Source organism: Aegilops tauschii, chromosome 7 (genome assembly GCF_002575655.3).
Source record: "Aegilops tauschii subsp. strangulata cultivar AL8/78 chromosome 7, Aet v6.0, whole genome shotgun sequence".
Classification (NCBI taxonomy): Eukaryota; Viridiplantae; Streptophyta; class Magnoliopsida; order Poales; family Poaceae; genus Aegilops; species Aegilops tauschii.
The window spans coordinates 94,574,179-94,645,426 of NC_053041.3; the positions used below are offsets into that span (position 1 = coordinate 94,574,179).

The window sequence follows — 71,248 nt, forward strand, 5'->3', positions numbered from 1 at the left end:
CAAAACTGACCAATAAAAATGAGAGAAAAAACTTGTAGTCGAGGCTTTTCAAGAGCTGCCAGGCCCAAATGCGAGGCTTTTCATGGGGTGCCAGGCCACTGAGTTAAACCGATTTACAAAGCCTTTTAAGATGGTCCTCAATCCTTACCCAATCGCCGGTCTATCATTGACAAGTTCAGGGTCATATGTGATTGACTTGTCAAGTTGGCGGGTCATACTAGGCTTTCCTGGGCGCAGTGACTTACTTAATGAAGGCAGGTTAACCCGGGGTTTTAGGTGTATATACCAGGCTTCCAAGCCATGGCTTGATAGCCTATTGCAAGTGTAGATTTCTTTGTTCATTGCGATAGCAAAGAATCCCCAAGCAACATTTTGAGTTGTGCTCAACGGGTGCCTATGTTTGAGTTGTTCTTGACAACACTCTTTGGCCCCTAAGTAATGGCATTGCGCCAGCCAAAAGGTGTAGCTATGGTTGAACACAACCAAGCCCCCAAGTGACTTACTGTCGTGGCTTTTGAGCCAGCCAAGATGTGTAGCTATGGTTCGAATACAACCAAGCCCCCAAGTGACTTTCTTTTGTGGCCTTGAGCCAGCCAAGAGGTGTAGCTATGGTTCAAATACGACCAAGCCCCCAAGTGACTTATATTGATAGACAGCTGTAAGGCTGAATCAAAGGGTAAACCGGATGTCGCTTTACAAACAAAAACCTCCGTGTAACCACTCATGATATGAGAAGAACAGCAGATACCCCGCTTTAGCTGGGGCTCCGGTTTATTATATTGATCATAATATATACATCGTCAAAATATGTACATGACACGAGCCTATGGCTCAGGTGTAGTACGGCTGTAGATGAGCTATGTTCCATGGCCGGATCGTCTCCTCCTCTGACTTGCGTGAGTCTTTATGCTCTCGAACATCAATGAGGTAATATGATCCGTTCTTCAGATTCATGCTGACCACAAAGGGCCCTTCCCAAGGCGGGGATAACTTGTGCATATCGGTCTGATCTTGGATAAGCCGGAGCACTAGATCGCCATCTTGAAAAGTTCTGGTTTTAACCCGGCAACCGTGATAACGCCGCAGGTCTTGCTGATAAATCGCCGAGCGAGCCGCCGCTACGTCCCGTTTCTCATCCAACAGGTCCAACGCATCCTGGCGTGCTCTTTCATTATCTGCTTCAACATAAGCCGCCACTCGTGGTGAGTCATGACGAATATCACTTGGAAGGACAGCTTCCGCAACATAAACCATGAAGAAGGGTGCATAACCCGTAGATCTATTGGGGGTGGTGTTAATGCTCCATAAAACGGAAGGCAACTCTTCAACCCAACAACCCGGTGTCCTCTGCAAAGGAACCATGAGCCGGGGCTTGATCCCCTTCAAGATTTCCTGATTAGCTCTCTCCGCTTGACCATTAGACTGGGGGTGGGCCACTGAAGACACATCAAGACGGATGTGCTCTCTTTGACAGAACTCCTCCATAACACCCTTGGAAAGATTCGTGCCATTGTTTGTTATAATGTTGTGTGGAAAACCAAAACGGAATATCACCTTCTTCATAAATTGAACCGCCGTGGCTGCATCACATTTGCTAACTGGCTCTGCCTCCACCCACTTGGTAAATTTATCAACCGCCACCAAGAGGTGGGTCTTCTTATCCTTAGACCTCTTAAAGGGTCCAACCATATCAAGCCCCCAGGTTGCAAACGGCCAGGTAATTGGAATCATCCTCAGCTCCTGAGCCGGAACATGAGCCCAGCGTGCAAACTTCTGACAGCCATCGCACCTTTTGACCAAGTCCTCAGCATCATCATGAGCCGTCAGCCAATAGAAACCGTGACGAAAAGCCTTAGCCACCAGGGACTTTGAACCGGCATGATGACCACAATCACCTTCGTGAATCTCGCATAAAATTTCACGACCTTCTTCAGGAGAAACACAACGTTGAAAAGCCCCTGAGACACTGCAATGATGTAGCTCGCCATTGACAATAGTCATGGACTTGGAACGCCGGATTATCTGCCTGGCCAGAACTTCATCCTCTGGTAACTCACCCCGGTTCATATACACCAAATATGGGATCGTCCAATCTGGGGCGACATGAAGCGCCGCCACCAATTGAGCTAAGTCCTCCTCCGTGGGTAGCTTGACCGACAGGTTATGCAAAAACATCAAGAAAAACATTGGGCGGCACCGGTTTACGCTGGGAGCCCAACCGGCTTGAAGCGTCCGCCGCTTCATTCTTTCGCCGGTCTACATGATCAACCTGATAACCCTTGAAATGACCTGCAACAATATCCACCTCTCGACGATACACTGCCATGAGGGGTCCTTGGAATCCCAAGTACCAGAAACTTGTTGAGCCACTAGGTCCGAGTCGCCAAAACATTTAACCCGGCTCAGATTCATCTCCTTAGCCATCCGAAGACCATGGAGCAGGGCCTCGTACTCAGCTGCATTATTAGTACAAGGAAACATCAAGCGGAGAACATAACAAAATTTGTCACCTCGAGGGGAAGTAAGAACCACTCCAGCCCCCGAGCCCTCCAATTGCCTGGATCCGTCGAAATGAATCGTCCAGTATGTATTATCTGGTCTATCCTCCGGCACCTGCAACTCTGTCCAGTCATTGATGAAATCCACGAGTGCTTGAGACTTGATGGTCGTGCGAGGCATATATTTTAATCCGTGAGGCCCAAGCTCAATAGCCCACTTAGCAACCCGGCCAGTCGCTTCTCTGTTCTGGATGATATCTCCCAAAGGAGCAGAACTGACCACAGTAATGGGATGGCCCTGAAAGTATTGCTTCAGCTTCCGGCTCGCCATAAAAACCCCCTATACAAGCTTCTGCCAATGTGGATATCTCTGTTTTGACTGAATGAGCACCTCACTGATATAATAAACTGGCCGTTGAACCGGATACTTCTTTCCTGCCTCCTTGCGCTCCACCACAATAGCCACGCTGACAGCCCGAGCAATAGCAGCCACATATAACAGCAATGGTTCCTTGTCCATGGGAGCAGCAAGAACAGGTGGTTCGGCAAGCTACCGCTTTAGAGCCTCAAATGCTTCATTAGCCGCATCACTCCAGACAAAGTTGTCCGTTTTCTTCAGCATTTGATATAAAGGGATGGCCTTCTCCCCGAGACGACTTATAAATCGGCTCAATGCTGCAATCCGGCCTGCCAGTCGCTGAACATCGTTGATGCACTTCGGTTTAGCCAGTGAAGTAATAGCCTTGATCTTCTCCGGATTAGCTTCAATGCCCCTGTTAGACACCAGAAAACCCAAAAGCTTGCCTACTGGCACACCAAAAACACACTTGGCCGGGTTGAGCATCATCTTATAAACCTGGAGGTTATCAAAGGTATCCTTTAAGTCATCTATTAATGTTTCCTCCTTCCTGGACTTCACCACAATATCATCCACATAAGCATGAACGTTGCGCCCAATCTGGTTATGAAGACAATTCTGAACACAATGCTGATAAGTTGCCTGGGCACTCTTGAGCCCAAAGGGCATAGACACGTAGCAGAAGGCTCCAAAGGGAGTTATAAAAGTTGTCTTCTCCTGGTCCTTAACTGCCATCTTAATCTGATGATAACCTGAATAAGCATCCAGAAAACTCAAACGCTCACAACCCGCCGTAGCATCAATGATTTGATCGATACGGGGGAGGGCAAAAGGATCAGCTGGACACGCTTTGTTCAAATCCGTATAATCCACACACATACGCCAGGTGCCATTCTTCTTAAGCACCAGCACCGGATTAGCCAACCACTCCGGATGAAAAACTTCAATAATGAACCCTGCCGCCAAGAGCCGGGCTACCTCCTCACCAATAGCCTTGCGCCTCTCTTCATTGAACCGGCGAAGGAATTGTTGGACCGGTTTAAACTTGGGATCAATATTAAGGGTGTGCTCAGCGAGTTCCCTCGGTACACCTGGCATGTCAGAAGGCTTCCATGCAAAGATATCCCGATTCTCACGGATGAACTCGATGAGCGCGCTTTCCTATTTCGGATCAGATTTGCACTGATGATGAACTATTTGGATGAATCGCCGGGCACAAAATCAACCATCTTAGTCTCATCAGCCGATTTAAACTTCAAGGCCAGATCATGCTCTGTGGTTGGTTTCTTCAAAGAAGTCATGTCCGCCGGATCAACGTTGTCCTTATAGAACTTCAACTCCGCTGCTGCACAAACCGACTCAGCATAGGCCGCATCACCTTCCTCACACTCCAAAGCGATCTTGCGGCTTCCATGTACTGTGATAGTCCCTTTATGACCCGGCATCTTGAGCTGCAGATAAACATAACAGGGTCGTGCCATGAACTTAGCATAAGCCGGCCGTCCAAACAGGGCATGATACGGGCTTTGGATTTTCACCACTTCGAAAGTCAATGTCTATGATCTTGAGTCATACCCATCTCCAAAAGCGACTTCCAGAGCTATTTTACCAACCGGATAGGCTGATTTGCCACGCACCACACCATGGAAAACAGTGTTCGACGGTTTAAGATTCTTATCTGTCAACCCCATACGATGGAAGGTGTCATAATATAAGATGTTGATACTGCTGCCTCCGTCCATGAGCACCTTAGTGAACTTATAACCTCCAACCTGAGGCGCCACCACCAACGCCAAATGACCTGGATTGTCAACCCGGGGCGGGTGATCCTCTCGGCTCCAGACAATAGGCTGCTCAGACCATCGCAAATAACGAGGCACTGCCGGTTCAACCGAGTTCATCGCTCGTTTATGAAGCTTCTGATCGCGTTTGCATAAGCTGGTGGTGAAAACGTGGTATTGTCCACTATTCAACTGCTTTGGGTGACTTTGGTACCCTGACTGTTGCTGTTGCGGTCCTTGTTGGTTATAACCACCCTGGTTGCTCTGATTGCCTTGATTGCCATGTCCACCCTGATTGCCTTGGAATCCTGAACCGGAGTTGCCTCCTCCATAACCCGGCCCATAGGACCCGGATCCTGAACCGCCGGATGGTCCGTGATCATTCCGGAAGAAATCTGAATTTTTGAATTCTCGCATGATATAACAATCTTTCCAGAGGTGCGTGGCCGGTTTGTCCTGCGTTCAATGCTTCGGGCAGGGCTGGTTTAACAGGTAATTCAGGCGCTCCGGATTAGGACTGGGATCTGCCCTTCTTGGGGGCGGCTTTCCTTTACGACGCTGACCATTACCCTGTGTATTGGTGTTAGCCACAAAATCTGAATTATGATCTGCTTTCCGCTTACCATTATTATTGTGGCCCGTCGGGTTATGCTGCTGCCCCTTGGCATTGCCGCTCTTCTTTCCCTTCCCCAGTTTTTCATCGTCAGACTCGGGGCCCTTGGTACTATCAGAATCAGCATACTTAACCAGAGCAGCCATAAGTGTTCCCATGTCATTGCAGTGACGCTTGAGCCATCCCAACTTCAACTTTAAAGGCTAAAACCGACAATTCCCCTCCAATGTTATAATCGCCGAGTCGGCATTGATGCGATCCGAAGAATGTAAGATCTCTGAAACCTGGCGCACCCAATGGGTTGTTGACTCGCCTTCTCCCTGGACGCAGGCGGCTAAGTCCATAGTTGACATAGGTTGCTTGCACGTGTCTTTGAAGTTTGTTATAAACCGAGCTTTTAACTCAGCCCATGTCCCAATGGAATTAATTGGTAAGCTTTTCAACCACGTGCGAGCTGTTCCATCCAACATCATAGCGAAATATTTCGCGCAGGCCGCTTCATCCACATCTAACATCTCCATAGCCATCTCATAACTCTCAATCCATGACTCGGAAGGCACATCAGCGGTGTAATTAGGCACCTTACGGGGGCCCTTGAAATCCTTGGGCAGCCGTACATTGCGCAAAGCCGGGACGAGGCAGGGCACCCCCCCAAGAGCTGAAAGTAAGACCTTGCTCTACGGAAGCCACCGGACGAACCGGAGTGAGCTGACGGTCCTGCGCTGCTAACTCGGCTTCTCGACGTGCTCCGTTGTTCACCACATCCTGAGCATTTGCCCCACCACGCGCCGGATTAGGTCCTCGAGGAGCGTCTCGGTTCCGCGCACCGCTTGACATAGCCGGTTCATCGATGTGCCTGCTATAACTCCGGCTCAGGCGTGGGGTTGAATGAATCTGTCTCGGCTGTATGAATAAGCCTGCTGCTGCACCATAGCCGTCTGAAGAAGATCCCTAGCACACCGCGTCTCAACCGCCGCTGGGGATTCACCCTCCATTGGAATAGCGGCTAATCGTGATGCGGCAACAATCAAAAGGGGTGGAGAAGTGACCCGGCGGCGCCGGTACATACTGCAGCGGGTTATGGGTCCGTCGAGGGGGGTCCGTCACCCGTGGCTGATCCGGTGCTCCGGTCCTCGGCGTCTCAATCCAGTTCACCGCTGCCGGATTACTGGTTCCTGCTCCTGGCGTGCCAAAGAGATTCATTGCCTCATAAACCGGTGGTAGTCGTGACCGATGCCTTCTGCTTAACACGTCATTTGAAGCGTTCTGATCCAACAGGAGTCGATAATTTTCCGCCTGAATCCGTTGTGCTTGTGCCTCTAAAGCGGCCCGCTCCTCAGCCATCCTGGTTTCTTCAGCCGCTAAGTCCTCCTTAGCTTGAGTTATCTGATCCTGCAGCTTAGCCACCTCCGCATTATGCTGATCTTGGGTGTCGGCGGTAACTTGTGTGGTCAGTAAGGTCGTCCAGGCGTCCAATAAACCAGACAAGATTTGGGCCGGCCGGCGCGCGGGGCCTCCCGCCCCAGCTGCCGATCCGGAAATTATTGTTGCCGCGGTTCAAGATTGCAACGTGGGCTGAGTTCCAGCCATGAAGATCGCAACCCGGTTTGACGGTTCAAAGGGGTCCGGAATACTGTCACCATCGGAATAGCCCCCAAACTGGCCATCTTGCAGTTGGTACAGTGACTCGGTCTCCCCGGTGGACGACTCGTCATCTGAGTAGACGACGGTCTCGCCATCGGACGCCGGTTCAAGTTCCGATCCGTTGATGAATCCTACGAACGCACGCTTCATGGCGGGCTGAACCCGGGCAGGGCTTGCACGCTGAGCCGTCTCGACGAGGTCGGTGCAAATGTCCGGCTCAGGGCCCGGTTCGCCGATCTTGCCGATGAAGACGTGAATTCCTCCAAAGGGGACCCGGTACCCGTACTCGATTGAGCCGGCCTCGGGGCCCCAGCCTGCGTCGTTGATGTAGAGCTTGCCGCGACGACTCTTGGTCATCCGGCCCATGGCGTATCCCTTGAGCCCTTCAAAATTGCCCTTCAAGAACTCGAAACCATCGCGCGATAGCCCCACGGTGGGCGCCAACAGTCGTGGTTTTGTCACGGCAGATGTCCTAGCGAAAGGACTTAGTCGTGGAGCCATCGCAACGGGTTAGCTTAAAGAGGTTAAAACGGACAAAGGACACGAGGGTTTAGACTGGTTCGGCCCCTTGCGATGAAGGTAAAAGCCTACGTCCAGTTGTGGTGGAATTGCTGTGGTCTCGAGGATCAAGGAGCGGAATCGCTTTACCTAGATCTCAAGTTGTTGTTTCTTATCCTTGAACCGCCGCCGGGGCGTGCCTTTATATACACAGGTCGACGCCCGCCGGCTTATAGAGTCCCGATGCCGGTTTATACACATACCGGCTCGGTCTCTACTTTGTCATACAAGTCATGTACTACATGGCGGTTTATAGCTACAGGCCTTAATATACCTTTGGGCCTTGGGCCTTCGAGTCTCTGTAGTAAACCGCTTTAGTCCTTGTCTTCATGGGCTTTTAAGTATAAACAATCCATTATGGGGATAACCCGGCTTCCTTGGCCGGTTTACATCTAGTAGAAATATCCCCAACATCCACCGTTCAATAAAAACACGTATCCGGTTTGTGACTTAGAGTCATCCGGATCAGTGTCAAAGCTTGCTTCCACGTAACCATTTACGACGAGCTCTTTGTCACCTCCATAAACGAGAAACATATCCTTAGTCCTTTTCAGGTATTTCAGGATGTTCTTGACCACTGTCCAGTGATCCACTCCTGAATTACTTTGGTACCTCCCTGCTAAACTAATAGCAAGGCACACATCAGGTCTGGTACACAACATTGCATATATGATAGAGCCTATGGCTGAAGCATAGGGAACATCTTTCATTCTTTCTCTATCTTCTGCAGTGGTCGGGCATTGAGTCTGACTCAACTTCACACCTTGTAACACAGGCAAGAACCCTTTCTTTGCCTGATGCATTTTTAATTTCTTCAAAACTTTATCAAGGTATGTGCTTTGTGAAAGTCCAATTAAGCGTCTTCATCTATCTCTATAGATCTTGATGCCCAATATATAAGCAGCTTCACCGAGGTCTTTCATTGAAAAACTCTTGTTCAAGTATTTTTTTATGCTATTCAGAAATTCTGTATCATTTCCAATCAACAATATGTCATCCACATATAATATCAGAAATGCTACAGAGCTCTCACTCACATTCTTGTAAATACAGGCTTCTCCAAAAGTCTGTATAAAACCATATGCTTTGATCACACTATCAAAACGTTTATTCCAACTCCGAGAGGCTTGCACCAGTCCATAAATGGATCGCTGGAGCTTGCACACCTTGTTAGCACTCTTTGGATCGGTAAAACCTCCAGGTTGCATCATATACAACTCTTCTTCTAGAAATCCATTCAGGAATGCAGTCTTTACATCCATTTGCCAAATTTCATAATCATAAAATGCAGCAATTGCTAACACGATTCGGACAGACTTAAGCATCGCTACGGGTGAGAAGGTCTCATCGTAGTCAACTCCTTGAACTTGTCGAAAACCTTTCGCGACAAGTCGAGCTTTGTAGACATTAACATTACCGTCAGCGTCAGTCTTCTTCTTGAAGATCCGTTTATTCTCTATGGCTTGCCGATCATTGGGCAAGTCAACCAAAGTCCACACTTTGTTCTCATACATGGATCCCATCTCAGATTTCATGGCCTCAAGCCATTTCGCGGAATCTGGGCTCACCATTGCTTCCTCATAGTTCATAGGTTCGTCATGGTCAAGTAACATGACCTCCAGAACAGGATTACCGTACCACTCTAGTGCGGATCTTACTCTGGTTGACCTACGAGGTTCGGTAGTAACTTGATCTGAAATTTCATGATCATTATCATTAGCTTCCTCACTAATTGGTGTAGGGATCACAGGAACTGATTTCTGTGATGAACTACTTTCCAATAAGGGAGCAGGTACAGTTACCTCATCAAGCTCTACTTTCCTCCCACTCACTTCTTTCGAGAGAAACTCCTTCTCTAGAAAGGATCCATTCTTAGCAACGAATGTTTTGCCTTCGGATCTGTGATAGAAGGTGTACCCAACAGTCTCCTTTGGGTATCCTATGAAGATACATTTCTCCGATTTGGGTTCAAGCTTATCAGGTTGAAGCTTTTTCACATAAGCATCGCAGCCCCAAACTTTAAGAAACGACAACTTTGGTTTCTTGCAAAACCATAGTTCATAAGGCGTCGTCTCAACAGATTTAGATGGTGCCCTATTTAACGTGAATGCAGCCATCTCTAAAGCATAACCCCAAAACGATGGCGGTAAATCGGTAAGAGACTTCATAGATAGCACCATATCTAATAAAGTGCGGTTACGATGTTCGGACACACCATTACGTTGTGGTGTTCCGGGTGGCGTGAGTTGCGAAACTATTCCGTATTGTTTCAAATGAAGACCAAACTCGTAACTCAAATATTCTCCTCCACGATCAGATCGTAGAAACTTTATTTTCTTGTTACGATGATTTTCCACTTCACTCTGAAATTCTTTGAACTTTTCAAATGTTTCAGACTTATGTTTCATCAAGTAGATATACCCATATCTGCTTAAATCATCTATGAAGGTGAGAAAATAACGATACCCGCCGCGAGCTTCAATATTCATTGGACCACATACATTAGTATGTATGATTTCCAATAAATCTGTTGCTCGCTCCATTGTTCCGGAGAACGGAGTTTTAGTCATCTTGCCCATGAGGCATGGTTCGCAAGTGCCAAGTGATTCATAATCAAGTGATTCCAAAAGTCCATCAGAATGGAGTTTCTTCATGCACCTTACACCAATATAACCCAAACGGCAGTGCCACAAATAAGTTGCACTATCATTATCAACTCTACATCTTTTGGCTTCAATATTATGAATATGTGTATCACTACTATCAAGATTCAACAAAAATAGACCACTCTTCAAGGGTGATGACCATAAAAGATATTACTCATATAAATAGAACAACCATTATTCTCAGATTTAAATGAATAACCATCTCGCATCAAACAAGATCCAGATATATTGTTAATGCTCAACGCTGGCACCAAATAACAATTATTCACGTCTAAAACTAATCCCTAAGGTAGATGTAGAGGTAGCGTGCCGACGGCGATCACATCGACTTTGGAACCATTTCCCACGCGCATCGTCACCTCGTCCTTAGCCAATCTTCGCTTAATCTGTAGTCCCTGTTTTGAGTTGCAAATATTAGCAACAGAACCAGTATAAAATACCCAGGTGCTACTGCGAGCATTAGTAAGGTACACATCAATAACATGTATATCACATATACCTTTCACTTTGCCATCCTTCTTATCCGCCAAATACTTGGGGCAGTTCTGCTTCAAGTGACCAGTCCCTTTGCAGTAGAAGCACTCAGTCTCAGGCTTAGGTCCAGACTTGGGCTTCTTCACTTGAGCAGCAACTTGCTTGCCGTTCTTCTTGAAGTTCCCCTTCTTCCCTTTACCCTTTTTCTTTAATCTAGTGGTTTTGTTAACCATCAAAACTTGATGCTCCTTCTTGATTTCTACCTCCGCAGCCTTTAGCATTGCGAAGAGCTCGGGAATTGTCTTATCCATCCCTAGCGGTGCTTCCAGGACGTAATTCTTCTGTGCAGAAATGAGGATAATCCTCAAGTTACGGACCCAGTCCGTGTAGTTGCTACCATCATCTTTCAACTTAGCTTTCTCTAGGAACGCATTAAAATTCAAAGGAACAGTAGCACGGGCCATTGATCTACAATAACATAGACATGCAAAATCCTATCAGGTACTAAGTTCATGATAAATTAAAGTTCAATTAATCATATTACTTTAGAACTCCCACTTAGCATCCCTCTAATCATCTAAGTGATCATGTGATCCAAATCAACTAAACCATGTCCGATCATCACGTGAGATGGAGTAGTTTTCAATGGTGAACATCACTATGTTGATCATATCTACTATATGATTCACGCTCGACCTTTCGGTCTCAGTGTTCCGAGGCCATATCTGCATATACTAGGCTCGTCAAGTTTAACCCGAGTATTCTGCGTGTGCAAAACTGGCTTGCACCCGTTGTATGTGAACGTAGAGCTTATCACACCCGATCATCACGTGGTGTCTCGGCACGACGAACTTTCGCAACGGTGCATACTCAGGGAGAACACTTGTACCTTGAAATTTAGTGAGAGATCATCTTATAATGCTACCGTCAATCAAAGCAAAATAAGATGCATAAAATATAAACATCACATGCAATCAATATAAGTGATATGATATGGCCATCATCATCTTGTGCCTTTGATCTCAATCTTCAAAGCACCGTCATGATCACCATTGTCACCCGCGCGACACCTTGATCTCCATTGTAGCATCGTTGTCATCTCGCCAACTATTGTTTCTACGACTATCGCTACCGCTTAGTGATAAAGTAAAAACAATTATAGGGCGATTGCATTGCATACAATAAAGCGACAACCATATGGCTCCTGTCAGTTGCCGATAACTTCGTTACAAAACATGATCATCTCATACAATAAAATTTAGCATCATGTCTTGACCATATCACATCACAACATGCCCTGCAAAAACAAGTTAGGCGTCCTCTACTTTGTTGTTGCAAGTTTTACGTGGCTGCTACGGGCTAAGCAAGAACCGTTCTTACCTACGCATCAAAACCACAACGATATTTCGTCAAGTATGTGATGTTTTAACTTTCAACAAGGACCGGGCGTAGCCACACTCGATTCAACTAAAGTTGGAGAAACTGACACCCACCAGCCACCTGTGTGTGAAGCACGTCGGTAGAACCAGTCTCGCGTAAGCGTACGCGTAATGTCGGTCCGGGCCGCTTCGTCCAACAATACCGCCGAATCAAAGTATGACATGCTAGTAAGAAGTATGACTAGTATCGCCCACAACTCACTTGTGTTCTACTCGTGCATATAACATCTACGCATAAACCTGGCTCGGATGCCACTGTTTGGGGAACGCAGTAATTTCAAAAAAAATCCTACGCACACGCAAGATCATGGTGATGCATAGCAAAGAGCGGGAGAGTGTTGTCCAAGTACCCTTGTAGACCGTAAGCGGAAGCGTTTTATCAACGCGGTTGATGTAGTCATACGTCTTCACGATCCGACTGATCCAAGTACCGAACGCACGGCACCTCCGAGTTCAGCACACGTTCAACTCGATGACGTCCCACGAACTCACGATCCAGCAGAGGGTTGCGGGAGAGTTTCATTAGCACGACAGCGTGATGACGGTGATGATGAAGATACCGGCGCAGGGCTTCGCCGAAGCACTGCAACGATATGACCGAGGTGGATTATGGTGGAGGGGGCACCGCACACGGCTAAGAGATCAATGATCAACTTGTGTGTCTATGGGGTGCCCCCTCCCCCGTATGTAAAGGAGTGGAGGAGGGGGAGGAGGCCGGCCTCCTAGGCGCGCCCCAAGGGGAGTCCTACTCCCACCGGGAGTAGGATCGCCCCCCGCCCCCTTCCCTAGTTGGATTAGGAGAGAAGGAAGGGGGAGGAAGGAGGAAGGAAAGGGGGCGGGCCCCCTCCCAATTCGGATTGGGCTTGAGGGGGCGCGCCCCCTCCTTTGCTCCTTTTTCCTCTCCCCCACTATGGCCCAATAAGGCCCATATACTTCCCGGGGGGTTCCGGTAACCTCCCGGTACTCCGGTAAATGCCCGATCTCACCCGGAACCATTCCGATGTCCAAATATAGTCATCCAATATATCGATCTTTATGTCTCGACCATTTTGAGACTCCTCGTCATGCCCTTGATCATATCCGAGACTCCGAACTACCTTTTGTACATCAAAACACATAAACTCATAATACCGATCATCACCGAACATTAAGCGTGCGGACCCTACGGGTTCGAGAACTATGTAGACATGACCAAGACACGTCTCCAGTCAATAACCAATAGCGGAACCTGGATGCTCATATTGGCTCCCACATATTTTACGAAGATCTTTATCGGTCAAACCGCATAACAACATACGTTGTTCCCTTTGTCATTGATATGTTACTTGCCCGAGATTCGATCGTCGGTATCTCAATACCTAGTTCAATCTCGTTACCGGCAAGACTCTTTACTCGTTCCGTAATGCATCATCCCGCAACTAAATCATTAGTCACATTGCTTGCAAGGCTTATAATGATATGCATTACCGAGAGGGCCCAGAGATACCTCTCCGACAATCGGAGTGACAAATCCCAATCTCGATCTATGCCAACTCAACAAACACCATCGGAGACACCTGTAGAGAACCTTTATAATCACCCAGTTACGTTGTGACGTTTGGTAGCAAACAAAGTGTTCCTCCGGTATACGGGAGTTGCATAACCTCATAGTCATAGGAACATGTATAAGTCATGAAGAAACCAATAGCAACATACTAAACAATCAAGTGCTAAGCTAACGAAATGGGTCAATTCAATCACATCATTCTCTAATGATGTGGTCCCGTTCATCAAATGACAACTCATGTCTATGGCTAGGAAACTTAACCATCTTTGATTAACGAGCTAGTCAAGTAGAGGCATACTAGTGACACTTTGTTTGTCTATGTATTCACACATGTACTAAATTTCCGGTTAATATAATTCTAGCATGAATAATAAACATTTATCATGATATAAGGAAATATAAATAACAACTTTATTATTGCCTCTAGGGCATATTTCCTTCAGTACAATTACCTCATCAAGTTCTACTTTCCTCCCACTCACTTCTTTCAAGAGAAACTCCTTCTCTAGAAAGGATCCATTCTTAGCAACGAATATCTTGCCTTCGGATCTGTGATAGAAGGTGTACCCAACAGTTTCCTTTGGGAATCCTATGAAGACACATTTCTCTGATTTGGGTTCGAGCTTATCAGGTTGAAGCATTTTCATATAAGCATCGCAGCCCCAAACTTTAAGAAACGACAACTTTGGTTTCTTGCCAACCCACAGTTCATATGGCGTCGTCTCAATGGATTTAGATGTGCCCTATTTAACGTGAATGTAACCGTCTCTAAAGCATAGACCCAAAACGATTGCGGTAAATCAGTAAGAGACATCATAGATCGCGCCATATTTAATAAAGTGCGGTTACGATGTTCGGACACACCATTACGCTGTGGTGTTCCGGGTGGCGTGAGTTGCGAAACTATTCCGCATTGTTTCAAATGAAGACCAAAGTCGTAACTCAAATATTCACCTCCACGATCAGATCGCAGAAACTTTATTTTCTTGTTACGATGATTTTCCACTTCACTCTGAAATTCTTTGAACTTTTCAAATGTTTCAGACTTATGTTTCATCAAGTAGATATACCCATATCTGCTCAAATCATCTGTGAAGGTCAGAAAATAACGATACCCACCGCGAGCCTCAACACTCATCGGACCACATACATCAGTATGTATTATTTCCAACAAGTCTGTTGCTCGATCCATAGTTCCGGAGAACGGAGTCTTAGTCATCTTGCCCATGAGGCATGGTTCGCAAGCATCAAGTGATTCCAAAATCCCATCAGCATGGAGTTTCTTAATGCGCTTTACACCAATATGACCCAAACGGCAGTGCCACAAATAAGTTGCACTATTCTTAAACTTATATCTTTTAGCTTCAATACTATGAATATGTGTATCACTACTATCGAGATTCAGCAAAAATAGACCACTCATCAAGGGTGCATGACCATAAAAGATATTACTCATATAAATAGAACAACCATTATTCTCTGATTTAAATGAATACCCGTCTCGCATCAAACAAGATCCAGATGTACTGTTCATGCTTAACGCTGGCACCAAATAACAATTATTCAGGTCTAAAACTAATCCCGAAGGTAGATGTACAGGTAGCGTCCCGACTGCGATCACATCGACTTTGGAACCATTTCCCACGCGCATCGTCACCTCGTCCTTAGCCAATCTTCGCTTAATTCGTAGTCCCTGTTTCGAGTTGCAAATATGAGCAACAGAACCAGTATCAAATACCCAGGCACTACTGCGAGCATTAGTAAGGTACACATCAATAACATGTATATCAAATATACCTTTCACTTTGCCATCCTTCTTATCCGCCAAATACTTGGGGCAGTTCCGCTTCCAGTGACCAGTCCCTTTGCAGTAGAAGCACTCAGTCTCAGGCTTAGGTCCAGACTTGGGTAGCAACTTGCTTGCCGTTCTTCTTGAAGTCCCCCTTCTTCCCTTTACCTTTTTTCTTGAAACTAGTGGTCTTGTTGACCATCAACACTTGATGCTCCTTCTTGATTTCTACCTCCGCAGCCTTTAGCATCGCGAAGAGCTCGGGAATAGTCTTGTTCATCCCATGCATATTATAGTTCATCACGAAGCTTTTGTAGCTTGGTGGCAGTGATTGAAGAACTCTGTCAATGACACTATCATCAGGAAGATTAACTCCCAATTGAGTCAAGTGGTTGTGGTACCTAGACATTCTGAGTATATGTTCACTGACAGAACTATTCTCCTCCATCTTGCAGCTATAGAACTTATTGGAGACTTCATATATCTCAATCTGGGCATTTGCTTGAAATATTAACTTGAACTCCTGGAACATCTCATATGCTCCATGACGTTAAAAACGTCATTGAAGTCCCGGTTCTAAGCTGTAAAGCATGGTACACTGAACTATCGAGTAGTCATCAGCTTTGCTCTGCCAGACGTTCTTAACGTCATCAGTAGCATCTGCAGCAGGCCTGGCACCCAGCGGTGCTTCCAGGACGTAATTCTTCTGTGCAGCAATGAGGATAATCCTCAAGTTACGGACCCAGTCCGTGTAGTTGCTACCATCATCTTTCAACTTAGCTTTCTCTAGGAACGCATTAAAATTCAAAGGAACAGTAGCACGGGCCATTGATCTACAACAACATAGACATGCAAAATACTATCAAGTACTAAGTTCATGATAAATTAAAGTTCAATTAATCATATTACTTAAGGACTCCCACTTAGATAGACATCCCTCTAAGCATCTAAGTGATCACGTGATCCAAATCAACTAAACCATGTCCGATCATCACGTGAGATGGAGTAGTTTTGAATGGTGAACATCACTATGTTGATCATATCTACTATATGATTCACGCTCGACCTTTCGGTCTCAGTGTTCCGAGGCCATATTTGCATATGCTAGGCTCGTCAAGTTTAACCCGAGTATTCGGCATGTGCAAAACTGGCTTGCACCCGTTGTATGTGAACGTAGAGCTTATCACACCCGATCATCACGTGGTGTCTCTACACGACGAACTGTAGCAACGGTGCATACTCAGGGAGAACACTTGTACCTTGAAATTTAGTGAGAGATCATCTTATAATGCTACCCCCGTACTAAGCAAAATAAGATGCATAAAGGATAAACATCACATGCAATCAATATAAGTGATATGATATGGCCATCATCATCTTGTGCCTTTGATCTCCATCTCCAAAGCACCGTCATGATCACCATCGTCACCGGCTTGACACCTTGATCTCCATCGAAGCATCGTTGTCGTCTCGCCAACTATTGATTCTACGACTATCGCTACCGCTTAGTGATAAAGTAAAGCAATTACATGGCGATTGCATTTCATACAATAAAGCGACAACCATAAGGCTCCTGCCAGTTGCCGATAACTTTTACAAAACATGATCATCTCATACAACAATTTATATATCATCACGGCTTGACCATATCACATTACAGCAAGCTCTGCAAAAACAAGTTAGACATCCTCTACTTTGTTGTTGCAAGTTTTACGTGGTTGCTACGGGCTTAGCAAGAACCGTTCTTACCTACGCATCAAAACCACAACGATTTTTCGTCAAGTGTGTTGTTTTAACCTTCAACAAGGACCGGGCGTAGTCACACTCGATTCAACTAAAGCTGAAGAAACAGACACCCACTAGCCACCTGTGTGCAAAGCACGTTGGTAGAACCAGTCTCATGAACGCGGTCATGTAATGTCGGTCTGGGCCACTTCATCCAACAATACCGCCAAATCAAAGTATGACATGCTGGTAGACTATTATCGCCCACAACTCTTTGTGCTCAACTCATGCATATAACATCTACGCATAGACCTGGCTCGGATACCACTGTTGGGGAACGCAGTAATTTCAAAAAAAATCCTACGATCACGCAAGATCTATCTAGGAGAAGCATAGCAACGAGCGGGGAGAGTGTGTCCACGTACCCTCATAGACCGAAAGCGGAAGCGTTATATCAACGTGGTTGATGTAGTCGTACGTCTTCACGATCCGACCAATCTCAGCACCGAACGTACGGCACCTCCGTGTTCAGCACACGTTCAGCTCGATGACGTCCCTCGTACTCTTGATCCAGTTGAGGCCGAGGGAGAGTTTCTTCAGCACGACGGCGTGGCGACGGTGATGATGAAGTTACCGGCGCAGGGCTTTGCCTAAGCACTACGACGATATGACCGAGGTGTGTAACCGTGGAGGGGGGCACCGCACACGGCTAAGAGAAACTTTGATGTGTCTTTGGGGTGCCCCCCTCCCACATATATAAAGGGGGAGGAGAGGAGGCCGGCCCTAGGAGGGGCCGCGCCATGGGGGGAATCCTACTTGGACTCCTAGTCCAAGTAGGAATCAACCCCCCCCCTTTCCTAGTCCAAGTAGGAGAAGAAGGGAAAGAGGAGAGAAGAGAAGGAAGGAGGGGGCGCCGCCCCCTCCCCTTGTCCAATTCGAACTAGGCAAGGGGGGGCACCTCTTGCCGGCCCTCTCTCTTCTCCACTAAGGCCCATTGTGGCCCATTAATCCCCCGGGGGGTTCCGGTAACCTCCCGGTACTCCGAAAAATACACGATACACTTCGGAACCATTCCGGTGTCCGAATATAACCTTCCAATATATCAATTTTTATGTCTCTACCATTTCGAGACTCCTCGTCATGTCTGTGATCTCATCCGGGACTCCGAACAACCTTCGATACATCGAATCACATAACTCATAATACAAATCGTCATCGAACGTTAAGCATGTGGACCCTACGGGTTCGAGAACTATGTAGACATGACTAAGACACATCTCCGGTCAATAACCAATAGCGCAACCTGGATGCTCATATTGGCTCCTACATATTCTACGAAAATCTTTATCGGTCAAACCGCATAACAACATACGTTGTTCCCTTTGTCATCGGTATGTTACTTGCCCGAGATTCGATCGTCGGTATCATCATACCTAGTTCAATCTCGTTACCGGCAAGTTTCTTTACTTGTTCCGTAATGCACCATCCCGTGATTAACTCATTAGTCACATTGCTTGCAAGGCTTCTAGTGATGAGCATTGCCGAGAGGGCCCAGAGATACCTCTCCGAAACACGGAGTGACAAATCCTAATCTTGATCTATGCCAACTCAACAAACACCATCGAAGACACCTGTAGAGCATCTTTATAATCACTCAGTTACGTTGTGACGTTTGATAGCACACTAAGTGTTCCTCCGGTATTCGAGAGTTGCATAATCTCATAGTCATAGGAACATGTATAAGTCATGAAGAAAGCAATAGCAATAATCTAAACGATCATAGTGCTAAGCTAACGGATGGGCCTTGTCCATCACATCATTCTCTAATGATGTGATCCCGTTCATCAAATGACAACTCATGTCTATAGCTAGGAAACTTAACCATGTTTGATTAACGAGCTAGTCAAGTAGAGGCATACTAGGGACACTCTGTTTGTCTATGTATTGACACATGTACTAAGTTTTCGGTTAATACAATTCTAGCATGAATAATAAACATTTATCATGATATAAGGAAATATAAATAACAACTTTATTATTGCCTCTAGGGCATATTTCCTTTAAACATGCCCTGCAAAAGCAAGTTAGACGTCCTCTACTTTGTTGTTGCAAGTTTTACGTGGCTGCTACGGGCTTCTAGCAAGAACCATTCTTACCTACGCACCAAAACCACAACGATTTTTCGTCAAGTGTGTTGTTTTAACCTTCAACAAGGACCGGCCGTAGTCAAACTCGATTCAACTAAAGTTGGAGAAACAGACACCCGCCTGCCGCCTGTGTGCAAAACACGTCGATAGAACCGGTCTCATGAACGTGGTCATGTAAGTTGGTCCGGGCCGCTTCATCAAACAATACCGCCAAATCAAAGTAAGACGTTGGTGGTAAGCAGTATGACTATTATCGCCCACAACTCTTTGTGTTCTACTCGTGCATATCATCTACGCATAGACTTGGCTCGGATGACACTGTTGGGGAACGTAGCATGCAATTACAAAAAAAGTTCCTACGATCACGCAAGATCTATCTAGGAGATGCATAGCAACGAGAGGGGGAGAGTGTGTCCATATACCCTCGTAGACCGAAAGCGGAAGCGTTAGGTTAATGTGGTTCATGTAGTCGAATGTCTTCACGATCCAACCGATCTTAGTACCGAATGTATGACACCTCCATGTTCAGCACACGTTCAGCTCGATGACGTCCCTCGAACTCTTGATCCAGCAGAGGGGCGAGGGAGAGTTCTGTCAGCACGACGGTGTGGTGACGGTGATGGTGATGTGATCCGCGCAGGGCTTCGCGTAAGCACTACGATGCTATGACTGGAGGAGTAAACTGTGGAGGGGGGCACCGCACACGGCTAAGAGAACAATTGATGTGCCTTTGGGGTGCACCCCCCCCCCCGCCCCCGTATATAAAGGAGGAGGGGAGGAGGCTGGCCACAAGGGGCGCGCCAAGGAGGGGGGAGTCCTACTAGGACTCCACTCCTAGTAGGATTCGCCCCCACCCCTTGTCCAATTCGGATTGGCTTGGGGGGCGCCACCTCCCGTGGCCTGCCTCCTCCTCTCCACTATGGCCCATGAGGCCCATTAACTTTCCCGGGGGGTTCCGGTAACCTCCCGGTACTCCGAAAAATCCCCGAACCTCTTCGGAACCATTCCGGTGTCCGTATATAACCTTCCAATATATCAATCTTTACCTCTCGACCATTTAGAGACTCCTCGTCATGTCCATGATCTCATCCGGGACTCCGAACAAACTTCAGTCACCAAAACACATAACTCATAATACAAATCGTCATCGAACGTTAAGCGTGCGGACCCTACGGGTTCGATAACTATGTAGACATGACCGAGACACTTCTCCGGTCAATAACCAATAGCGGAACCTGGATGCTCATATTGGTTCCTACATATTCTACGAAGATCTTTATCGGTCAAACCGCAATAACAACATACATTATTCCCTTTGTCATCGGTATGTTACTTGCCCGAGATTCGATCGTCGGTATCATCATACCTAGTTCAATCTCGTTACTGGCAAGTCTCTTTACTCGTTCCGTAATGCATTATCCCGTAACTAACTCATTAGTCACATTGCTTGCAAGGCTTATAGTGATGTGCATTACCGAGAGGGCCTAGAGATACCTCTTCGATACTCGGAGTGACAAATCCTAATCTCGATCTATGCCAACCCAACAAACACCTTCGGAGACACTTATAGTGCATCTTTATAATCACCCAGTTACGTTGTGACGTTTGATAGCACACAAGGTGTTCCTCCGGTATTCGGGAGTTGCATAATCTCATAGTCAGAGGAATATGTATAAGTCATGAAGAAAGCAATAGCAATAAAACTTAATGATCATTATGCTAAGTTAACGGATGGGTCTTGTCCATCACATCATTCTCTAATGATGTGATCCCGTTCATCAAATGACAACACATGTCTATGGTCAGGAAACTTAACCATCTTTGAGTAACGAGCTAGTCAAGTAGAGGCATACTAGGGACACTCTGTTTTGTCTATGTATTCACACATGTACTAAGTTTCCGGTTAATACAATTCTAGCATGAATAATAAACATTTATCATGATATAAGGAAATATAAATAACAACTTTATTATTGCCTCTAGGGCATATTTCCTTCAATCACAGCTGTATGAAAGGTATACCAACAAAATTTAAATCATTATAGTGGCCTAAAAACAGTAATTCATGTTTGTTACAAAGGACCCCATAAATTGGTACCAACCAAAAATGTGCAAAAAGATTACATGGAAATTTCAACTTAATTTACTTATTTCTAACTACTGTAACTTGGATGTGTTTTAACTGCAAAAGGAAGACATGGAAGAGTAAAATCCAATGTAATGCTCCATTAATCAAGTTCAGACAACAATGAAAGTCAGATACATCTGCTCAAGAGATTACAAAGAATTGAAACCTCAAAAACAAAATAAACTTGTACAATACCTCCTCGCGAAGAAGTACCACAATATCTAGAAATAATCATTCATAGAGTATGTCCAATCAATTGGAACCTCCTAATAACAAGTACAAAACAGAAGGGGATGGGGAATCAAGCTACATGAACACTGCCCACAAGATTTAGCAACACTAGCTCCATATAAAATACAGAGCACACCAAAACTTGTACAATCGAAGCAAAAATCCATCTGCAGGCCTCGATCAGCAACTACAAACCCCTAGAATATCTAACAAGCACACCCCAAGGGGAGGACAACAACCCGAACTTAAATCCCACCATACAAAACACCTAAACAACTAGGAATACGTAGGAATTCCTAGAAATTGGAGGATGGAGGCGGGAAACGATCTAAGCAAACCAAAAGTCTAGACCTAGAGATGAATAAAAACAAACAATCGAGAGGAGAAGGTTGAGCAAACAAGGTGACAAACCGCTACACCCCACATGAATCGGATACCAGGGGTCCTTCTCCCATGTCCTGATGATTGTGGTCTTCTTTTAGTTATGTGGTTAGGTTTCTAGAGTCATAAAGTGCGGCAAACCTTGTTATGTTTAAAAGACCGGCACCAGTTTCGTGGCCTATAGATTTTTCGCATTTGTGTCCTTCGTGGAACCTTGAACCTGACGTTTTAGCCTAGATGTTTTCGCTTTTGTAAGGCTTTGGTTTCATTTCTATGAAATGGAGCCGGGGGGATCCCCTTTGATCGAAATTTGGTACCAAGGGCAGGAAACTTCGAGCACAAACACTCAAAAAGCCGTTGGAATCGCCATGGGAAGAAGATGAGGTAGTGCTCCCTGTAGCTTCTATTATCTATTCTCCCTCTCTTTCCCTGTAGCTTCTCTCCCTCTGACTTTGTTCTCCCTGTCTCTCGAGCGACACGAAATGAACAAACAGACAAACAAGCGGGGGCCTTGCGAGCAGGAGGGGAAGCAACTAATAAAAAAACTAAAGAGAACCACTATTGGGCGGCTTGTAGGCAGCCCGAACAGATCCTAGGCCCGAGAAAAACCGAGATGGGAAATCAACACGAATCTTGGCACTTGATCAAGGAAATTCCTATTCGACGCTCGTTGCGTCAAAATGTCGGGCGAACGCATAGGGGAGCGATCAGCTGGGCCGGCCCATCTCCCACTGTAGGCAGTTTTGGTTTTTGGGAACTTTCTCAAAGTTTCCCAGCCGGTTTTTATCGGTTTTGGGAACCTTCTAGAAGGTTCCTTCAGCTGGTTTTCTATTTTCCTTTTTATTTCTTATTTTTCTGTTTTCTTTTCGTTCTTTTGTTTTTTTTCATGTTTCTTTTGTTCTTCCTCTCCTTTTTTCTTTTTTCTTTTTACTTTTTCCTTTTTCGTTTTATTTTTATTTTTAAAAAAATGTTCGTGTTTTTGGAAAACTGTTCGTAAATTTCAAAAAAAAATTGCATTTGTTATAAATTGTTTAAAATTTCAAAAAATGTTTTCTCTTTCGAATTTTGCTCAGAAATTAGAAAAATGTTCGCTTTTTAAAAAAATGTTTGTGCTTTTTAAAAAATTGTACAGAAGTTTGAAATTTTTTCCTGTTTTCAATTTTGGTTCAGAAATTTAAAAAATGTTCGTGCTTTTACGAAAAATGTTCCCGTTTTATTTTTTCAGAAATTCAAAAATTGTTTGAGAATTTAAAAAATGTTCTTGCTATAAAAAAATTGTTCAGAAGTTCGAAAAATGTTCCTATTTCCAATTTTGGTTCAACAATTTATAAAAATGTTCGTGCTTTTACGAAAAATGATCCTGTTTTCAAATATTGTTCAAATATTCAAAAATGTTCTTGCTATTCAAAATTTGTTCAGAAGTTCAAAAAATGTTCCTGTTTCATTTTTTGTTCATAAATTCAGAAAATTTTCGCAAATTTGAAAATTTGTTCGGAATTAAAAAAAAGCAGCTACAGTTCAAGGCGCTACAGTAAAAAATGTTCGCATTTAGAATTTTCAAAAAATGTTCAGGAATTTTGAAAAAAAAATCACATTTTCAAAAATTTGCTGTAACTTTAAAAAATGTTTGACTTTTAAATACGTTCCTCTTTTGTCTGTTCTTATTGTTTCGTGCTAACCATTGGGACATCTGGCGGCTTCAGCTCAAGTGGCTAGCTGCAAGTGATTAGAGTCGCGAGGTCGCGCGTTCGAGTACTACCAGTGATGTCATTTTTGCATGGGTGTCCGCTAGAAAGCGCATTGATAAGAGATACCGAAGAGGATTCGACACAATCTGCATCTCAGTCTATTGGAATCTATGGAAACAGAGAAACGACAGAGTATTTCACAACAGCAACATCGCCAATGAATGGGGAGCAGCCGATATTATCCATCAGGAAATTAGGCTTTGGGCCTCGGCGAGAGGGAGAGGAGTTCAACATGGCTTAGAGTAGTAGTCTAGTGTGTGGAGTGGTGGGGTGGACGTGCCTGCCGTGTGTGGTAGTGCATTCCATCGTCTGTAATTCTTGTACATAACCCTCTCTCGTCTATACAGCTAAGGTACGCATTTTGCGTACTCTCGAAAAAAAGTTTTGCGTTCAGCTTAACTTGATTGTAGTGGGCCAGCCCAGTCGGGGACCCCCTGTGCGGCGCGCCCTCCATTTGCCACAATAAGCGGCGTATAGGAGCTCCCCTTGATCAGACGGACCGCAGTGTGAATGAAAGCCAATTGCTTTTCAGCCAGCTGAAAAATAGCAAAACCGTAGAAAATTCATCAAAATGAAACATGAAAGGTGAGCTTTTATCTAAGCTTGAGAAGTATTCACTGCATGCACGAGTGAGTCGATTTCCACATAAAAGCGGTCTCTAGATAACAGGCAAGATTTCCTCATGAAATCAATCTTGACCATGAACAAACCTTCAACCAACAACAAGTTAGGATAGGCATATGTCGCAGTTCTCCGGAGCAGTTTTCCCATGCACAAAAGATCAACAAAAACGGCTCCAAGTTGAAAGCACCGGCTAATCAAGCGGCAGGACCAGCTTGGCGGCGTCGAGGCGCGGGTAGTGCCGGAGCACGACGCCCTTCATCTCCTCTGCGCCGCGCTCGTACCCCGCCAGTGCATGCTCCGCGAGCCGCCGCTTGTGCTCCTCCGATCCCATGAACTGCTGCACCGCCGTCGTCCTGGCGCTCTCCAGCTCCGCCTCAGTCGCCCACTTCGCCGCCGCGAGCTCGGCCTTTGCCTTCTCCAGGTCCGCCTCCGCGGCCTGCCTCGCCGTCTTCTCGTTGTCCAGCTGCTCCCACAGCGCCATGTTGTCGCGCTCCCGCGCCACCAGCTTCTCCTCCAGCTCCAGCGCGTAGCCCGAGGAGAAGGACACGTAGTTCGCAGCCTGCACACAAACAATGTGGTTCGGGTCCGGTCCGCACATACACCTACTGACCAACGATTTGGTTGCAAGAATACCTGGAGCATTGCCACGTAGCTCGACGCGACGATGTCTGAGGGCTTCGACGCCGCGAACTTGTCCTCCCGCGACGGCGTGACGATGCACTCCAGCACCTTCCGTGCGACCTTCCAGTCGGCAGTGTCACCGTCGTGTGTGTCGGGCACGGGCGCGCGCGGTGACCGCGGGTCAGACACCGGGGCGGCGCAGCCAAGCCCGTCTTTTGCAGTGGCCTCCTCCCGTTTCCTCTTCTTTCCGGACAATGGAAGCGTGTCGCCGTGCGCGTCGCTTTTCACCTGCTCCGTCCCTGCTGCCGGCGCCGCCGTATTCTCCACTGGCATAATGTCAGTCATGTCGCGGACGGGTGGATCCACCACTAGAGCACAAACAACAGGAGTAAAATACCTTTCGCTGCGAGTGCTGATTGGACAAGCGGGGTCGAACTCTTACCTTTGGCAACAGTTGAACGGGGAGAAGACTGAGGTGGTGGTGGTGATGTGCCGACGGGGTTGGAGGAGAAGACCGCAGCAAGATTTGCATCGCGGAGGTAAACCCGGAGGTCAAGCGGGACGCCGTGTGCCTGTAGCAGCTTACCCGCCGACTCCTGCTGGCTCATAAGCACCGGATCCGCGACGGAGCTCTTGGGCGGCGAGTCGCCCCAGTTCACGGGGCACGGCCATGGCCCCGGCGACGTCAGGAAGAAGAACCTGCCTTTCCAATCACTCTCAAATTTGGAGCAGCTAAGGCCAGTGAAGAGCGTCGGCGCGGCTCCCTTTCCCCTGCAGCGGAAGAAGTACCAGCCGTTCCCGTTCTTCCATGTCGACAGGGAGAAGAAGTGCCGGAACAGCGCCGTCGACGGCCGCACGCCGGCCTCGTGGCAGAGCACGACGAATCCGACGAGGACGAGCCACCCGTTGGGCGTGAGCTGGCCCGGCGCGAGGCGGAAGTGGGCGAGCGCCTTCCCGAAGAACGCGTGCAGCGGGAAGCGCACTCCGGCCTCCAGCGCGTGGGCGTACACGCAGACGGCCCCCGGCGGCGGCACGCTGCACGCGCGCAGCTCGCCCGCGGGGCGCCGGGCGAACTCCGCCGGCACGCCGTGCTTCTTGCAGAGGGCGTCGACCGCGGCCTGGGTGCTCAGGGTGGAGGCGATGCGCTCGGCGGCGGGCCTCGAGGGCGCGATGTCGGAGACGGCGTCGCCGTCGCCGCCGCTTTCGGTGTCGCTGAGGACGACGACGGGGGAGGAAGGCATCGCGTGGCGCTTGCGCAGTCGGCGCGCTTGGCCGCTTCCGCCTCGACGGCGATCCGCCCTGCCGGAGAAGCAGATGAGCCGCGGTGGCTTCGTGGAGGGTGGCTTCTACAGTCCTGGCAAAGTGTTCTTTTCCGCTCTGGGTCCACTCTGCATTCAGGCAAAAAAGTGTTTGGAGAATCGTTTTCTTCCTTTTTTTTAGGGGATTATGTACACCCAGTTAGAAACCATGGAAGTTTTACAAATGCACAGGACTTTTGTACAGAAAAATACATAAATTTTGAAATCCTCGAAATTCCTAAAATTTAACGGATTTGCTATTTTTCAGTCGACTGTTTTTCAATTCGCTTTCATTCAACTCTGTGTCCGTTCGATCTCGCCCTGAGATTCGCGCCCGGTCTTGGGTTTGTGGTGGTTTTCGGGTTGGTTTTCCTATCGGGCGCGGTTTTCTGCTTCAACCCGTTTTCCTTGGCCCCGCCCCGTCCCGACCGGGCACGTAGGTTTTTTGTCGTTTTTGAATTTAGGAGCGAGTGTCGTTCCCCTTTCTCATTTCGATAAGGCAGAGGAGAGAGCTCGAGCGGCGGAGGTGGGGGAGGTGATTCCTTCTTTTCATGGCGATTCCGAGCTCTTCCATCGCAGGATTTTGATCTCTTCTCCTTTCCTCTTCATCCCCCGGCTGCCCTGGTTGCTTGTCCTTGTCTCTCCCATTTTTGCCCGTGCTTTCATGGCTCTGTAGTTCCAGATCCAGGTGATTTGGGGTCTCATGGATCCCCGGCAGGTGTTTGTTTTATCCGCGGGATGTGCATGTTGCCGCCATGGTGTTCTAGTCCACCATGGTTGTGCGCCTGAGTTTTGGTTAGAGCTTGCAGCGCGCCATGCGTAGTCCGCCATGCCGTGGTCTTCTCTTTTTGTTGTGGACGCAGGCCAAATCCCGCCTGGTTTGGCTTCTGTAGGCAAAATCCTGGGGCAGTGTTCTGCTTTTGATGTAAGTTTCTCTGTTGTTGATGTGGAGGTAGGCATAGTAGGCGTTAGTTTTCAGCGGTGGATGCTGTAGCTTGACTCTGAAGATCGGGTTCTGGTTGTTTGTTGGGGACATTTTGCCGTCTTCTGGTGTCTTCTTTGGGGTTGTAGTTGTAGTTGTAGATGGCTGCTCTTGTTTTGATGTTCTAGCTCCTGAATTTCGTCATGTTGTAATGTATTTGTTCCCTGATGTTTGTTCATCCCGCTGGTTACTGAATTTCTATGTTCCAAATGTTTCCTTTCTGCATCTTCCTGAATTTTCATGCTTGTTTTTCAGTGTTCCCCTATAATAGGAGTGTATGTTACACCGAGATATACAGAGTATCCGCATGCAGTTCTGTTGTGCAATTTTTAACCCTATTAGTTGCCCTATATAGATTCCCTGTACCTTGTCCTGTAGAGCTTCACTGCAACCTCATGCGTTCAGTGGTTTTGCCATAGTTTCAGAGTAATTTGTTTCAGTAGTCTGTATGTAGCTTTTTCCTGTTTTTTTTAGTAAGCCCTAGTTTATGGTGTAATTTCCCCGTATTAAACCCCTACTTTAGTGTACTCAGTGTAGCTTGTTGTTGCACTTTTTCGATGTAGTATATCCCGTAGTTGGTTTTGTAGCCCTGCATTTTCAAAGTGTAACCCCCCCCCCCCCCCCCTTTTACTGTGGTGTAAATCCCCGCATAGGTAATGTGTAATTTGTTCTATAGTTTCATTGTAACCCTACACTCTTTCTCAGTGTAATTCCCCCCTAATTTGTGGTGTAATTTCACTGTAATCGCATGTATAATTACACTGTAATTTGTGCTGTAGTTGCAGTGTAATTTTCTCTTAATTTAGCGGCGTAAATCCCTCTATAACTATTGTGTAGTTTGTCTTTGTTTTTTCACTGTAATCCGATGCATATTTACAATAAGTGGTGTTAATTTTACAGTGCAATTTTCACTTCATTTACAATGTAATTTTCTCTTGATTTAGTGGTGTAAATTTCTCTATTATTACTGCTTAGTTTTACCTGCTTTTACAGTGTAATCCGATGCATTTTTACAGTGTAAATTTACCCTTATTTACTGCATAGTTTGGCCTGCTTTTACACTGTAAACTGATGCGCTCTTACAATGTAATGTTACCCTTAATTACTGCGTAGTTTGGCCTGCTTTTACACTGTAATCCGATGTGTTTTTACAGCGTAAATTTTACCCTTAATTACTGCATAGTTTAAACTGCTTTATATTGTAGTCAGATGCCTTTTTACAGTGCAAATTCACCTTAATTACTGTGTAGTTTGTACTGCAGTTACACTGTAATCCGATGCCATTTTACAGTGTAAATTTATAATTACTGTGTAGTTTGTACTGTAGTTACACTGTAATTCGATGCCCTTTTTACAGTGTAATTTTACCCATAATTATTGTGTAGTTTGTACTATAGTTACACTGTAATCCGATGCCCTTTTACAGTGTAATTTTCCCATAATTACTGTGTAGTTTGTACTGTATACATTGTAATCCTATGCCCTTTTACAGTGTAATTTTACCCATAATTACTGTTTAGTTTGTACGTTACTGTGTAACCCCACATATTTTCTTACAGTGTAATTCCCCATAATTGCACTTCCAGTATTTTTTTCCCATATTCACCGCATTTTTCAGTGCCTAGTTCATGCTTATTTTCTTTGTTTTTTTGTCCTAGTATTTTCTGTGCAATCATCACTATAAGCCCAGTTTTGTCTTCCGTATCTATATAATTGAGCCCCATTTCTTTGTTGTTTTTCAGCTAGTTTCTTAATGGGTAGACTACGGAAAGTCTATCCCAAGGATGTTCCGCTAGTTTCTTCAGTTGAGAGTGCTGATTCTTTGAAAGATCCTTTCGTGCCTAATGATTTTGCTGATGATGGTTCTAATGCTATGTCTTTGTTAGTTATTTTTGTCTTCTTATCTTCTTTCACTTCCATTTATTTTTCTATTTTCATTTTATTAATTTTTGTGCTTGTTGTCTGAATTTTTTTTCAGGATTGTTCTGGTGATGATGAAGAGTTTGATAAAGCTCTATACAATTTTTATGTGAATAATGTAAGTCTTTTTACGATCTAGTTTTATTTCCATGTTTATCTTTTTCTGATTATTTATCCTTTTTATGTTGGTTTGATATTTTTGTATTTGTTTTGTACAGAAAGTCAATTACCTAAAGAGGAAATTATCATCTGCTAGTAGAAGGAATGTTGTAAGTCTCTTTTCTCTTCTTGTGTTTTATTTTCTGTCCCTTCTTCTCTTTTGGTTGCTTGTCTGATGTTATCTTCGATGGGGTTTCCCCTATGTATCTTTAGTCTATTTTGCATTATTAATGTAGTTCTTATTATGTTTTTTGTAGAGGCAGGAACGATCTTCTGATTTCCCCGTTTGTTCAACATTCACTAGATATTCTGGATTTTTAGTTCTGTGTTGCACTATATCTTTGGTTACCTCATCATCTTTATTTCTCAGCGTATAATAATTGTTTATAGCTACTTTTTCGTAGTTTATTATTTTTCATTTTGCATTCTTCTATTTTAATTTAGTTGTCTCTTCTTATTTGTTGCAGTGTTGTTTTATAGTTCTAAAGTTCTTGAAGAATTGTTCAAACAACTAAATCTTTTTGAGTGGCTACAAAGGTAATTCATTGCTCAGCTAATTATTTTTGTTCTCTATTGTATTCTCTAAGCCCCTTTCGCTGCACTTTGTTGTTAGTTTTCCTAATGTATTTAAAACTCAGCCAAATAATCTTAAACGCTTGGAATCTTAAACTTTCATCCATAAGGCAGAAACAATGCATGGAATATACGCCTATCAAAGTAGTCTTTTGATAGTTAGTAGGTAGCAAACAATGCTTGCCCTCATAGTACAAATCAAGTATTGTTCTTAGCATCTTTTTCCTTAAGTTCTCTCACTCATGTTGTATGTTCATGTTCTCAAACAGGGCTGCCTCCCAGGGATTAGCTTCTGCTGCTACCTCTTCGCCTGTTGAATCATCTTCATGCATTTCTTGCCATGTCTGCAGAGTAGTTCAACTTATACTTTGTTATTTCTGGGCATTTGTAACTCACATTTAGTATGAGGTCTTCTAGTGACATTGATAGTAGATCTTCTCCAGTTATTGCTCGTTGCTTGCTGCCCCCTGCAATTAAGTTTGAAGTAATGTCAGTACAATTGCAAAAAATTGAAGAACAACACTGATGGACTTTCTTAGCAACGCTCCGTTTGTTAGTATTCGTAATTGTTTTTCAGATTGTATAGTGTATTTGTATGCAGAGAGGTAAGTGTATTTTCTTCTTTTTTAGTGTGTCCTGAATTGTTCCTTTTGAGGATACTGAAATGTTGTTTTTATCTATTGAAGTTTTCAGTTTTCTCTGATCATGCCAAATATGCAGCTAGATACCAACAGATGTATGCCCAAATATAGGAAAAAATGGAAACGCCGACAAACATTATAGGATTTCACTGGATGTATGTTCTCAGAGGAGTGTTTTTTACAGTGTATTCCTGTTTGATTTCATCTTACCAGTAAGTTCAATCCCCTGATGATTTTCCCCTGATGCATTCCTAAAATGTTTTTTGTTTTCTTGTTTCTAATTGGACCTAATGTAGGCACTCAAAACAGAGGTGGAATAGTTCTGCTGTAGCTTGAGGAGTTGAAGATTTTCATGTACCTGCGATTTGTCTCTGGGATGATCTTGTTGTGATCCCCAAGTGACTGCTTGTGTTCTTCTTCCAGGTAATTGCCTCTCTGCCATGCCTCTTCTTCTCTCCAGCCCTCTCCCATGGTGTTTGTTGTATGTTCTCCCCCCCCCCCCCCCCCCCCCCCACCCCTCTCCCATAGCGTATGCGCCATGTTCTTCCCCTCCTTCCCCATCTCCCACGGCGTCTGTTCTATCTCCTTCTTCCCCCCTCTCCCACGGTGTGTTCGGTGAGATCTATGAAAGGGGGGTAGTAGAGTCGGGGGCCTTTTCATGGGTTCCAAGTTGAAGGAGTCGCCAGTTTGTTTGCTCATGCGTTGTTTTTTTCCTGTCAGGTGATTTTGTTCTCCACGAAAAGGAAAGGACAGGTGGCCCGATCAGTTATACTTTTGTTGCTGTTAGTTGCTTGACGGGTCAGATTTTCAGCCCGACCCGTTTTCTTCGGGAAAAACATACATACATACAATTGTCGTAGGTTTTTTCAATAACAGCTGTCAATAGCTGATTGGTTGGAAAACTTGAATGATATCTAATTACAAATCAGTCGAATGCCAAATAGACAGTCCCAAATTTAAAGAGACACTAAAGCTTTATTGAGAGAATCGAAGGAAAATTGGAGAATCCAAACCTTTCTCGTGAGCAAGTTAGTTCTTTTCTTTTTATTTTTGCATCCATCAGCGGATAAGTGTTGGAGTATATACATGCTACATGCGAAAAACAAATAAATTGCTCTGCACATTTTAGTCAAGAAAAGCGAATGACGGGTAGAGAAAGTATGATTTTTTAATCATTTGTTATTTTGATTATGTGATGGGAGGGACAAAAAAATAAATAAGATGTGTTGAAATTCACCCAAGAATTTGCATACAATTACACAATTAATAGGGTTGAAAACGGCGCGGAAACGGGCGGAACTAGGTGCTACCATATTTGTTTTCACATTTTTTGCAGAAGCAGAAACGAATACAGATACCCCGGAAACAAATACTACCTGAAACAAACACGGAGCGAATACAGAGCGGACACGGAAACAAAAATGTGTGTTGACCGGAACTTAAAGCCCCCTTGAATCATGGAGAAATACAGACAAAAAGCAAACAAATTGATGGAATTGTTAACATGGCTACAAAATAATATGTTTGGGTTGGTAGCATAGGGTAGTATTGTAGTAGTACATGACAATTCCGTATAGGGTCTAGCTGAGTATGTGTGTGGTAGTAAAAGTTGGTACTCAAATGATACACTTTGCTCATTCTACTCATTGTGTCATTGTGTGTTGTTTGGTAGTTGGGCTACAAAGCAGCCATGGGCCTATAGTAGAATCGGGAATTCCATATTAACGGAAATGAAAAGTTCCGTTTCCACGTGTGTTCCACCAGAAAACACCATTTCGTTTTTGTTTCCGTTTCGGCATAAAAAATCCATTTCCATTTCCGTTTTGCAAATTTCCATTTCCATTTTCATATTTCATCTCCATTTTCATTTTTCCTCCGAAAAAGTGGAAACTTTCCACTCCATTTTCACCCCTACAATTACACCCCCTCTAGTTGCTCCGAAATTCAGGATTTTATTGAGTTCGTAGAAGGGAAAAAAATGACGAACTGGATGTTAATGTCTTACTTCAGAGCATCGAAACACAAACAAATAATACTCCCTCCGTGTACACAAATAAAAGAGCGTTTAGATCATTAAATTAGTGATCTAAATGATCTCATATTTCTTTACAGAGGGAGTATGTAACGTAAGTAGTTTGGTTTCCCAAACTGAAAATGCATGCATGTTTTGTTCTTTAGATATAGGTGCATGCCATCGTTAGAATATAAAGAGATGAAATATTGTGAAATTTGAACTGGACATAAATTTTTCTTTTATATTCAAAGCAATGTGATTCATAAGGAAAATGTCCAAAATAAACAATGTTTTAAATCAAACAAGGTATGTAAAACAAGCTAAAATTATATATGAAAACAAGGTATGCAGAAAACCGACTAATGCTACATCTACGAGCATCTTAACAAAAGTCTCGTGAGTCTAGCATTTACTGGAAAACGTGTTAAGTCTTGAAACTCTATAATTCCATTAGACCTGTGAATAGGAGAGCCACTCGCATGGAAAGTTGTTGTCCGACGGAAGTCGTCCACACCAAGCAAACCGTCCCCTGTATGATGTGTTCCAAATTCAAAACCCATTGGTGTGAAAGTGGAACGAGTATTTCTTTCCTCCAAAAAAAAATCAAAGTGGATGAGGTGTTGAGTCAAGGGTCGGTCCTCTGGCGATGACCACCGGATCAGCAGCCAATTCTTTTTGACTCGCTAGATGGCCCTCCGGCATGTGGCCACTGTGGAACCACCTGTTGCCCAAGGCCGATCTCTCGCACGCACGCACCTGTGGTTTCTCGTCTGCACGGAGCACACCTTGCGTGAACCAGCAATCAGGCGCGGAGAAGTGTCTTGATCGGTGAAAGACTGGAAGTGCGCACCTGACTCTGGTTTTTTGGAGTACAGCGTGCCTTGACGAGCTGCGTGAGTGTGCCTTCGCCTCGTTCGGCCCACCCACACTCCCCCGTCAGCACCCACGACTATGGACTACTAGTGGACCAGCTGCGGGAGGTGGATCCTGATCATGTGCATGCCCGGTCTTTTCTTCCAGACGCTCTGAACATCTTGCATACTGTCCAACGGACGATCCACATCACCCGCAAATAAAGAAGAAGAAACAAACAAAAAAAAACAGACGCTCACATGTATCCCTCCGAGGAGGTGATCCGAGTTGAGGAAGACGAGGATACACAACGTCAGCGTTAGTGGCTACTGGGAGAGGTAGGTGGCATCAACTCGTCGGAGAGCCTACCCGCGGTGCTGGATCATGGAGCGGTCTGAATTCCCACTAACATAGAGGGGCAAGGCTCGGTATCCCAAAGGTGTTAATACCAAGAAAATGAATTACAGTCCCAATTTTGAATTACGTAGACAACCAAATAGAAACAGTACAACTTGGAAACCCATTTTCAATTCTGAATTCTAAGCTCCAATGCATCCACATAGGGATAAGCAGATTTTAGGATTCTCCCCCGCTAGAGTTGCGCACATTTTTTTTTTCGCTTATCATTTTTTTATACTTTTGCATCCCCCTCCACCACCCTCACGCACCCTATGTGCAACCACGGCAGCACATTCAACTAGAGCTGAACATGTATTTTTCTAATTTTTACCTAACCTTTTCTCTCCTTTTATTTTTATACGCATTTTTTCATTGTTTATCTCACATTTTTCTCTTTTCATTTTACTTTTGCATGGTGCCCCACTATCGCACCCGATGCGCAACCACATTTGCACGCCCAACTAGAGTTGCACATGTTATTCTTCTTTCTTAACGTATCCTTTTTTTCACGGTTTTCCTTACTTTTCATAACAAAGAAAACCAGAAACACCTGTCCTATATTAAAGCCAACCAACTTTTTCAAGATCATCTTAAGAAACACAATAGAAATTAAATAAAAACTTTGGAATAATCGATGTATTCTTCCCCCCACACTCCTCAATGATTGGTCATGTGCGAAGCAACATCCCCATTCTGGATATCTAAAACACCATCGAAGCCAGAAAAAAGGCGTTGACGCAGCGCCCGAGGAGTGAAATTGGACGTTGTCCTGGAAAAAAATGCGATAAAGAGGACTGGACAACAATGCCATATTCGATCAGACCTACTCCGAACCTCATCATCGCCCCAACAAAACCGAAACTGACCAAATGTCGCCGATTGGAGAAAGGAAGACAAGATAGGGCCAAGTCTTCCGATCGGCAAGGGTCACTCCAATGCCAGGTTACTGATTGCACTACATCTGACTGCGATGTGATTTAATGAAATATGTTCATATTTTTGTTAACATTTTGGAGCATATCCATCATTTTTCAGATGAGACCAGACATCAGAGCATGGAAACCACGCCGCTTGTTTTGGCATTGCTGAATGGAGATATAAGAACCATTGTTCGTCAACATATTTTGCACCAAATGGATATGAAATGCTTCTGATGATTATCATTGTTAGCACTCATGAACCATCCGTGGAACACAAACGTAAACCGCATTTTGCTAGAAGACCGCATGCAACATACAGCATTGGACCTGGATCTCCACAGAATCATGGCAAATTCGGTACTATTCCCCATTTTGGAAGATAAAAATCCCCATGGCCGATCCAGTAATCACATACATGAACAGTGAATGGTGAGTTTCTATCTGAACCATGAAACCCATTGACTGCATGCACCATCGTCGAGTCGATTTCTCCACGGAAGTGCCAGATCATGAAACCATGAAGAGACCAAACCAGCAACAAATCATGGCCCAGCTAAATCTTTGCGCATGATGTTGCTATGTGCTAGAGCAGTTTCCCCATGTACAAAAGATCAACAAAAACGACTCCAAGTTCCAACTAATCAGACTCAGACCGAGCTAATCAAGCGGCAGCTCCAGCTTGCCGGCGTCGACGTGCGGGTAGTGCCGGAGCACGACGCGCCTCATTTCCTCAGCGCCGCGCAAGTACGCCGGCAGCGCATGCTCGGCCAGCCGCCGCGTGTACTCCTCGGACCCCAGGAACTGCTGCACCGCCGTCGCCTCGGCGCTCTCCAGCTCTGCTTTGACCTTTTCGAGCTCCGCCTCCGCGGCCTGCCTCGCCGCCTTCTCCTTCTCCACTTGCTCCCACAGCGCCAGGTTGTCGCGCTCGCACGCCAGAACCTTTTCGTCCAGCTCCAGCGCGTAGGACGTGGAGAAGGTCGCGTAGTTCGCGGCCTGCACGCGCCATTGTTGCCGCCGAATGGCATAACAAACAGTGTGATGCTGATCCAGACATGCACCTACGGACGAACGATTTGTTTGGAAATGTACCTGGAGCACTGCTACGTAGCTCGACGCCAGGAGGTCGGAGGGCTTCGAGGCCGCGAAGTGGCGCTCCCGCGACGGCGTGACCAGGCCCTCTAGAATCTTCTGCACGGCCTTCCAGTCGAGTGTGTCGGGTACGGCAGAGTGCGGTGACCGTGGGTCAAAGCCCGGCGGGGCACGCGGGTTGGACACCGGGGCGGCGCCGTCATGCCCGTCTGTTGCAGTCACCTCCTCCCGTCTCCTCTTCTTTCCGGACAATGGAAGCGTGTCGCCGTGCGCCTCTCTTTTCACCTGCCCCGTCCTTGCCGCCGGCGCCGCCGTCTTCTCCGCTGGCATACTGTCAGTCATGTCGCGGGCGGGTGGATCCATCCCTAGAGCACACAAACCACACCAGTAAAATTCCTTTTGCCGGGAGTATGTGCTAATTGGACAAGGGGAATCGGGAGTAGAACACTTATTACCTTTGGCAACAGTTGAACGGGGAGAAGGCTGAGGCGGTGGCGGGGCGCCGGCGGGGCGCGCGGCGAACTTCCGCGGCACGTCGCGATTCTTGCAGAGGGCGTCGACCGCGGCCTGGGTGGTCAGGGTGGAGGCGATGCGGTCGGCGGCGGACCTCGAGAGCGCGCCGGATGCGGCGCCGTCGTCGCCGCTTTCGTCGTCGCTGAGGACGACGACGGGGGATGGGGAGGAAGGCATCGCGTCGAGTCCTGCCGGGTCGCTTCCGCCTCGACGGTGTGCTGCCCTGCCGGCGCCGGAGGAGAAGCAGATGTGAGTCCTAGTGCCGAGGGTTTTTTCTCTTTCTACCACTCTCAGCCTGTTTGGCAGGCAGGGGAATGGGAGTTTGCACAAGGGTGTTTATGAAGGGATTAGTCATGGAAAGTAGATTTTTACTCTCATTCCCTTGTTTGGTATATGATGCTAATTAGCGTGGGATAAAACTCTGCTCACGAATTAACAGGGTACCCCTGGGAAGAAATAGGTGGGAATTGGCTTCCTCAACTCCCATTCCCCTTCCTAAACTCCCATTCCCTCTAATCAAACAGTGAACTTTTAATCTCCTCACCCCTCAACTCCCATTCCCCATCTCGAATTCTCCCGAACCAAACACGCTGTCTGCTTTTGGCTCGGGTCTGTACCGTGGGAAGCGCCTCGTTTTGGGACCCAGCATGCACACCTATCTATCCTTTTGCATTCATGGTAAATTTAGATATTCGAGAAATTTTTACTTCTTTTCTCCTGGAGGATGGAATATGGGTATAGTCAGGGTAGAGTCAAGGTTTCCCTAAAGAAAAGGGTAGAGTCAAGGTTTCAATTTGGACCCTAACTAAATGACGCCCGCTCCTTGAATTTGTTGTGGATTTTTTAAGTAATACCCACATATCAAATAAGATAACGCTTCAATAAATAATATGATATAGAACTTCATATATTGGTAGCTCTAGTGGTAATGATTCAATGATATTAGTACTACACTACAGATTGCTAGTGTAGAGCCTAAATAAACTGCGGCTTGTAATTCTTCTCATGTGTGTGACTTCACTCAACCAATAGATTAGTGATATATGTATAGCATTCGAATGCATGGTGAGGAATATTGTACTCCCTATGTCCGGAATTACTTTTCGTAGAAATCGAATAAATGCCAATGTATCTAAAGTTAAAATATGTCTACGCACATCCTTCGGATAAGTATTTCCAGAGAGGAGGGGGGGTTATAACAAAGATTAAAATCCATAGATATAGTAGAAAAATAGTGACAAATTGTTTTAGAAACATATGAGGAAAATCATTGATTTAAGAACCATCTGCAGGCTACATTCTCTTTCCTCTTCAATATAAACCTGGATGAGCGAGGCAGAATCAATGGATGCCTCAAGAAAGAGATTGCATTACAATCAGCCAGAATCAGCCAGGACGCCTCATTGGATTTGCACGGAGTAGATGTGTCATGGCCAACACAGGCAGCACCAGCTTGAGATGGGTGTCAAATATCAATGTCGTTGACAATGGTAGATCACAACAATGAGCCCAGTTGGTCTACATAGTTTCGTACCAAAATGTTGTCAACATTCGAGAAATCATGAGGGATCAATGTTGTTTGTAGTAACCCAGCGACCTACAAGGTAAAAAAACAAGAACTCTTCATCTGATGGTGCAGCACTCAAAAAAATTAGGGCATCTAAAAGGTTTAAGGTAACTAGAAATTTTTCTTTCATAGCTGATGATGTAAAATAGGGCATTAGAAAAAAAATCTACAATATAGAAGATGATGTAAAATAGGTCACAAACTATCTTTTTCATCTCCACAGTTGCATACATATTGAAACATAACATGAGCTATGAATACAATTTAAACATTGCAAGATCATCATACACATATCAACAACATATCAAAGTGTACTATAGCACCAACTTAGCATATTTTGAGGCTGCCGATATTTGTTGTAGTGCACTATTTAAACTTTGCCCAAAGAGAATGAGGATCTAGAAAGGTTCTGGAGAGAACATTTAGGGTACTCCAAGCCCGTTGTGAAGTTGTTCGAGGACCTGCAAAAAAACCCGTAAACGTTGTGTGAGGTGATGATAGCTAGTGTGATCATGCATAACATGATTATCAGGGGTAAGGGTGACGGAGTTCGCCACGATTTGGGATCTGAGCACATGAGTAATCCTATCAAACTTCCATAGCATAACACAACGATGTTTGAGGAATTTATACAAACTAGTAAATGCGTCCATGCAATGCATGTTGATATATGGTAGAATACTAATTGCAAATTGATTGTTAATATTTGGTAGAATGTTACTTGCACAGTGATATTAGGTACGATATCAGTGGTATGGTAATAGTGTGATTAGCGTTCATATTGATATTTGATATGGTATTAATTGCATGTTAACATGCTGAGCGCTTACCATCAGAGCAATTCATATCGTTGGATTGGTTAATGGCCGAGATTAGCTGGATATGCCCCTCTGGGTCTTTTATATTGATATAGATGTAGATGCATCAACGGATTTGCCATCGAGCAACTCATGGGAGCTTCTGAATGACCGGGTTGAAGATCTGTAGGCGCTTTGACAGGAAAACTACAAAATATGTCTGAATAAATTGAATTCAAACTTGGAAAGTTTTATTTCAATTTTTTATTTTTGGCTATAATATATATATATATATATACATACATACATATATATATATATATATATATAAATTACTGTTGCATTACAATGTTTTCCCATTGTGACTATGGAAGAAGGAATATTTTTATTTTATTTTTTTTAGTACTTTGGATAAAACAAACTGGACAGATACTTAATGCCTGCGTGGACATGTCTGGACATGTCCAACAACGTTTGATGTGTTCAATTTAATGCACGGTGTTGGAATGCCTTTAGAGCAACTCTAGCAGACCCTGCATCCCGCCGGCCACAAAACGTGTTTGCAGTTCGCACAAAGCCGTTTTTGCGGGCCGGCGCGGACGGCCACAGATGCAGAACCCTCAAACGGACACGTAAAAAAGCATATTCCGGGAATATGCTTTTTTACGGGTCGGCTTTGCGGGGTCTGCTCTTTGCGCCGCTGCATCCCGCATCTGATCGACCCGCAAATATCAAATCCAACATAATACAACAATCGAAAGCAAAACTAAATTATTCAAATCAAACATAATACAATAATCATCCACATTACAAATAATTATTCAAATCACCGTAGCAAACTTAAATAACGCAATACAAAACTTGTCATGAATACAACTACAAATGAATACAAAAATGAGTCACTGTCCAACCCTTTGCCAATGGTGCTCAATGAGATCCTCCTGAAGTTGAAAGTGGGTGTTTGCATTTTCAATCTCCTTGTATGTTTGAAGAAAAGCTCTAATGCGGTTAGGGTCTCTAGCTGGTTTGACACGACTACCCACATTGTCATAGAAGAATTCCAAGTTCATTCCTTTCTCATCTTCAAGAATCATATTGTGCAGGATAACACAACATGTCATGCTATTTTTCAAGGTTTTCTTATCCCAAAAACGAGCAGGACCACGGACAATGGCAAACCTAGATTGCAAAACACCGAATGCTCTTTCAATGTCTTTCCGGGTTGCCTCTTGCACCCTTGCAAATTCAAATTGCTTTTTAGTTTTGGGTTCTTTGATGCTTTTGACAAATGTGCACCAAGGAGGGTATATCCCATCTGCAAGATAATACCCCTTTGTGCCCATTGATAGTGTAGTTGCAAGCAGGAGCATCACCACTAGCAAGCCTAGCAAACAAATCAGACCGTTGCAACACATTGATATCATTGAGAGTGCCCGGCATAATAAAAAAACAATGCCAAATCCATAAATCCTCGGATGCTACGGCCTCTAGCATAATTGTTGCATCACGAGACTTGCCACAATACATTCCTTGCCATGCCTTGGGGCAATTTTTCCAAGTCCAATGCATACAATCAATGCTACCTAGCATGCCAGGCCAACCTCTCCTCTCATTAGTTGCCATCAATTTCTTTGTGTCATCTTCGTTGGGTGCCCGAAGATTCTCAGGACCAAAGACACAGATGATCACCTTTGCAAATCTACGCACAGACTCAAATGTAGTATCTTCACCAATGCGAAGGTACTCATCGGCATAGTCAGCCGGAACACCAAATGGAATCACCCGCATTGCCGCGGAGATCTTTTTATATGCACTAAATCCCTTTAAGCCCGCAGCATTTCTTCTTTGAGTAAAATACCGGCAATTTGCCTCACAAGCTTGAACAATTTTGACAAAGAGGGATCGGCGCATTCGGTACCTTCTCCGGAAGAGGTGCGGTGGATATGTAGGATTCTCCGCGAAGTAGTCTTGCATCAACATCTCGTTCCCAAGATGACGATTCCGGGGAATGCAAAGACGCCCGATGGTCGATCCTCGCCTCCTCTTCCGGTTCTCGTCTTCGTGCTCCTTCACGGCAAGTGCCATGACCAATGTTTGCTGCCGAAAGTTTGCAAGCATGGTCTCAACATCCGAGTCGTCCGAATCGGACGAATCGGAGAGCAAGAACTTCTCGCACGGGCTCAACTCCATCTACATGCGTACCGGCGCATCAAATTAACTATATCGCTCGCAAAAATCACAAAAAGGCACTAACCGGTGGCGGACGCGGCGGGTGATCTCGGGCGGCGACGAGGAGGCGGGCCCGACGGTGGTCGATCCCCGACGGCGGCAGCGACGAGGGCGGCTCTTCTAGCCGGATCCGGGGGGTCGGTGTAACGTCTCGGCGCGGGAGGGTGTGGGGCGGCCCCGCGGACTGATTCCGCCCGCAGATTTGGCCGGAATCGCCGGCGGTGGGCGGGCGGAAGCAAGGGCGGTCGGCGGCGGAAGGAGGGGGGAAAGCGCGCGGGCTGAAATGTCCCTCCCGCGCCACTGCTTCTCTATGATGCAGGGTACCGCAGCCGCAAGGGGGAAACCTGCGTATTCCCGGGTTGGGGTCGGGATTTTGCCGCGCCCCTCAAATTTTTTTGCGGGCCGGGGCAGGATTCGGGGTCTGATCGGATAGGTTTTTCCGCCCCTACCGGCATTTTAGCAGTTATTTTGCGGGTCGGGGGCGGATGCGGGGTCTGCTAGAGTTGCTCTTAGAGCATCTACAATAGCTAATCCGAACCCTATACGCCCGCGGATGCGCCCGCGGACAGATCCCAGTTGTCCCTCTCCACAACCACACTTCTCAGATCTTGATACCCAAATCTATGCAATTTCTACACCTAAATGAGCCAGTTTTTTGCGGATTTGGCACCGTGAATGGATTCAACTTAGTTAGGGCAGCCAAAAGAGTCCTCGATCTACTGATGGGGTAGCTCGTGGTGGTCGTGGTGAGCATTTTGGTAGCTCATGGAGGTGAAGGTGGTGGTGGTGAAGTTGGGGCAGTGTGGTGGAGGTGGTGGAGGTGAAGCTCGTCGTTCGTCGTTCTTCGTTGGAGATATAGCACCGACAGTTTGGTGGCCGCCGTTCGTCGTTCTTCGTTCGCACGAACGCTTCAAGGGTATATTTCAGCAAACACCGGACGGGTTGATGAGAGGGATGGAAGTGATTGACACGGGAGCTCCTCTCAGTGTTCCGGTCGGTGGAGCTACTCTCGGACAAATTTTCAACGTTCTTGGGGAGCCTGATTTTATTTTTCGTAGGTGCTCCAGTAGTATTTGTTAATATGTTTCGATGTGAAATGAATTAGGTGTGCAATTATTGTTATTTGCCCCGGTAGTATACGTAAATATATTTAGATGTCAACTAATTATTTGTGTAAAAATGTGTAGTTGCTCCGGTAATATTCCGTACTATATGTGGATGTGAAGTATTTAGGAGTGTCGGTATTTGGAGTAGCTCCGGTAAAATCCGTAATATAGGCAGTCAAATATTAAAATCTGTAAATATTTGTACTTGCTCCGGCAAATATTTGTAATATACTTGTAGGTGTGTGAATTGTATTAGTTGCTCCGTTAATATTCTGTAATATATATAGACATGTCTAATATTTGTTAGTGAATTGTATTTCGTTGTTGAAAAAAAATAGGTGAGCCGAGATGTCTGATGTTGTGAAGTTCAGATTTTACTACGGTCCTGGTACTGTCCAAACAACTGAGATGGGAGCAGATCTGAGTGAATTTACTCACATAGAGGTGCCAATGAGCGCACCTCAAACATGGTCTGTCAGTCAGTTGAAAGAATGGATTGCGGCAAGTTTAGGTCTTGATACTGAAACACACACCGTCGGTGTTCATGCATTATGGACACGGTCAACTACAATAATTTACTTTTATTTGAGGCCTATAGAGCGAGACTCCGATTGGGTGCGCTGGTTACAAGGTTGTGAATGAAGGGGATGCAATCCTGTTGTTTTAGTGCTTCCCGTCGTGAAGGAGGTCACTGCACATGAAGGTGAGGGTGGCTACGATCCTGGTCATAGCAGTGTAGGGAGGCAGTTTATCTATGTCAAATGCTGGAATTGATGGTTACAAACAAGGACAGAGCAGTCATGTAGAAGGAGGAAATGCTTATGGTTATGAACCAGGGCAGAGTAGTCAGGTAGATGGAGGAAATGTCAATGGTGATTACAATGGCGACGAGGTAGATGGGCACATGCAGGACCAGATGGAAGAAGAAGACACCGATGTTGAAAGGGGTCATGCCGATGATTCTGACGAGTCAGATGAAGAAGAAAATGCAGAGGAGGTCCCGAATCCTGCATTGTGGAATCATGACTTCTCATCTGCAATGACCGTGAATGATGGACATGATTCAGCCTGGCAATATCACCAGAACAATATTGCGACGGGTGCTATGTATCCGAACAAGCAAGCCCTGAAGGATGCAATAATTAATTAGGCAATGTCCACGCAAAGGGTTTTCATAGCTCAGGTGTCCAGTTAGAAATTCCTGACAATGGTATGCAAGAACGCAGATTGTCCCGCCAGGGTGCACGGCTTTCTCCCTAAGTATGGCACAAGTTGGGTGATAAGTGACTTAGTTAATCACACTTGTCTTATTCCCTGCATCCCTCAAGATCATGCCAACCTTTCATCCACGCTTATCACTCTTGCCCTTCGAGTATGCGGAACCCGGAAGCGGCGGCATGAAGATATCATCTTCGTCCTCGGTCCATAAAAATGGATTCTTTTCTGCAGTCCTTCTGAAAGTTTCACTCTTCGGCTCCACTACCTTCTTCCACCTTTCATGCAACCTAAGAAATTCTTTACGTACCTCCTCATAGGTCCTTTCAGGCCACCCAGACCTACGTAATTCGTGAGCCAACTCATTCATTATGGTGTCACTACCGGTGAGTTCGTCCCATGGAACTATCCTATTGTCCATCCTGAAATCGGTAGCTAGCCTCAGAAGAGTCCTGCTCATCCCAGGGTGAAAACTATGATCGAAAGGATAATGGGACATCTCAACTACACTACACTGGAATGCTTATCCACCTCCGTCTGAAGGGGGTTTTATAGGTAGAGAGGAGAAAATGGCGGGAAAGAACGACTGCAGTATGGCGGGAAACAGTTGGCGGGAAACGGGTGACGGAAAAGAGTTGGCGGGAACATATGGCGGGAAACGGGTGGGGGGAAAGAGTTGGCGGGAACATATGACGGGAAACGGGTAGCGGGAAAGAGTTGGCGGGAACATATGGCGGGAAATGGGTGGGGGGGGGGATATTGAGAGGAAAGGGTTGCGCGAAAATACGTCATAGTTTTGAAAAAAAATCTGTAATATCGTACGGGGCAAAAAAAATCTGTAATATGGTATGCATGCACTAGTCGGCCCACAGCAGGCCAATTAGTTCCTGTCGGCCCACAGCAGGTCGATTGGACCTTGTCGGGCCCCATTGGCCGACTGGACTTGACCTGGTGGCCGACAGGCCAATCGGCCAGCAGCAAGCAGATAGGCCCCCAGTCGGCCTGCTGTGGGCCGACTAGGATCAGTCGGCTTGCTGTGGGTGTATTATTTTTAAAAATCATTTTTTGGGCGTAATATTTGTGCAAATTAATAAAAAAATGTATTATTTTAAAAAAATTAGCCAATCTGGCCGGGTGTTTAGGACTGGTACAGTTCCGGTTTCAGATGCTCTCGTGCTCTCGAGAAATCCTGTACACGGTCGGGTCTGGTGTGGACTCATGGACAAGACATCTTGTGTCGTTTGGACCATACTACACTCGGCTGGCCCTCCTTATCTTTTTCCGTTCTGGCACGATTAGTCACAATCTCACAGACCACCGGATCAACAGCAAATCGCTTGCTTCCGCAGCTTGGTCTGGCAGTCCCGCTAGCGCCCAAGCACAGTGCGCGCACACCACAATTGCCGTGGTCTGCACAAGACCTACGTGCATACAGACAACCGAGCTGGCCAGCCGGGTTGCAGTGCAGGCTACTGCCAAAGTCTTTTATCAGTCAGGTGCAGAAAAGGAAGCAAGTAAATGCCCACACATGGCGCTGCAGCGTGGCTGGACGGTCGTGAGATGCCTTCGAGACCTAGCCAACCATTCCCGTCGTTTACTCGCCTTCAGCTCCGTCCGAGTACCTGGTACACGGCCCGAGGAGGCGAGGAGCATGTGTCGTGGCCAATCTTTCGGCCGCTGTTCAGTCTCAGGAACCAATCATGCAAGTACATCAATCTCTTGTGTATACCGGCAAAAATTGTGCGTGATGGTGCCGCTCGTGGTCATTGAAGCATTGTAGTTAAGTCTTGTGGCGGGAGTTTTGGGTCGGCGGTGATGTATGTTGATCAGGTGCAGGCCGCAATTTGATGAGCGGGGAGTCGTTGGTGGTAAAAAAAACAAGACAACCATTTCAAATGATGATGGACATAACTTAGGGCATCTCTGTCACGGCTGCCACAGCGGCCCCACTGGACAAAGAGGACAAGAGCACCGCAGGCGGCAAGGCGCGGAATCGTCAAAGGGCACGACGCCGTGAATGACCAGTGGGTCCGCATCGTCCGGCGCAGGCGCGTGTGAGTGGTCTGCGTGCCGCGAGAGTTAGGCCAACTCCACCGCGTGACTTCAAACCGACGGACATGCGTGTCCGGCTTGGGTCGTTCGCTAACTTATGCACGCAATGGTAACAAACCCATCGCAAACTGTCCGGCCCAAACCCCACCATGCCTCCCCCGTGCTCGCGCGCCGGCAGCGCCCGTCTGCACACTCACGCGCCGGCCGCGCTCGCCCTGCAAGCCCCAAGCTAGCATGCACACCGTGGCGGCTCGCTAGCTAGCTAGCAAGCACGCCCACGGGCTGGCTAGCTAGGAAGCAAGCCGGCGCCATCAGCAGTTGCGGCCGCCGCCCGCCCGTCTACAGTCGCCGCACTCGACGCAGCTCGCACACCTGCAGCATGCCCGCACGTCCGCGTAGCTGCGCCCGCTCGCGCACCCACGCGCCTTCTGCTGCTGTGCCCGCGTGCCGCCGCGTCCCGCAGCACCAGCTGCCCGCCGTGCACTGTGCTCGCCGGCCCCGCCTTGCCACGCCGCCCTGCTGCCTACGCCCTGCGGCCACGCCCTCGGGAGAGGAGGACGTAGCGGCCCTGCTCCGGCTCCGCCGCGCCCAGTCGTGCCCCGCCGCACTGGCTGCTGCCCGACCGTGCGCTCGCCCGTGCCGGCCGCGTTCTCGCTCTGCCGCTCCCGCTCGCCCTCGACAGCCACCGCGAGCTCTGGTCGACGGGGAAGAGAGGAAGGTGCGCGCGCCCCGCCCTGCCTTGACCTGACGCCGCTCGGCCACCCCTCCTGCCGACGCGCCCGCTCGCCCCCGGCAGCCACCGCGAGCTCTCGTTGATGGGGAAGAGAGGAAGGCGCGCGCTTCACGACCGTTCCGTTGCTACTCTTCTCGCTCTTATTTGCGTATGTTAGCCACCATATATGCTTAGTGCTTGCTGCAGCTCCATCTCATTACACCATCCTTTTCATTAGCTTAAATAGTCTTGATCTCGCGGGTGTGAGATTGCTGAGTCCTCGTGACTCACAGATACTTCCAAACAGTTGCAGGTGCCGATGAGATCAGTGCAGGTGACGCTACTGAGCTCAAGTGGGAGCTCGATGAAGATCTTGTCCGTTGTGTTGTTTCTTTTCATATTGATCAGTAGTGGAGCCCAGTTGGGACGATCAGGGATCTAGCAGTTGGGTTGTCTTCTTTTCTTTTGGTTCCGTAGTCGGACCTATGTGTGTACTCTGATTGATGTATGATTTATTTATGTATTGTGTGAAGTGGCGATTGTAAGCCAACTCTTTATCCCATTCTTGTTCATTACATGGGATTGTGTGAAGATGACCCTTCTTGCGACAAAACCACAATGCGGTTATGCCTCTAAGTCGTGCCTCGACACGTGGGAGATATAGCCGCATCGTGGGCGTTACAAGTTGGTAAGCAGAGCCATCCCCGACTTAGGAGCCCCTGCTTGATCGAATCGCTGGCGTTGTTGAGTCTAGAACAAAATTTTTTTGAGTCTTAGGATTATATATATCGGAGAGTAGGATTCTTTTTACTCCTCAGTCCCTTCGTCGCTCTGGTGAGGTCTCCTGACGTAGAAGTTTTGACTATTCTCTCCTCAAATTTCACTAATTTTTTTTTAGGATCACGCGGGTATCTTGGAATCGTTCCGATGGTTTTGTGATGAGAACATTGTTCTTGGTGCCTCCTGACATTTAGGGGTTGTGGCAGTGTCCCGGGGAGTTGAGCTCCGAGGTGTTGTCGTCACAATTTTATCGTTGCAGTTCTGAAATACCTGAGTTTCGCCGACATCGAAATCTCTTTTATGCAGTTGTTGGTGAGATCACCTCGACGCCACCCAGTACTGGGGCGGGAGTTCGGGAGTATTGCCATAACTCGTATAACGGATGCTTTTCGAAGGTTGAGGTAAACGATTTCCGAAGGTTTCTTGGTTATGTGTTGACGGATGGATACAGCTGGATCTAGGGATTGTTAGTTTGGGTGATATATTTTGTGTCCCCTGTATCCCAACACCAGATTGCATAACCAGAAGGTTTCGGGAGTTTATAAGTGGGAATTCAAGTAGCCTTAGGATATCTTTCCGACAGACGCATGGTATGAGATTGGGGTTCGACGTCTAGTGGTCCGCCTGTACACGGTTGGTTTTACAGTGGTCTCGTAGTGTCTTAAAGAGTCCTTGGCTATGCCGACTCGGGGACGCTTCGTATGTCATGTGCACTGCCTTGCACATGATGGTGCTGTACGATCGAGCCCGTATGGGCCCCACCACGAAAACTTCGGACGAAATCTCTATCATATGTTTGTTCCGGCTTATTCCGCAAGCCAAATCCTTTGTTTTGTTTTATTTGTGGTATTCGAGTTGCTTCAATGACAAGTGTTGATTCCATACCTTATTCTAAGTGGTGTTCTCATATTTCTATATGGATGATAATCCTTCTTGATCATCGAGGTCGTCATGTTAATTCTCTTCCAACCGGCGTGCTTCTCTTCAAGTGGATCCGATCATCCCAACATTCGCAAGATCAATTCTAAGCTTTTTCTCAACGGTGTTTATTCCATCTGCCCAAGTTGCCTTTGTTTTCCCGGCCTCCCACCCTTTTTCTTCAATGACTCAGATTTCTTAATCATGTATCCATCTTATGGAGGTGAAGTCCCTTCATTCTTTTCAATCAATATTCTTACCCGGTGGTTCTCATGAAGATGTGCTTCAAGTTTATCATTCTTCGTTGTTTTTCTCCTCCGATGGATTAAATTCAAGCTTTGTCGATCATATCCTTTCCTTGTTTCAAATGTTTTCTCATGCCGGTGTACCTCTTAATCATCCACTTCTCGCCATTCAATTGTTCCGGAGTGCTGAAGATATCTCTGAAGATTCGTGTTTCCACTCCGCATCAATTCTAACTATTTCGAGGTTGTTACCTCATTCTAACCATTTAATTCAACCGGTGCAATCTCCTTTTCAAGTAATCATTTCAACGGTGTATCTTTTGAGTGGGACCTAACCCACAGGTCTTTTCCAGGATGTTACCTGACTCTTCTAATTCTTTCTGGAGTTATTCTCAAATTCTTTGCAAGTTTGACGTAAGAATGAATTATCACCAGTCATATGTCTTTCTCCCAGATCTTTCAAATTCTTTTCATTGTTGATTCAACCTTTCTATTCTTCATGGTTCCGGAGTGCCTCATAAATTCATGGTGGTGTTTCTCGTCATCATTCTCAACATGTGAAGATCGAAGAAGAATTTCTCCTAAATCTTGGTCCGTTCTCTTGAAAATTCATAGTTCTAGCTTATGCCATCCTCTCATAATTGTTTTCGATTAAGAGAATTCTTTTCATACCCATCCGGAGCATTTCATGAGTCTTTTCAGTTTGATTCTCCGAAGGCCATCATTTCAGAAGATTTCTTCGTTCTCAGCTTTCAACTCTCGTTCTCCAAATCATACCGGTGCATCACTCAAATATCCTCTAATCAGTTCATGATCTCTTCGTTCTCGTGTATCTAAATTCTGTCAAGTATCTTCATTCATTTTCTAATTCTTTCCGTTGAATTGTGCCTTTGCTACTTTCATTTCCAATTCTTACGGTGGTTCGTTCAAGATTTCTCTTCCCCCGTTACCATATCAATTCATTCGTTGTTTCCAAATCCTACCGGTGTTTCGATGAAGACCTTCACTAGTTTGCGCTATATCTATCTTAATTCTTTCTACGAGAATAAGTAGTATGCCAAATCTGTTGCTTGTCATCAATTAATTGGTGAAGGATGAGCATAATGTAATTCTTATTCTTGTTTCATCGAGTAAATTCAATTCCTTATTCCGGAGGTTCATCTAAATTCTTGATCTCATTTGTTCATTTTCTTTCCGGAGCTTCAAGTTATTTCAATTATATCATTTCAAAGCTTCATCTAATCATTGCAAGGCTTCTCCCGGAGTTCTTTTTAAGTTTCCATTTCGTTTGATCATTCTTATATTACCGGAGTTCTTCATGGAGGCTCTACTTGGTGGTTCGTCAAGGATTCTTTTCATTCTTCAATTGTTCTTCAAGATTTCTCTTGGAGTCAAGATCCGCCAAGCTATACTCAAAAATAAACATGGTGCTCAACACATGTGTTGTTTTGAGGAGTTCAAACATTCTGCATCTTGCATTCTAAAGTGCAATTCGTTCTACCTTATCATTGAGGTGGTGTTATGACATTCTTGACAGTTTGAGTTCGCGTTTCATGATTCACATGTGGTCAAGAATGAGATATTTTAAATCCACCAATCTCTTCGTTGGTTTTATCTTGTGTCTTGTTTCACCTTAAGCCTTCCCTAAGGAATGCTGCTATTATGGTGCTTATCAATGATCCAAGTTTTCTCCTATCCTCTAGACGAGAGAAGATTTCATCTCTTCGTTGATCTCAAGCAAGCAATTGTTTTCGTTAATGGCAGAATTTCACCTCAAGTTTTGAGATGTTTTCCATAAGCCCACTACAAGCTTATTCTTTTCGTTGTTGGTTTTCCAACAACTCCGTCCAAACCTTCTTGGAAGGAAGTTTCCCTAATTCAATTGTGGTGGAAGTTATCATTTCCTTCTCCGTTCTCTTATTCCGACGGTCTAGCTTCAATTCTTTCGTTACAGAGGCATTGTGATGTTGCTCTTTTCGACCAATCATCTTGTTTTGTCAAGATCATGTAATTTTTTCCTTTCTTATCCATTTAGCCGGAGTGTCGTGTTTTCACTCGAGTTCTCTCATCTTATCAAGTTTTGCCTCCCTTCTCAACCGGAGTGCTGTCTGAAATATTTCCTACCCCTTGTGCCATTCTTTCATTAGTTCCGGAGGCAATGTGTTGTTAACTTCATCGAGTATCCTCTCATCTTGTCAAGATCATGTTCAATTCCTTTCATTTTTAGTCGGAGTGCTGTCCAAATTATATCGTTCTTATTCCTTCCCTATCTTGTTTTAACCGGAGTGGTTAAATATCTATCGTGTCACTTAACCTCAAGGTTCTCATGGCGTTCCTTGCTTCCGTTTACTACGGAGTTCTCTCAATTCGCTTATCTCCGTTGTGTCATTTCCTCAAGCTTTGCGACCCCTCAAGGTTCTTTGGTTTCACTCGTTTGTCAAAGAAGCAATTTGTTTTACCTCTTCCCCTTCCGCTTCTTCTCCGGTGCCATCCTAGATCTCGGGACGAGATCCTCTTGTAGTGGTGGAGTGTTGTAACGCCCCGAGACCGACGCTTCAGAAGACTTCCTTATTTTCGTGATGGCCGTGTGTTCTTTCTGGTGCTTGCTCTTTTATTTTTGCATTGCATCATGTCATCATGCCTTCATGTCTTTAATCTTTGCATAAAAACTCAACTAAATAAATTGCATGGATCTTCGATCCATTTAAATCGAGGGAAATGCACATGGTGATTTCTCTTTATAACATATATCCTCCCAATATTATTAGGGAGCTATATTAAAAATATTCCATTAATTGGAGTTCACCTTAACACACGTGCAAAATTAATCCTATGCCTTTTCTGCTTTGAGTCGATCTCTCTAACTTTGCCAACAATTCTTTCTCCATTTATTGTGGCTCCTCTAAAATTCTCAACATTTTTGGGCCTTCCAAACCTCCTCTTCCTATTCACCCATTTGAATTAAATTCAAATGTTTTTGAATCTAAACCTTGCATCCATGCCCACTCCTATTTTCTTGGATTAAACTCATTTTTCTTAGTCTGAGAAAATTATCCGCGTGCCCAACTTCTTCCCCTAACCTCTCTTTCTTTTCTTTTCTTATCGCTGTTTTGTTTTATTTTCTTTAGAGTGTGAGAGAGAAGAGAGTCCAGCAGCCAGCCGCTCCATTTGGCCCAAGGCCCATTTGCACCGAGGCCCAGCCCGCGCTCTCTCTAACCCTAGCCGCCAGAGACCGAGCCCATCTCTCCCTCTCGTCCTCCCACAGCGCCGCCAGCCTCCCCTGTCTCATCCTCCCGATCCCCTCACCCTCTTCCTCTCGTCCTCTCCCTTGCACCGGCCGCCCGCAGCAACCTCCTCCCTCTCGCCCCCTGGCAGCCTCCCGCCGACGCCCTCTCGCCATCACCACAGCACCTCGTCTCCCTCCTCGAGCCAGAGGAGGAGCCCCGCACCCGTTTCCCCAGCGCTGACCTCCTCCTCGCTCCCATGGCGTCGCCGCCCGTCAAGCTCCACCGCCGGCGCCCCGAGCCCTCCGCTCCGCCGTGCCTCCTCCCCTCTGCAGGCCCTTCTCATGGAGCCGCCTTGCCTCCATGGCCGCCGCGCCTCCCTCTGCAGCACCAGGCCGGAGCCCCGTCGGCCTCCTCGCCGCCGTCGCGCCCCTTCCATCTCCAGCCACTCCTCTGCAGCTCCTTCCTCCACCACCGCGTCTTGGCCCTGCCCTCGCCGCGCCCTGCTCCCTTCTGCAGGTGTTGCTCCGCCCTGAGCTGCGGTGCGACCAACTCCGGCGGCCCCGTCGCTTCTGCGGGCGAGCGTCGCGCGCCCAACTTCCTGCTTCGCCTGTCCTCTGCTCCGCCTCCAACGCCGGCGACCACGACCAGCACCCTCTCGTCGGTGAACCTCCGCCGCACGCTTCCCTCCGTCCTGGCCATCACCTCCCCGACGCCCTTGCTGCTGCTGCTAGACCACCGTCGCCTCCTTGCTGCTGGCATCCCGAGGCCTTGTGATGTTTTGTGTTGCTTCGTTTTGGGTTGCGCCAAGGTTCTCTCCGACAAGTGTACAACTATCCGGTGATGCGCCAAGTACCCCTTGGATCGTCAAGTTCGACTACACGAAACCGCCAAGTACCACTACGATTGCCGTGTACATCTACGGACGCCAAGCGTGGAACAACAAGTACCCCGACAACGTGGGTAACTCTAGCGTCGACCCCGTGGACGTCAAGTACCTCTACCGACGACCCCGAACATTTACGAAAATGTGTACCACTACCGTCGCCGTGTACCACTACTTCCCCTACGACACGTGAACAACTACTTCCACTTCTAACACGTTCCGCCCCGAATGCACGCTTCGAAGGTATAACCGCCGAGAACGACGTCCGTGGAACGAAAGCATGTGTTGTTTGAGTTGCTCGTGATTGCACCGTTTCCGAGTTGTCATTCCATGTTCCTCCTCGTTGTCATGCCATCGTCCTGTGGGAACCCGGTAACCGGGATCACCCCACCATCTTTTGCATGTTCCGCACATCCACATCTTCGTTTGCACCGGTCGCTCAACGAGTTATCGGAACCGGGACGTCGCCATGGCATCGTTTCCGTTTTCATCGCCGTGGCACCCAATTCTTTCTGCCATGGTGACCAAATGCTCCTAATCATCTTCATGTCAACATTTTCATAAAATTGCTTAAACCTTGCATCTGTCATCCGCATCATGATAACAACATTTAAAATGTAAATAATTGATGTTCGCATTAAAATTGCTAAATGGCATGAGGATTTTCCGGAATTATTGTTTGTTGTTCCGGCCTCATTTAAATTGCCTAAATAGGTAGTTTCCATATGCTTCACCTCTTGCCATGGTTAATAACATTTAATATTGTTGGGCACATAAATGAGAGAGAACTAAATAATTAAATGTGGTGTTCCGTCAATATGCAACTCGTTGCATATTGAGCTCCACTTAATTTGTAGTGTTGTTTGTTGCACTTTGCCATGCCATGCCTCATTAAACCGGTCATGCATCATATTTGGTTTTGCATCATGCCATGTGTATGTGGTGGTTGTTTACTATGTTGTTTGTTTCTTTCCGGGTTGCTTCTCTCGTTAGCTTCGGTTTCGTTCCGGAGTTGTGAGGATTCGTTCGACTACGTCTGTTTGTCTTCTTCATGGACTCATTCTTCTTCCTTGCGGGATCTCAGGCAAGATGACCATACCCTCGAAATCACTTCTATCTTTGCTTGCTAGTTGTTCGCTCTATTGCTATGCCGCGTTACCTATTCACTTGCTCTTCAAGCCTCCCAAATTGCCATGAACCTCTAACCTTTGTCACCTTCCTAGCAAACCGTTGTTTGGCTATGTTACCGCTTTTGCTCAGCCCCTCTTATAGCGTTGTTAGTTGCAGGTGAAGTTGAAGATTGCTCCATGTTGGATTATGTTTATGTTGGGATATCACAATATCTCTTATATTATTAATGCATCTATATACTTGGTAAAGGGTGGAAGGCTCGGCCTTATGCCTGGTGTTTTGTTCCACTCTTGCCGCCCTAGTTTCCGTCATACCGGTGTTATGTTCCTTGATTTTGCGTTCCTTACGCGGTTGGGTGATTTATGGGACCCCCTTGACAGTTCGCTTTGAATAAAACTCCTCCAGTAAGGCCCAACCTTGGTTTTACCATTTGCCTACCTAAGCCTTTTTCCCTTGGGTTCTGCAGACTCAAGGGTCATCTTTATTTACCCCCCGGGCCAGTTCTCCTTCGAGTGCTGGTCCAAACCGAGCGATGTCCGGCGCCCCCTGGGCAACCAGGGTCTATGCCAACCCGACGTCTGGCTCATCCGGTGTGCCCTGAGAACGAGATATGTGCAGCTCCTATCGGGATTTGTCGGCATATTCGGGCGGCTTTGCTGGTCTTGTTTTACCATTGTCGAAATGTCTTGTAAACCAGGATTCCGAGACTGATCGGGTCTTTCCGGGAGAAGGTTTTTCCTTCGTTGACCGTGAGAGCTTATAATGGGCTAAGTTGGGACACCCCTGCAGGGTATTATCTTTCGAAAGCCGTGCCCGCGGTTATGTGGCAGATGGGAATTTGTTAATATCCGGTTGTAGAGAACTTGACACTTGACCTTAATTAAAACGCATCAACCGCGTGTGTAGCCGTGATGGTCTCTTCTCGGCGGAGTCCGGGAAGTGAACACGGTTTCTGGGTTATGTTTGACGTAAGTAGGAGTTCAGGATCACTTCTTGATCATTGCCAGCTTCACGACCGTTCCGTTTCTTCTCTTCTCGCTCTTATTTGCGTATGTTAGCCACCATATATGCTTAGTGCTTGCTGCAGCTCCACCTCATTACACCATCCTTTCCATTAGCTTAAATAGTCTTGATCTCGCGGGTGTGAGATTGCTGAGTCCTCGTGACTCACATATACTTCCAAACAGTTGCAGGTGCCGATGAGACTAGTGCAGGTGACACTACTGAGCTCAAGTGGGAGCTCGATGAAGATCTTGTCCGTTGTGTTGTTTCTTTTCTTGTTGATCAGTAGTGGAGCCCAGTTGGGACGATCAGGGATCTAGCAGTTGGGTTGTCTTCTTTTCTTTTGGTTCCGTAGTCGGACCTATGTGTGTATCTCTGAATGATGTATGATTTATTTATGTATTGTGTGAAGTGGCGATTGTAAGCCAACTCTTTATCCCATTCTTGTTCATTACATGGGATTGTGTGAAGATGACCCTTCTTGCGACAAAACCACAATGCGGTTATGCCTCTAAGTCGTGCCTCGACACGTGGGAGATATAGCCACATCGTGGGTGTTACAAGTTGGGGATATCATTACATCAACATTACATAATATTTGGGGATACATACAAGGCATACAAATGCCGCAAGAATACAACAATACATCATACATGAGAACAACATCCGACTACGGATGAAACATAAACAGAAACTCGAACGACATCCACCCTGCTAGCCCAGGCTGCCGACCTGGAACCTATCCCCTGAACGAAGAAGAAGCAGAAGAAGAACTCCAAACAAGCGAACATCGCTCTCGCGTCATGATCATCGCATAACCTGAACCTGCAACTGGTGGTGTAGTAATCTGTGAGCCACGAGGACTCAGCAATCCCATTACCATGGGTATCAAGACTAGCAAAGCTTAAAGGGAAAGGAAGGGTAAAGGTGGTGAGGTTGCAGCAGCGACTAAGCATGTATGGTGGCTAACTTACGCAAACAAGAGCGAGAAGAGAAGCAAAGGAACGGTCGTGAACTAGCAATGATCAAGAAGTGATCCTGAACTCCTACTTGCGTCAAACATAACCTAGAAACCGTGTTCACTTCCCGGACTCCGCCGAGAAGAGACCATCACGGCTACACACACGGTTGATGCGTTTTAATTAAGGTCAACTGTCAAGTTATCTACAACCGGATATTAACAAATTCCCATCTGCCACATAACCGCGGGCACGGCTTTCGAAAGATAATACCCTGCAGGGGTGTCCCAACTTAGCCCATTATAAGCTCTCATGGTCAACGAAGGATATTCCTTCTCCCGGGAAGACCCGATCAGTCTCGGAATCCCGGTTACAAGACATTTCGACAATGGTAAAACAAAACCAGCAAAGCCGCCCGATGTGCCGACAATCCCGATAGGAGCTGCACATATCTCGTTCTCAGGGCAACACCGGATAAGTCAAGCTACGAGTAAAACCAGACCTCGAGTTTCCCCGAGGTGGCCCCGCAGGCTGCTCGGTTCGGACCAACACTTAGAGAAGCACTGGCCCGGGGGGGTTAAAATAAGATGACCCTCGAGAGAGCGACTCCCTAGGGAAAAGAAATAGGATAGGCAAATGGTAAAACCAAGGTTGGGCCTTGCTGGAAGAGTTTTATTCAAGGCGAACTGTCAAGGGGGTCCCATAAATCACCCAACCGCGTAAGGAACGCAAAATCAAGGAACATAACACCGGTATGACGGAAACTAGGGCGGCTAGAGTGGAACAAAACACCAGGCATAAGGCCGAGCCTTCCACCCTTTACCAAGTATATAGATGCATTAATTAGATAAGAGATATTGTGATATCCCAACATAAACATAATCCAACATGGAGCAATCTTCATCTTCACCTGCAGCTAGCAACGCTATAAGAGGGGCTGAGCAAGGCGGTAACATAGCCAAACAACGGTTTGCTAGGAAGGGTGACAAAGGTTAGAGGTTCATGGCAATTTGGGAGGCTTGAAGGACAAGTGAATATGTAGCACAGCAAAGCGATAGAACGAAGCAACTAGCATAGCAATGATAGTAATGAGATCCAAGGTGACGGTCATCTTGCCTGAAATCCCGCTAGGAAGAAGAACGAATCCATGAAGAAGATGAAGCCACGAAGACGAACGAATCCTCACGATCGCAACGACACGGGAACTATCGAGAAGAAGCACACAACAAGGTAAACACACCACACAAGAACAAGGCATGATGCTCAACCAAATATGATGCATGACAAGGCTATATGAAGCTACTCATGACAAGAGATGATGCATACAACAACAACACATCAAGGCAAGTTTAAATGAGGCCGGAAACAACCTATAACAATTCCGGTAAGTCCTCATATGCAAATTTCGAAATTGGTCCAGAACTGAACAAGCATTAAGTTGAAGTTGTTAAACAGCAAGTTAAAGAGCACCATGATAATCTACACGAAATTCTAGTCAAGTTACATATAAAGTTCATTAGATTCGGAGCTACGGTCTAGAAGATATGAGCAAAACAAGATAAGCATGGCATTGATGCAAAATGCATACAAACATCAAGCAAACACCCCAAAACAAGGATGCAACATGATAATATGGAACTACATAAGATTCTAAGCAAGTTTCATATAGAGCATGCTCAAAACGGAGCAACGGTGCAACACATACACTCCAAACAAGACATAGCAACACTCTGTCCAAAACAGCAACTAGGTATAAAGCAAGCATCAAAACAATATGCTACAGCAACTCAGCATGAAAACAAAAGGCATGGGCATGATTTACAGGTAAAGTACAACAAAACATGAACACTGAGCTATCTCCAGAAATCACTAGAACATGCTCAAAAGGACATGGCAAGATTGCAAAATAATAACAGATTCATAGACTTAGCAGAATTACTGGACATGGCAGAAATAACATCAGGTTGCAATGTTCAGAGCACGAAATCAACATGCTACAGGAACTTAACATGGCAAAACAAGGCATGGCATGAATATAATCAAAGCATATAACAAAAGTCCCTTACTGACCATAAGCCAAAAAGGACCAGAAGATATGATGGCAAGCATGTAAACATAGCAAGTTTCGTTATCAGGTTTCAGACTTAGCAGAAAACAGAGCATGGCAGAAATAATAATATGAAGGCCTCTTTGTGAGCTTGATGCACTCAATACAGAGCAATACATGACAAACCAAGCACACCTACAGCAAGATGGCATGTTTATGAAGCTAACCATGGCAAGAACAATAGCATAGCATATGGGGAACAACTACAATAAGCTTGGAAAAATTGCATATCATGTTAAGAATATGCCAGAAATATTTTATAGCAAAAGTAGAGCAAGATTGAGTCATGCTATGGCACCTCATAATTGCAAACAAGGGCAGGAATGGATCAATTACAACAATAGCTACAAAACATCCTTACTGAACATCTCCAAAATATGCATGGATATCTCTGTAACATCAAGTTTACATGGCAACAAAATTACAGCAGACAAGGACTTAGAGAAATCACTGTCCCTGAAATCAGAAATATTACGGGACCTAGTTTGCATGCTTGTGTTAGTCACCACAGAGATCACAAAAATACATGGACTACACCACTGGAAAGATGGCATGTCATACTTCAAAACATATGTAGAGCTCATGCCCAAAAGATGCACAGATTAAAAGATACAAAAATGACAAATCTCCAAGTTCTGATAAGAACCAGCAGATAACAGCAACTAGCACTCTTGCAACGATGCTTTGGGCATCAAGATGGACTCTAATGAACATGGTGCAATTGAACAAAATGAAGAGCATCACGAGACGAACAATTTGACATATTACACGCGCGAATCGGAGCTACATGCAAGGAGTTACGAGGCTATGAACATGGCATGATAATGCAAACTTCCAGGACTTGGGCAAAAAAAACAACCTCGAGGGGGGCGAAGTCAACGCAGCGGATCGGGCTCGGGGTCGCCGGCGCGGGCTCGGCTGGCCGGAGGAAGAAGGGACAGGACGCCGGCGGGGGAGGGGCGCCGGATCTGGCCGGCCCCTCGCCGGATCCGGCGCGGCGGCGGCGGAGGGCGGCGAAGGCGGTGGAGGCGCGAGCGACGGGCTCTGGCGACGGCGGCCGAGCGCGGAGCATGGCGGCGGCGGCAGAGGAACGACGCGCCGGCGGGGCGGCGGCGGAGCGCGCCGGCGGGGAGGCGCGCCGGGCGGCGGCGGCGCTGGGAGGCCGGAGGCGGCGTGGGGCATCTCGGGCGGCGGCGGCGACTCGGGCCCGCGCGGGCCCCGGATGGGCTCCGCGGGCGCGGCGGCTGAGGAGAGAGAGACCCGGCGGGGCTGACGTGGCGCGACGCCATTGGCCGGGGCGGCGGCGCGACTGCGTCCGGTCCGGGACGGACATGTCCGGCGCGGAGAGGGGAGGATTTCAAGTCCAGTGAAATATGCGTAGCGCGCATCGTGGGCGCTGGCGAGTGCGGATCGCACGAAACAGTAGACCTGGCTCCCCGTGCCCGCCAGCCGCGCCTCCAGCCCCTCGGCGAAGCAGTGCGCCAGCCACTGCGTGGCGTCTCCCGTCGGCCCGGAGTGCTGCTTGATCTGCCTGAGCAGCTCCGTCGCGCCCCGGCGGTCGCCCGCGGCCACGGCCTGCGCGCAGTGGATGAGCATGGTGCGCAGGTCGACCGCCTCGCTCTTCTTCGCGCGCGCCGTCTTCCCGTTCTTCTTCTTGGCCTCGCTGTCCATGGCGAGGCGCAACTCCTCTATCCCCTGCATGCATGCCTCATACCCCTCCAGCATTATTTCGTCGAACATCTCGCGGGCGCCGGTCTCCTCGCTGTCCGGCATCATCAGCTTGCTACTCCTGGCGGTCTCCGCCTCCAGGTCGTCCTCGTCGTACCTGTATTTGCGGCCTCGGCCATTGCCGGACGTCGGTTTTCCATTCGCCACCTCCTTCTTGACGGTGAAGCTGCACTCCTTGTCGGGGATGGCCTCGAGGAGGGTATTGTTGGTCGGCAAGAACTTGTTGGCCTCCTCCATGCCCTTGAGGAAGGCCGAGTTGAGCATGTCCATGTCACCGCCGTTACTGAAGAAGGCCGAGAGCAGCCCGCCCTGGCCGCCATCGTCGGTGGAAAACACTGCCATCTTCCGCTCGGCCTCCTTCTCCTCCGCCGGGCCATTTAAGATTGCCGAACTCTGGGTGCCCGGGCTGCCGCCGTTCTGGCCGAAGAAGGCGCTGGCCCCATCGGCCGTGCAAGTTGCGCCGGATTCTGCTGGAACCCCGCAGCTAGGGCGTCGGCAAGGAACAGGATACTGTTTAATTAGACAAGACGCGGTGGCGAATGCGGATCGCACGAAAGTATCCTGTAAATCGCGCGAATCAGAAGAGCTGCCTGTAGCGGGGTTAATTAGACAAGACGCGGGGTGTTTTTTGTAAAAGTACAGGCGACGACCTGTCCGGCCAGCTGGCTGCGACTTGTCGTGCTGTGATAGGCTGGGGAATAAATCATCTCATCTAATGTAAGTTGGGATATAATGGAGTAGCATTTCATAAGTTTAAAACTAAATCATCACATTCCATGCAAGTTAGAGTACCTGGAGTGCTATTACCTCATTCAGATGCATACAAGACGCATACACATGCGCACAAGCAGACATCGACACATGGCTACGAGCACGAGCTGGGCTATACAGGCTACGGCCAGAGTCTTGATCAGGTGCAAAAAAGGGAAAAGCCAGTAAATGTGACGCATGCCGCTGCAGCAGGGCTGGACCGACGCGAGTGGGCAGCCTTCTTGCTAGCATTGCCGTCCTTTGACCCGCGAGCCGAGAGTAGACTGAGGATCATCTGTCATTGCCCAGCCTTTCGTCGAGCCATGACGTTTGGATGGCGGGGCCATTCTTCAGGCTCGGGAACTGCTCCCCTCCTCACCATTGTCTTTGTTATCGTGTGTCTTCACTTCGTCACCGACCTCCTCTGTCTTAAACGCTCTCACCCAAGTCTCACGAGAAGCACTACTATCACCGCTCTATACTAGTCAACCAACACGCTGCATGGATCAAAGGGACAGAGATACAGGTGACATGCAAAATGGCATGTCACCGTGTGCCTCGCGGCCTCCCATCCACCGCCCAGCCTGCATCCAACGGACAGCAGCACTCCAAGGCAAAAACAACATCCAGACACAGACCAAATCGGGCACGCGCGGGTCAGCGAAAAAATCTGGCGGGGAAGGCAGGGAAAAGGCGGGCTTTGGCGCGGTGATTCGCCGGCGTCTCCTCGTCTCGCGGCCTTCGCCGGCCGCCGCCGCCGTTGCCACTGAGGAGAGGCAGGGACGAGCGCCGTTCGCCGCGGGAACCAGGGACGAACGCCGCCGCGGGTCGGGGAAGAGCGCCGCTGCGAGCTGGGGACCGTTCATCATCATCAGCAGACCTCTTCTCAGGTCCCCCCTCTCTCTCTTATTCCATTAGTGCCAGAGGCGGAGCCAGCTCCCGGGCTCGTCCGGCAACTCTTCACTGCAGATTAGTCTAATTACCGTGCTTAGTAGTGATTTTTGTTGGGGCAAAGCTAGCTGACGTCGCTATGCACGAGCTTTGCCCAGGCTCCTCGCGCTGTCTGGCTCCGCCACTGATTAGTGCACTCGATCAGATGCAGGCAACAAAATTGAAATTGGTATTTGTATACTGGTAGAGCTAACCATAATGTACCTCCTGCTGTGGTATTTGATATAATTGGTTGTCCAGTCACCGGTATAATACTAATAGTGACAAACTATACTCTGAATAAATATGGAGACTTGCAGCAATACACTCTGAAAATATCAGTCAGCACTACACTCTGAATAAATATGGAGACTTGTAGCGAGTTAAGTACTTCTGTGCATCTCGATAAGACTATAATCTGCTAAGCTTTGTGGTTTCAACATAGGAACTACTTCTATTTTGAGTCAGCACTACATTTCTGAATAAATATGGAGACTTGCAGCGAGTATTGTACTTCTATTTTGAGTATACACTCTGGAATTTGGCAGAATTGTGCGTTGTCCGATGGGATCGATTGGCAACAGGATATCCAAAGTTGGTACGCGTTTCATAAATTCGGATGAGGCTTGGCGGTTCTGGGTGCAATATGGAGGTCACATAGGCTTTGATGTGAGGAAAAGAAATACCATCAGAAGCAGAACTGATGGAACAATCACTTCATGTAGGTTTGTTTGTTCCAATGAAGGCATTCGAAGGAAAAGTCAAATAGATCACGAGCCGAAGCGCATTAGAGCTGAAACAAGAACCAATTGTAAAGTTCGGATGATTGTTCATTTGATCGATTTGCAAAAAAAAAGTCACCGAAGTTGATTTGGAACACAATCACCTCCTTCAATTGCCACAAACCTGTCACTTGTTGGCATCATAAAGGAAGATTTCAGATGTGCAAGCTTTAGAGATAGAAACAACGGATGATTCTGGAATTATGCCAAAAGCTTCACATGAGTTTGCATGTCGTCGAGCTGGTGGGAAGTTCAACGTTGGTTACACTTTGACCGACCAAAAGAATCATTTGCGAACCAAGCGGCAGCGGGAGATGGCTTATGGACAGGCCGGTAGTATGTTGAAGTTCTTTCGTGACAAGATAGCTGAGAATCCATCATTCCAATATTATTTCCAGTTTGATTGTGAGGAGCATATAGCCAACATATTCTGGGTTGATGCTAATATGTACTTGACTATGCACACTTTGGTGATGTTGTCACTTTTGACACTACATTTGGCACGAACAAAGAGTATAGGCCATTTGGTATTTTTCTTGGGCTCAATCAGTTTAGAGAAACAAACATTTTTGGTGCTGCATTGATGTTTGATGAAATACACGACTCATTTATATGGCTCTATGAGACATTTCTAGCCGCACACAATGGAAGGCAGCCTAGAACTATATATACCGATCAAGATGCAGCAATGGGAGGAGCCATAGAGAAGGTCTTCACATAATCATATCATGGACGTGTACATTTCATATCATGCAAAATGCTGTCAAACATTTAACTCAAGTGGGAGTGGAGGATGAAGTGGAGGATGAAGAAAAAGAGCCTCATATTCTCACAGATTTTGGTGATTGTATGTATGGATATGAGGACAAGGCAGCATTTGAAGAAGCATTTGACAATATGAGGCTCGCAATGGAAGTATACAAGATAAGGAAGGAAGGAAAGTGGTAGAAAATCCAAAACTTGAAGCTCAACTTCGGTACAGGGATTTGTCTCATCAATTTCACAATGTGGCACATAGAGCAGCCAGCTCCCCACAGTGTTGTTTGCTATTGGCCAATGCACTTGCCTCCGTTGCACCTAGCATACAAGAAATACTCAATGCCACTAGTACTATGGATGAACCATATAAAGGCAAAGAGAATGTTGACCCAAATGTGCAGCAAATAGATGAATTGCTTAGAGCTTTCTTCATTTGTAAACTAGTTACTATACTTTTCATTGGCAGCCAAAAAAGAAGAAGGATGGTGTGCAAAAAAAGAAGGATGATGTGCAAAAAATGAAGAAGGATGGTGTGCAACAAAAGAAGAAGGATGATGTACAGCCTCAAGTACTAGTGGAGAAGTGTGACAACACCAAATGAGTAAATATGGAGCCCCAAGAGTGCAATGCGATCATGAGTTTCACTCAGCTCTTGACGGCTCCACCTTGTGGTGAGGATGATCCGTTCTAGCGTGCAAGCTCGCTAGAAGTATTTTGGACATAGTTAAGTATAGTATTTTGGGCTAACTATAGTCGTCTTTTGGGGCCTAAGTGTACAAATCAAATGGCACTAAATGGCTGTTAAGAGCTCACTGAATTCACTGGAAAGTGGTACTGAAACTTCAAATCATGTACTTCTGAATTACTTGTGACGAAGTGGGTTGTCTGAATCTAAATAGTGATTAATGGCATGTCTGAATTTCTTATGAATATGAATGTAAACAGTATATTTGACTGTTGTTTGTACTGTTTCCGGACTAAAAGGCTGATGTTTATATTTTGTATTGTTCAAAACTGAATTTCTTGTGAACCTGAGCGCAAACAATATTTTGACTGTTGCTTGCACTGTTTCCGGACTAAAAGGTTGATGTTTGTATTGTGTTTGTGTTCAAAACACTTGTTTGTACTGTTGAATGACTAAAAGATTTGTATCTGTATCATATAAATTTCAAAATAGTGAAGTTTCAGAGTGTCTGGGCTGAAAACTGTGAAGTCTGAATGTTTTTGCCTTGGGAAGCTGTGGTGCGTTGGATTCTGGCTGGGCGGTGGATGGGAGGCCGCGAGGCACACGGTGACATGCCGTTTGCATGTCACCTGATCTCTGTTTTTATCAAAGGGGAATATCTGGTGCTCTCGTTCATTACATGCTCCCAAGCTAAGCTCCTATATTAAAAAAAACAATTTAAATGTTTCACAAATATTTTTATTGTTTGTGGATTTTTATAAAAGATGTGTCCACAATCCTAAAAATCATACCCGAATTTGAATTACGCGTCAAGAGAAAGAGAGACAAATCCAAATGTTACTAGTGTTGTTTTTTGCTTTTGTATTTTTGTGACACCATTACTGTTGGATTTTTTAACACGGTACAGATGTAGACGCTCATACATACGAATATGGACGACACACACATCCTACCCCTACAAGCTTCTCTAAGATACTGAGCTGGCTCATGATTAAGATTGACGAAGTCGTCACAGATGTCTTTGTAGTCAACGGAAACGTCCATTCCCACTAAACGTACATCGCTAGAATGCCTAAAAAATCCAAAAAAAATGCGAGCACATGTGTCAAGTCTAGGACTTCAACTCTGATGAACTGAAGATATCACTGTCCTTCTAACCATCCAACCACAAATTATGTTGAATTTTCTTAAGAACGCTCAAACATGGGTTACTCTTCTTTTTTCTTCATGTGTGAAATGAATTTTGATATGAAGTTTGTTGGAGTTGCAGCCATATGCCTTATGACATGCATAAAATGTTTCAGAATTTTCTGAAATATTCAAATTGATTTTTTTAATGCGGGACGATTGTGGCTTGTGATGAATGGGAGTATTGGATACTCGCCCTCTCATGGATCAGAACCGATACATGATGTACATGTACGCACGCACACAAGTTACACGAAGCAACCAACACAAATGCAATGGAGGAAACAGAATGGATGCCGTTGTGTGTGTGTGTGTGTGTGTGTGAGTTGACTCGTTAGTAATGAGGCGTTGTAGACGAAGGCAACATTGTCGATTCTGGCGCGGGCAATACAAGGGGGTGGCACTCCCTGGCAGCTCCGAGTAAATGGTATACCTCACTTTCGTAGGCGATACTCGAGGAGTATTCAAAAACTTTCTGCATGTGTCTTTTTTTTAGGAAGAAAACGAGCATACCTTTTTTTGAGGAGTACATATGTTACTTTGTCCCTTACTCCCTCATTTGAGTAAAGCATTTTGGAAAAATGAAAAAGACGACTATCAACTGATGCATAGACTGACGCTTTAAATATACCACTCCGTTTCTCCAAGGTGCTTATAAGGGTACGATGTGCATGTGTGTGTTTATAGGGGGTGAGTGTATGTGTGTGTATGAGCGTCCGCGTCGGTACCATATTAAAAAAATGAGAGTAGTAAGCTAAATGTAGAATTTTGAGACTCTGTTCTCCTCTGAAAATCCAAGTGGAGTCCAAGTAATGGCAAACTGGAACGAAAGTGTAATTCCGCTGGCGAGCTCAAATGCTCCCTCCTGAATAGTAAAATCAAACCAAATAATAATTATATTAAAAATTCTATTATTTTTGTCCAAAACATTAACGAATATTCTACATACATGCAAATTTCCGTGAAGATTTTTTTTTGCTAGTGCTCTGGAAAACAACCATTTCTTCAAAATGCTTGGAAAAAAAGTGTTTTTGGAGCATTGACATTTTTCCAGAGGATTTAGGAATGTCTATGTAGACGGTTCATGAATGTTTGTTGACAAAACATATCAGGTGTGCTAGATTTGTCACTATTTTTACTGTTTATGAAGGAGCATTTGAATTTGCGAGTAGAAACTCCATGTCCCAAACTACAATCCTTCTTTTCTTTTCCCTTCATCGTTAGTTCCAATTCAAAAGACGAATTGAGACGGCGAAATTATCATAAGCTTTGTTAAATCACCAAAGATGACAATTTGTAGGTCTTCTTAGTTTATGGAAAGATATTGAGAAATTTGAATGGTGATACCGCTTAAACACTCCAGAGGTCACTGATGAATCTTAGATAACGAGTCTCGTATAGCAAAGGAAACGGATCACTCGATTACAGAGTAGCGAAGCAAGGAAAAGATCCGCGGTGCGCCCCATGTCCTCCGTCTCGCTCTCCTGCTACCCTCCTGACTACCTCCGCGGCACCTTCGCCGTGGCGAGCTCGCCCTTCGTCTCCTCCAGCTGCTTCCGCAGCGCGGCAATCTCCGCGTCCCGCGCCAACAGCTTCTCCTCCAGCTCCAGAGCGTAGTCCAAGGAGAATGACATGTAGTTCGCCGCCTGCGCACAAATAATGTGAACATGTAGTTCTCTGGCATACCTGGAGAATCGCGACATAGCTCGACGCGACGACATCTGATGGCTCGGTCGCCGCAAACACGCGCTGCTGCGGCGGCGCGACGGCACCCTGCAGCAGCTCCCGTGCAACCTCCCAGTCTGTGCCGTCTCCGTCGGCGAAGTCTTGTGGCTGCCGAGAGACTCCCGGCAGTGGCGAACACACGCTGGTGGGCACCGAGTGGCCACGGGCGGCAGGTGGAGCGTCCGAAGAAGGGGGACGGCCCTCCTCCTCGTTGGCCTCGTCCAGGTTCCCTTTCTTCCCGCACAACGGCGACGACCCTGGCTCTGCTTTCACCTTCTTTGCCGATGCCGACGCTTGCCGGGCCATCTTCTCCGCCAGCATGGTTTTCATCATGTCGTAGACGGCGGAATCCATCCCTGAATAACAAGGGAGGGTAAGATCAGCCGCTGCACGAAACTTGGGATCTTGGGGATGAGGGGGATTTCAGCGTTTACCTTTGGAACTAGCACTAGTACGAGCAGAGGGCGGCGCCGGAGATGCGGCAGTTACCACGGTAGCGGCAATGTTGCTGTCGGACAAACATGTCCTGATATCAACGGCGGCGCCGCCGGAAGCACGTAGCAGCTTCGCCACGGATTTCTTCTCCTCGTTTGTAAGCACCGGGTCCACGAAGGAGCTCTTGGACGGCTCGCCCCACTCCACGGGACAGGGCCACGGGGTCGGCGAAGAGAGGAAGAAGAACCCGCGCTTCCAGCCGTTGATGGAATCTGGCAACCCAGCGAAGCGCAAGCCGGAGCTGTCCCTGAACCTGGTTTGGAAGTAGTACCATCTTTTGGTGTGCCTGTGGTTGAGGACGGACAGCACGAAGAAACGCCGGAACACCGCGAGCGACGGCGGCACGCCGGCGGAGCGGCAGAGCACGAGGAAGCCCGCCATGATGCGCCACGCGTTGGGCGCGAGCTGCGTCGGCGCGACGCCGAAGTGGGCCAGCGCCTCGCAGAAGAAGGGGTGCAGCGGGACGCGCATCCCGGCCTCCAGCGCGTGCGCGTACACGCAGACGCAGCCCGGCGGCGGGGGCGAGCACGCGCGAAGGTCGCCGGCGAGGCGCGCGGTGTAGTGATCCTCGGGGACGCCGTATTTCTTGCACACGGCGTCGACGTCGTCCGGCGAGCGCAGGAACGAGACGAAGCCCTCGGCGTCGGGGCGCTTCGGGAGGGCGACGGCAGCAGCGTCGGCATGACTCTGGTGGACGGCGGTAGCGGCGTCATCGTCGAGGTCGGAGGTGGCGACAAGGTAGTCCGGGTCGGAGGACGAGGAGGAAGGGGAGGAAGAATCCATGGGCGCGAGGGTGCTGGTCTCTGTCTTTGGTGGCTCCTGTCTCCTGTTGGAGTACAGCAGATATATGGACAGGCTGGTGGACTGCTTTGAAGGGTCTGTGTAAAGTCGATTTGAAGGCTGTGGTTTCGCTACCAGAGGATTCTTTTCCTTCTGCCGTGAAGGGTCTGTGTAACGTCGATTTGAAGGCTGATTGTGATTACAGGACGATACTCACTGCATCAGAAACAAAAATTGCTCGATATTGTTTTAAAAAAAATTGGTCGATGGCACCTCTGGAATGAAAACTCTCATGAAAAATCTGTAGTGTCATGTTCTTTTCTGAGCCGCTACTATAACACGTTTTGCCAAATCTCATCAAGCGTAGAAGAGATTATCAAAGGGAAATCCCATATGGTTTTGGAGCAGGCAGCGAAACATTTTATTTAAAGCCCAATATATTGATCAAATAACAATGTTCTTACAATCGTTCGTTACATAGTTTGCCACGCAGGGCGAAACACTATTATAAATAACACAATCAGACCTGCTATCAAAGCTAAATTTTGTAATCTCATGCGTCGTCTTGGTAGCCTGCATAGCAACCTTTACAATCTTGAGATCCTAATGCACTTAGAGACGTTTTTCGCTTACCTTTTTAGATCCGCCAATGAAGACTTGTTAATGGTTTCTTTTGCAAGAAAAGATGCAACAAAAGAGCAGTCTGTTTCTTTTTTTCGAGAGTACACCAATGGCGTACCTTAGCTTTATAGAAGAGAGAAAAATATATACAAGAGATTGTATGGTAGATCGTCACAAACCGACGATCCCACCCAACCACTCCCCTACCCTAAGCGGACTACTCACAAAAACGTTGGACTCCTACCACTCCCGCTAACTTCCAGAGATGTTTCTCCTGGAAGATTAGGTTCACCGTCGTGAACTCATCGCAAATAGCACCGGATTAAAACACCCTAACATTCCTTTGCTTCCATAACGTCCGGCAGATCAACATGACAAACGCGTCGAAGCCCTTCTTATCCGCAGAGCTAACCTGCTTGCGCGCATTCATCCACCATTGTTGCAGCAAATCGTGATGCACAGGGCTCAGGTTGGTATCGATTCCAACTTTGGCAAAGCATTGGTACCAGACCTGTCGCGCGAAGACACACTGAATCATGAGGTGATCTACATTGTCCTGCTCCTGGTCACAGAGAAAGCGCGTGGAGGCCGTGTCCTGCAAACCATGCCTTAGTCTCCGGTCTGACGTCCAGATGCGGTTTTGGATAGCTAGCCACATGAAAATCTTATATGCCAGGGGGGCTCCGTTTTTCCATATGGCGGCTGCAGGTGCAAAACTGATTCCACCGAAGCAGAGCATCCGATAAGCCGACGCCGCAGAATAGCTACCAGACTCATGCCATGCCCATATCGCCTTGTCTCCACTGCCAGGAGAAATATCGACGTGCACAAGTGCATCCCAAAGATGTATAAACTGCATCAGCTCCTCTGTCGATAGATTCTCCGGCAAGTCCTTGAGCCACGCATGCTGGTGTAGCCCCTCGCTGGCCAGCCGCGAATTGACTGTCCTCGTCTTGACCTTAGCTACCAGGCCAGGGGCAATCTCAGCGATCGTGTAACCTTGCACCCATCTGTCCTTCCAAAACAGAATTCCCGTGCCGTCTCTGATCTCCCACTTCACCAGGCTATTGAACGTGTGCTGGACCTGTTTATCAGTTGCGAGATTCAATACTTGCCATGGCCTGCTATCGTCCAGCCTGCGTAGCCATTCCCATCTCAACCGAAGGGCAAGACCATGTTTACTGAGATCCAAAATGCCCAGACCAACCAGCTGTTTAGGGCGGCACACTCTCCGCCAAGATACCGCGCACTTCCCGCCACTGACGGCATCAGAACCAGCCCAAAAGAACGCACGACAGCCCTGATCCACTTTCTCGATCGCCCACTTCGGCGCCTCTGCCACAATTAGGTGATGCGTGGGACGCGCCCTCATCACTTGTTGCACAAGAATCAGCCTTCCCGGACGTGTAACCAGGCCTCTTTGCCATCCTGGCAAGATTTTGAGCGCTCCATCCACCATGCATTGCCATTCAGAACGCGTCAATTGTTTGATCCCAAGCTGTAGACCCAGATATTTACACGGGAAGTGATCAATCTTCCATGGTAGCGCGCTTCTGACCACTTCCTCGTCCTGCTCCTCTCCCCGGATCAGAATTGCTGAAGACTTGGCAAAATTAACATGCAATCCCGAGGCCTTTCCAAAGATCATGAGTACTTCCTTGACAAAAGCAATATCTGTCCGGTAAGGTCTAATGAATAGTACCACGTCCACTGCGTATAGCGATAACCTCTGCAAGGGCTTGCAACCATTCAAATTCTCCAAAACTTTGAGCTCATGCGCCTTGATTATGATCTCCGTGAGGGTCTCCATGGCAATAACGAAAAGCAGCGGAGAGATCGAGTCTCCATGTCTAAGGCCACAAGCATGCATGAATTTGTCAGTCAGACACCCATTCACCACGATCCTCGAGCTGGCGGTAGTGAGCATGGTTGCCAACCAATCAAGCCATCTCTCCGGGAATCCCTTAGCACGAAGCACCTCAAAGAGAAAGGGCCAAGATAGGGAATCAAAAGCTCGAGCGATATCCAACTTGAGTAGAACACCCTTAGCTTTCCTTTGATGCAATCTTCTTTGCCATTTGCCTGACTAGCAAAAAGTTGTCATGGAGGTTCCTACCACGAATGAAAGCAGACTGGTTAGTGCTCACCAGCTCTCCCATCCGCGGGCACACCCTGCTAGCCATCAATTTTGAGGCCAACTTAGGAAAGCAATGCACCAAGCTGATAGGTCTGAAGTCATTAACACGACATGCTTCTGGGTTCTTTGGAATGAGAGTGATTAGTGCCTGATTAAGCCGACCAAAGCCATGGCCATTATTAAGGACCAGCTTGTGTAGCGCCGCCATCACATCATCTTTGATAATATCCCAAGCCATATGGAAGAACACTCCAATGAATCCATCCGGTCCCGGGGCACGATCCTTAGGCATGTCCTTGATAACCGCCCAAACTTCCTCCTCCGTGAAAGGGCGATCCAGCTCGGCTAGATCAACTTGCCGAATGTTGAGCGCCTCCAAATCCAACGTGTGGTCTCTAGCTGTGCTTTCACCCAACATAGCTCTGAAAGCTTGGAGAAAGGCCTCCTCCTTCCCTCTTTGGTCCGTGATGACCTGTCCATCAACAACAATGGCCGGAATGAAGTTATTCGTCTTCCTGCCATTGGCTACTAAGTGGAACAACTTGGTGTTGGCATCCCCATCCGCGAGCCAGCGTATCATTGATCTCTGACGGGCAATAGTCCTTTCAAGCGAAGCGAGACCAAGAATCAACTGTTTGAGCATGCCTCGCAGCCACCTCTCGCCAGGAGTAAGCAACCGCACATCCTGCGCATAGTCCAGTTTGAGAATGACCAACTTAGCCACCCCAAGTTGAAGCTTGATATTTCCCACTTTCCTTTGGCCCCACGAAGTTAGCGCACGAGCCGTGTTTCTCAAGAGGACGTCCAACCTATGGTACGGGTCCACAATCGTAGCTTCACAAGTCCATGCCTGTTGGACCACCTCCAGAAATCCCTCCGGTTTCGTCCAGAATAATTCAAACCGGAACCTTCTCTTCGATTCCATGCGCTCCTCCAAGGATAGATATAGAGGGCAGTGGTCAGACGAGGCCGTCGACAGCGCTTGTAATAGGCTGTCGGGATGATCAAGCTCCCAATCTATAGAGACAAAAGCCCTAACAATCTTCGTTAGTGTAGGCACCTCCCTCTCATTACTCCACGTGTACGTATGTCCATGCAAGAACAACTCCTTGAGGGCGTTGTCATCAACAAATCTCTTAAACCTCCCCATCATCCTACGATCCAGCAGCGTGTTATTTTTGTCCACCGCATGCAAGATCAAGTTAAAGTCGCCAATCACCAGCCACGGTCCCGGGCAGAGCGATCTCCTCTCAGTCAACTCCTGAAGAAACTGTATTTTCTGGGCGTCCTCTTGAGGCCCATACACCATGGTATGCCACCACGGGCTTCCCTCCTTTGGCGCCACATATCCGGACAGAGAGAAGGAATCAAGAGCAAAGTTGGTAAGTTGGACACGTGTGGAGTCCC

General features: G+C 46.7%; 3 protein-coding genes and 2 long non-coding RNA genes across 7 annotated transcripts; 1 reads left to right on the top strand and 4 right to left on the bottom strand.

Moving 5' to 3' along the window:
* Positions 1–24,298: 24,298 nt before the first annotated feature.
* Positions 24,299–26,387, bottom strand: LOC109755715 (uncharacterized). The gene is made up of 3 exons (XM_020314606.3): positions 25,414–26,387; positions 24,984–25,339; positions 24,299–24,909 (listed from the first exon to the last, which is right to left on the bottom strand). Exons 1-3 carry the CDS (start codon positions 26,210–26,212, stop codon positions 24,541–24,543), a joined length of 1,524 nt encoding a protein of 507 aa, XP_020170195.1. The 5' UTR covers positions 26,213–26,387; the 3' UTR covers positions 24,299–24,540.
* A 357-nt stretch (positions 26,388–26,744) lies between these two features.
* On the top strand, positions 26,745–31,485 carry LOC109755718 (uncharacterized). Of its 3 annotated transcripts, none has more exons than XR_005761541.3 (7): positions 26,745–29,132; positions 29,230–29,289; positions 29,390–29,440; positions 29,588–29,867; positions 30,173–30,756; positions 30,841–30,967; positions 31,265–31,485. It is a non-coding gene; the product is annotated as an uncharacterized lncRNA (long non-coding RNA). The 3 variants fall into 3 exon arrangements; XR_012188491.1 differs by having other exon boundaries at positions 26,747–29,132; positions 29,798–29,867; positions 30,173–30,699; XR_002231045.4 differs by having other exon boundaries at positions 26,749–29,132; positions 29,798–29,867.
* Positions 29,974–31,009, bottom strand: LOC123495129 (uncharacterized). The gene is made up of 2 exons (XR_006667200.2): positions 30,903–31,009; positions 29,974–30,370 (listed from the first exon to the last, which is right to left on the bottom strand). It is a non-coding gene; the product is annotated as an uncharacterized lncRNA (long non-coding RNA).
* Positions 31,486–35,072: 3,587 nt separating the features above from the next.
* Positions 35,073–36,656, bottom strand: LOC109755717 (uncharacterized). Its single transcript, XM_020314608.4, has 3 exons — positions 36,274–36,656; positions 35,819–36,183; positions 35,073–35,722 (listed from the first exon to the last, which is right to left on the bottom strand). The coding sequence occupies exons 1-3, from the start codon at positions 36,506–36,508 to the stop codon at positions 35,387–35,389; spliced, it is 936 nt and encodes a 311-aa protein (XP_020170197.1). The 5' UTR covers positions 36,509–36,656; the 3' UTR covers positions 35,073–35,386.
* A 28,670-nt stretch (positions 36,657–65,326) lies between these two features.
* Positions 65,327–69,514, bottom strand: LOC109755716 (uncharacterized). The gene is made up of 3 exons (XM_020314607.3): positions 68,117–69,514; positions 66,243–67,272; positions 65,327–66,164 (listed from the first exon to the last, which is right to left on the bottom strand). The coding sequence occupies exons 1-3, from the start codon at positions 69,512–69,514 to the stop codon at positions 65,506–65,508; spliced, it is 3,087 nt and encodes a 1,028-aa protein (XP_020170196.2). The 3' UTR covers positions 65,327–65,505.
* Positions 69,515–71,248: the final 1,734 nt, after the last annotated feature.

Coding starts and splice junctions, on each gene's coding strand:
- LOC109755715 (XM_020314606.3), bottom strand. CDS start 26,212: ATGCCTTCCTCCCCCGTCGTCGTCCTCAGCGACACCGAAAGCGGCGGC. Junction 25,340..25,413: donor CCGTTCAACTGTTGCCAAAG/GTAAGAGTTCGA, acceptor TTTGTGCTCTAG/TGGTGGATCCACCCGTCCGC. Junction 24,910..24,983: donor GCTACGTGGCAATGCTCCAG/GTATTCTTGCAA, acceptor GTTTGTGTGCAG/GCTGCGAACTACGTGTCCTT.
- LOC109755717 (XM_020314608.4), bottom strand. CDS start 36,508: ATGCCTTCCTCCCCATCCCCCGTCGTCGTCCTCAGCGACGACGAAAGC. Junction 36,184..36,273: donor CCGTTCAACTGTTGCCAAAG/GTAATAAGTGTT, acceptor TGTGTGCTCTAG/GGATGGATCCACCCGCCCGC. Junction 35,723..35,818: donor GCTACGTAGCAGTGCTCCAG/GTACATTTCCAA, acceptor TGGCGCGTGCAG/GCCGCGAACTACGCGACCTT.
- LOC109755716 (XM_020314607.3), bottom strand. CDS start 69,514: ATGGAGACCCTCACGGAGATCATAATCAAGGCGCATGAGCTCAAAGTT. Junction 67,273..68,116: donor GGATGAATGCGCGCAAGCAG/GTTAGCTCTGCG, acceptor AATCACAATCAG/CCTTCAAATCGACGTTACAC. Junction 66,165..66,242: donor TACTAGTGCTAGTTCCAAAG/GTAAACGCTGAA, acceptor CTTGTTATTCAG/GGATGGATTCCGCCGTCTAC.